This window comes from Diadema antillarum, unplaced genomic scaffold (assembly GCF_040938485.1).
Source record: "Diadema antillarum isolate AM-2024a unplaced genomic scaffold, OU_Dant_1.0 scf00000145, whole genome shotgun sequence".
In the NCBI taxonomy this organism is placed as follows: domain Eukaryota; kingdom Metazoa; phylum Echinodermata; class Echinoidea; order Diadematoida; family Diadematidae; genus Diadema; species Diadema antillarum.
Genome location: NW_027271034.1, coordinates 1,566,588 through 1,627,535, shown reverse-complemented (window position 1 = coordinate 1,627,535; position 60,948 = coordinate 1,566,588). Strand labels below are relative to the sequence as shown.

General features: G+C 37.7%; 3 protein-coding genes across 5 annotated transcripts in view; 1 reads left to right on the top strand and 2 right to left on the bottom strand.

Moving 5' to 3' along the window:
- Window positions 1-4,465: 4,465 nt before the first annotated feature.
- On the bottom strand, window positions 4,466-10,637 carry LOC139721551 (sulfotransferase 1A1-like). The gene is made up of 6 exons (XM_071632865.1): window positions 10,484-10,637; window positions 8,756-9,015; window positions 7,922-8,042; window positions 7,423-7,520; window positions 6,454-6,634; window positions 4,466-4,575 (listed from the first exon to the last, which is right to left on the bottom strand). Exons 1-6 carry the CDS (start codon window positions 10,635-10,637, stop codon window positions 4,466-4,468), a joined length of 924 nt encoding a protein of 307 aa, XP_071488966.1.
- Window positions 10,638-21,178: 10,541 nt separating this feature from the next.
- On the bottom strand, window positions 21,179-36,687 carry LOC139721563 (sulfotransferase 1A1-like). Its single transcript, XM_071632884.1, has 7 exons — window positions 36,526-36,687; window positions 35,543-35,712; window positions 34,566-34,825; window positions 25,078-25,198; window positions 23,507-23,604; window positions 22,844-23,024; window positions 21,179-22,422 (listed from the first exon to the last, which is right to left on the bottom strand). The coding sequence occupies exons 2-7, from the start codon at window positions 35,694-35,696 to the stop codon at window positions 22,313-22,315; spliced, it is 924 nt and encodes a 307-aa protein (XP_071488985.1). The 5' UTR covers window positions 35,697-35,712; window positions 36,526-36,687; the 3' UTR covers window positions 21,179-22,312.
- Window positions 36,688-55,684: 18,997 nt separating this feature from the next.
- The window catches only part of LOC139721564 (transcription factor YY2-like), a 10,468-nt gene continuing 5,204 nt past the window's right edge, over window positions 55,685-60,948 (top strand). The window contains exons 1-2 of one of the 3 annotated variants that reach the window (XM_071632886.1): window positions 55,685-56,343; window positions 59,071-59,266. In XM_071632886.1, coding sequence (XP_071488987.1) covers window positions 55,785-56,343; window positions 59,071-59,266 — 755 coding nt within the window. In that variant the 5' untranslated portion in view covers window positions 55,685-55,784. Of the gene's footprint in view, window positions 56,344-59,070; window positions 59,276-60,948 lie in introns of all 3 variants that reach the window. The other 2 variants (XM_071632885.1, XM_071632887.1) reach the window with 2 other exon arrangements.

Here is a 60,948-nt window from a genome sequence, read left to right as displayed (position 1 = left end):
ATTGATCTAAACAGGCAATGTCTTTGCCGCACATTGTGCCCGAATTGAACCGATCCGAATACAGAGCATTCTTGAAGCCAGCCAAGTCCCCTGCAGTCAGCCACACATCGTGAATAGCGTGTCATCTACATTTACTCCATGAATGCATTTTATTTGCCACATACAATTTTTAACATGCACGCACGAAACGCACATTGTTGTCACCCACAAAATATTGTCATGCTGTATTTCAATAGCCCTGACAAAGAACGGTAAAGCTCGGCATATCAAACCAAAGGTGAACAGTCTCGCTATGTTTCACTGGCTTGGTGAATGGATGAATGGATAGATTATAAGATTACTGCATGTGGTAGATTCACAAGCAACTGCTTTTATGTATGTTCCCACCGCAAGCGTCATGAATGTTGTGTACTTGATATAGATTTCAAAGGCGATTTTGTGTCATATGTAAATGTTATAGTCTTCATATACTGAACTCATAATTCATGTGCTGCTTTACATTGTCATGGATGGATGTTGCAAATACAACACTGTATAATTTATGTGGAAAGTCAATCAATGAAATGAAATGAGATATAAAGATGATTTGAGAGAAGGAGAGTAGCTGCTGAAAATTATCACTCTGTCTGATATGTCGCATTGAAGAACGATACCCCGGTGTGTTCTTCCATATATGATATACCCTTAAATCCTGAAAGCGAAGTATACGATAAATTACTTCAAATAAGACCGGCCATTCACATTAGAATAGACGATTACAGAATCAATTACACATTGCTGCAAAAATGTTCTGGTATCAAATTGAAGATCGACATCCACATAGGCCTAGTGATCAATACCGGCAATATGAGACAGATACACCTTTGCCATGAAATCAGTAATTTCAACTGTATTTACTGTCATGTGCCAAAATTTGGGTCATTCGTCTGACAATTATCATGAAAGCGTATGATTTTGAAATACTTACTATCATCAAGACATACTTACCAGTAAGTGTGATGTAGGGTGAAGCCTAAGTGATATCTTCAGATTAATGCTAGCTCAGTCAAATCTGTAGACGCTATGTGTGGTTGAACTTAGTCGCGATCAGCCATGAAGCCGTGTGGCAAAAATAACTCGACGGAAGAAGGGGAATATTCTTTCTCATTCCATTGATACCTAATTAGGTTGATAAACGTCATGCATGACTGAGCTCCATTCATTCATTCATTCATTCATTCATTCATTCATTCATTCATTCATTCATTCATTCATTCATTCATTTTTTCATACATTCTTCATTCATTCATTCATTCACTGTGCTTCCCGCATCGCGGGGACTAATGTGAACGCGGGCCACCACCTCAAGGGCTGTTTCCCTCCAGCCCTGTAACCGGGATTTATGCCTCGTGTTTGTAAATTGTGCGCCCGCTGCTGCAATGGAGTTATAATCTTTCACTGTCTTCTCAAACTTCTTTCTCCAATCTTTCCCCCATCGCTGTCGCTATCCCTGTTAGATATTTCATCCTAGTGATATCCAAATAATACATTAACCTCTTCGTTCCTTGATGTGGTCTAATGGAGAGTTCTTGCTTAGTCTTACTGGAATGCATTGTGCTATAAATATTAGTAGCTTCTAAAAGCAATCATGTTTAATGTATTGTCAAAAAAATAAAATACTTAAGCTCATGCATGGATCTTGAACTAGTGGCCTGCAAGGGATCCAAGTTATTCGTTTCCGGTAAAACTTTTTGCATAAGAATCATTTGCATTTTGGATAGGCAATCCTTTTACATGGAGTGACCTCAAATTTGTTTAAACACATTTTCTAATTTTTCTTATTTTTGGGGGTAGATACTGAAATGCGCAGCGGTTTGTGAAGTACACTTGTGTAGCATTCACTGAAGTCTAGAGTTCAGTGGTAGCATTAGAGTCATTTCATGCCTGGGCTGCCCGTCAATAGATGGCGGGATTCTAATGATGCATGTGCTCAGTGCAGTGGAGGCCCTGTATCTGCTGGCTGGTGTGAGTATGGTCTGGCTTAAAATACGTCTAAAACAGCTGTAGTAACAAACCTCCTCGGAATGATAGTTTATTTCATAGGCTGGCGATTTTTCTTTTTCAATGAAAGTAGATGTCACCCTCTCTGTTTCGCATTATGATAGTGTTTTTATTTCTTTTTCGATAGATTTTAAGATGTACCTTATGCCAAGTTACATCAAATTAGAAAAAAAAATGATAAAGTCAATACAATTACCTTCGGATTTGAACTTGCATGAGTTTCCAGCTACAATGTACTCCGAAGTTGCTGACAATGCAAATCATTCAGTATTAAATTTAATTCCACACAATATTTCAAAACAATTTCTAGGTTTTTATATACTTATATTGCTCCTATTTATTATTTCACTTCGATATATTTAATTTTTGTAATCATAAAAAATTTCAAAAAATGCGCTTGATTGAATCGATTTTTTTATTAGCTGTACAGTGATTTTTATTACCCCTCTGACATTGGTGTATATAGATATCAAACTCAAACCAGAAAGTTGCTTATTAGAGGGAGGAGAAACGAATTGCTCTCCTTAGAAGTCACGCACGACGCCACCGAGTAGTCATGCACTTAACCCTTCCACTGCCAATGAGTCAAATGTGCACACATCTCACACACATGGACAGGTAATCAAAGGGACATGCAGAGGGTTAAAGGGATCGTATAGTTTTGGTTAAGACCTAATTTCAAGTTTCTAACATTTTTTGGTGAGATAATGAGAAACCTCTTATGAAATATGAAAGAGCATGTAATTCCATGAGGAATTCAACGTTTATATGATGAAAATTGGTTTTGAAATGGCTGAGATATCCAAAACAGAGTGATTCTGATAAGTGTGGGACCCACACTTTATATTACGATCGCTTTGTTTTACTTTGATTTTGGATGTTTCAGTCATTCCAAACCCGATTTTCATCAAATAAACTTTGAATTCCTCTTAAAATGGTATGCTCTGTACTATTTCATAAGTGTTTTCTTGGTATCTCGCAAAAAGTTAAAAGCCCAATTCTCATATCCACCAATACTGTACCATCCCTTTAAAACAAGTGGTACCCAGGTGCCAATCCAGAGATGGCATACGTAAGAATATAAAATGTAAAAGATTACAAAATCAAAAAATACGAAATTAAGAGAGTAACGAATGAAACAAATTACGGAAATGAACAATTTGAAATACTTAATGATAATATAAGCATAAACAAAGATAATGTTTCATTTTCCATTTGCAAACCAAAAAAAAAGAAGAAAGAATACAAACTACTGAAAGAGAAAATAAATGAAAACCATGTCATATATTTGGAGAAAAAAATATATCAAAACTAATATATTAAATGAGAAACTGGCTACAACATTTCCGCGAGAAGTTCAAAATTATTGGACTGCGAAAATTACATAAAAAATTGAAGTACAGCTGTATCCACAACTGGTTGATAAAATGTCACTCCTTATACAACATTTGACAATCTAAGCTATTCTTATACAGCTAATAAGACCTGCTGCTTCCACCTTCTACAATTTCTGTTTACTTAATGTATTTTAAAAAAAACAAGATCTGGTAAAAAAATAAAAAAAAAATAGTAGAATTAGAAATGTCGCTATGGCGACTGGTATGCCTCCGCCACGACGCATGGATCTCCCAATAGTGTCTAGCATGTCTCGACAATGCGAGACGACAGTTTCACAATATGATTGATACCACATCAAAATAACATAAGTTCCATCTGGATAAATGAGTAAATTATCCAAAAGAGCCATGCATTCGGAAACTTGAGCACCTTCACCTGGCTCCTGCCCCTTGGCCCCGCAACAGACAACTCTTCAAAATCAATAATCAAGATGGCAGCACCACACAACTAAAACTAAGAAAAAAATATCAAATCTTTTGAACGGATTGACCGATTTTCCACAAACTCCACTCCATTTCTACCGTTAGACTGCTACGTTCATCGAATCCATACATTATACGATTTGTATAGGCCTACATGTATTGATTTGACTTGACCCTTGACTTTGAATCGCAGGTCTTGAATTCAAATCCCTCAAGTGTCTCTACGTCCTCAGACAAAATGTTTGCGAGGTGTTCCTACCCTCAAGATGTATTCATGCCTGGCAACGCTATATTAAGTAGGGTGATAACACTGACTGGGTCAGCGGGTAGAGCAGTGTCAACATTAAAGAGACTTCCCTGGAAAAGAAGACTTTATATTATCATCAACTTACTTAACCTTAACGAATGTGAGTCTCTGAATGTAGAAATGACAATGCTATATCACTGGGTTACCAATCCCTCCCTCCCCCCCCCCCCCCCCCCCCTTCGATGGAAAGCACTTGGTTGACACGACATTAAGAAATTATGTATCGGATGTGGAACAATTCCAAAAAACTAATATACATTATTCTAGGGTACAAACAATCGCTGGTGTTGTTCAGATCTCATTCAAATGAGACATCGATATCAACTCCCTCCATCTCCTTCCGGAACCACTCGTCAAATATTTCGTTTTGAGCCACGGTGAAATAATCCTTCCATCGCCCTTTTTGACCTGTGCGGAAAGAGAAACGAAGATTAGACCCACTTATATTAACACATCACCATTCCTCTTCTTTCAGACGGTAACTGTTGTTATCCCATGATTGTTGGTAAAAGTCATAATTATACTACATTGTTACACTGTGAAACTCTTGGCTATGATTTCTATATTTCGAGGTAGCGCAGACAGGTGACATCACAACACATTAGTGACAGCATCCTGACTTCGGATGTAATAACTTACAAAGCAAACACACTAATGAAGGACTGACTTTTTTTGGGGGGGGGGGGGCGGTGGGGACATTAAGGTAAGGCTCACAGAATCCAGGAAAGAACCAATCTCATCATAAATCTTTCCTGTGTTTACGCTTGCAAGAGACTATTTGTTTAATGCATTTGTATCATAAGATTTTATATATTTATTTTTCTTCTGCCAGTCTCAAGCCTATCCTGTATATTTTGATTGCCTTATAATATCCCTTTCCAACGTTTCATCTGTCATTCTATTCGAAAAGCAAAGACCAGTCCAATCACCATCATCTACCACAAAGATACAAATCGCTGGATATAATGATGTAAACATCGTTTTAAGGTTACTTTCCTTTTAAATATTAATACTCCACATACTTTTGATCTATTCCACTTTGACAAAGCCATCAAATAAAACAGTATACAGCATTCCGTTGATTTTATTGTAAGCTAGGACTGTGCTATACGCAGTAACTGTTATGGACACTCTGCAATCCGTGGACTGGCATGCAGATTGTTACAAGAGATCTAGTGGTGAATTAAATTTGAAACTAAAATCATCAATGTACTTACTCATAGCACTTAGGTTAATAGCTCTATCACATGATTGTGGTTCAAACGAAGTCTTTAAAAAAATCCTTAATTTGGTGGTTTCGGTCCCCTTTGGTTCGGAGGGGAGGGGAGGGGAAGGGTGGAGTCATGGTGCCCATTTGAATGAATTAAGATCCTATCACCTTAAAGGACAAGTTCACCTTCATAGACATGTGGGTTGAGTGAATGCAGCAATATTAGTAGAACACATCAGTGAGAGTTTGAGCAAAATTGGACAATCCGTTAAAAAGTTATGAATTTTTGAAGTTTCTGCTCAGTCACGGCTGGATGAAAAGACTACTATAGCTTGTGATGTCGCATGAGTACAACTATATAAAGAAAGAATAAAGAAAATTCAACATATTTCCATTTTTCTCGTATAACAAAAGAGCACTCGACTTCTCTCTTTCAGAAAGCAGGGGGAATAATATTGCCCTTAACATACGTCAGTAGCAAGTCGAAGAAATGTGCACTTTATTCAAAAAGTAAAGTTTTGTGAAATTCTCTTTTTATTTTCCTTATATAGTTGTACGCATGTGACATCATACACTGTAGTAGTCTTCTCTTCCAGCAGTGACTGCGCAGATACTTAAAATATTCGTAACTTTTGAACGGATTGTCCAATTTTCCTCAAACTTTCACTGATGTGTTCTACTAATATTGCTGCATTCTCTCAATCCTTATGTATATGAAGGTGGACTTGTCCTTTAAGCACTCTACCGGTACTGCCAGGTTTGGGGAAAACACTTCCTGTTATGGGTTTCAAGAAGAGGCTGAAATGGAAAGAAATTTACACACTTCACATGCCGAACGATGGACGATGAATGATCGCAATAGCTCACTTTGAGCCTTTGGATCAGATATGGGCTAATAAACTTCACTAACATAACGTGGGATAATGACACTATGATTCACATCTATGCCACTTCACATACTTCGTAAAGCTGCACGAATGTTGCACCAATGAATACCAAGGTATACAATTATACAGATTCCATCACGGAATGACTTAATATTATGAGGTATGCGAAAAATTGTTGAGATGCATTACCTTTAAAGACAAATTGTAGTCTCACTGACTCGTTTTGCTTCTCTGTTTGGTCAGTAGCTTTCCCCTCATAGTTCTTTTTCATCTTTGATAGAGAGCTGTTTTCAAGGACTCGCTGCAAGACTTCATCTGAGAGAGTGCGTCCGATGTGAGCAGCCACCATTTTGATGTGTTTCACAGGATCCTAAAAAAGAGAAGAAAATTGTCTTTATTTTTCATATATGCGGATCTTATTTCAACAAGCTGTATCTGGCATGCTAAATGCACGTCGGCTTCCTCGTCTCACGACCCTTTCGTCCTGTGTTTATCTGCTCTGGTTTGCATGGATGTTGCTGTGTCTGTGTGTGTGTTTGTTTGAATGTGTGTGTGTGTGTGTGTGTGTGTGTGTGTCATCTTTTCCAAACGCTTTACTTGTACCTCTTCCTCTTATCTCTTCTGAATCGGAATGCACATTCGTTTTGTGTGTGTGTTTTTATATATATACGCACGTATGTAAAGACTTTCTTTTCTTTTCTTGTATTTAATGAACTTACTAAGTTTATTGTACAAGCTCGTTTTTTGTTTTGTTTTGTTTTGTTTTGTTTTGTTTTTGTTTGTTTTTTGTGACGTACAGAACAGTGAATCATTCGTGAAAATGGTGTGATTTTCGACATTACAACACGGGGCTTAATGTATCGGTCTCGTGGGCCTTGTTCCGGGGCCTTGTTTATTTAGTGTCAGTCGGACTCATGAGCTTTGTGATTCGTGGGCCATAATGATTTATGGGTGTCCAATTCGTGACGTGCACCCACTTGATCGGCTCTTACATCTATGAAATGTTTGTATTTGCTCACGATTTGACGTCTATTTCTCTCTGAGACATCAAGTTATGTATGCAATCATCATATCCTCTCATATCGGAACAGATTTTGCTCTTTCCTCCCACCGGTGATAAACTTATCGTAATTATTCTCCCTGCGCCTGCTGACAAACCTGCAAGATGTCCTCGTAGAATACAAAGAGCAAGTTATCCTCTTGTCGGATTTCCCAGAATTCTTTTACATGGCTTGACCATGTTCCGTACTGAGGATCTGGTAGAGACAAAAAGAAAAAAAAAACCTTCATGCATTAAAAAATTGTCACTCATCTTTAACAGTAGCTTAAAGGGATAGTATAGTATTGGTTGAGGAGAGGATTCAGCTTTTAACTTTTTGCAAGATACTTAGACACCGTTAGAAACCACTTTATGAAATGTTAAAGAGTATACAATTCTAAGAAGAATTCAGATGTTATCTATGAAAATCGGTTTTGAAATTGCTCGGACATCCAAATAAAAGTCCAAATAAAATAAATGAGGATCACTTTATTTTGGATATCTGAGCCATTGCAAAACCAATTTTGATTAATTAAAATTTTGAATTATAATCATACGCACATTTATTTTATAGTTGAAATAATTTGTTTGTTTTCTTTTCATTAAATTCGCACTTACTTGATCCAATGAAATGTTCGAACATTCGGTTCCATGTCATTGGGATTTCGGCCGGATAGTCTTTGGTAAAGTTGAAAAACGATACTGCAGTATCCTTGGGGTTGCGTGTAATGTATATCACCTGATTTCAATTTCAGGGAGATGATCAAAAGAACTGAGAATGTTACTTTTTACAAACCCTCCCGAAGGCACCCTTAAACGAGAATCACCTGTGATAATTAATCGGTGTGAAATGATGACCAGCACACTCTCTGAGATGAGATGCATTGTACTTCTGAACATGTCAAAACTATCATACGAACTCGACAACATTAATGTCACTCTCATTTGTGTATTCATACTTATTGCATTGCCACTAAATTATGGTTTAATCAGAGTCTATTTGAGGTGAATATATTTCGAAAGCTTTCCAATGAAAAAACGATAATTATAAGTATCAGAAGTTATAGGAATGTAAATACATCGACAATGTTGCTATTGATATGTAAGTCAATTTGTCTCCCTCTACAGATGAAATTGATAAGATCGCAACTGCTGATGTGTAATTAACAAATTACAAATAAAAAAATATAAATTTCATTTTTTTTTTTTTTTTTAGAGAGAGACAAATTGAAGAAAATTCACACCTCAACCTTCACCCCTCTGATTAATATTCTCTTGCTTTCGGGATGGAACATGTTATCACATTGCGAATTTAAGCCATAGTCCATATGGGTAAATTTGTCCTATTATTGCTGCAGGCCTTTCCTGGAGTCTTTACGTAAATATAAGAAATAGTGCAAAAAGTAAGCCCTGCTTGTAAATGGTACTACCGCAAATATTACATACACAAACCTTGGCCTTCGTCAATAAGTCCTGTGGCATGTATTTCAGTCTGAGATGAGTTTGGATGATTCTCGGTGAGGGCGCTTCTTTTATCTTCTCCATGAATGGCGTCATGTCCGGAGGATTCTGTTCTTCCTCCTCCTTAGTGTCCGGCAATTTCTGGTCCAGGTCGATCATTTCAATCAGAGTAGAGCTGGAAGAGCGGTCAATTTTCTCTGGGTAGCCGTCCGAGAGGATGAGACCAACAATTTCCAACATCCAATGAGTTCCTTTTATTGCAGAAATAGAGAATCTTGTTCTGTTTTTGCTCGTGTATATTATGGTTGTATTTCGTCTGCGTGTTGGGCGGGGGTCGATCCGTTTTCAAGATGGGGGAGGCATATTTGGAGGACATGTGCGAGGGAGCGAAGCGACCAAGAGAGGGAAGGATGTAATGTTGGAGTTGGTATTTCCATCCTCCCCCCCCCCCCCAACACACACACATGCAAGGGAGCTTTTGCACTTTTAGAATCGAAATTCAACGATCTGATGCACACTTTTGTTGAAATACTTTGGAAACTGCAAATCAAAAACGTTTTAAAAGAAATAGATATTCAAGGAGATTTTGAATGGCTATCTTTGAATGGTATCTGCCTCTTCTTGATCAGGGTGTGTATTCACTGCTTCCAATAATGTCTATGGAGGTGGGCCAAGCCGGGTAATGGTGTGGGAGAGGTATATACCCCCCCCCCCCCACCACACACACACACACACACACACACACACATACACAAAAGAGAGCTGTAGCACTTCTAGTATTGTAATTACGATTTATTCATTACGATTATTTTTTTATACATATTTGGTGCACATTTCTGTGTAGTATTTGGAAAAATTTGAAAAAAAGTGTGCCAAGTGTATGGAGGGTGGGGCCAGAGGGGAAAGGTGTTATGCAGAGGGGTTATTCTCCTTCCACACGAGGGGGCTTTGGCATTTTTAGAATTAAAATTATAAGATCTGATATACAGTTCTGCTTAAATAATCTATTTGGAGTCATTGTTTGATCAAAACGTAGAAAAATAAATATTCCGTGTGGGAAAATTTGAATGGTAAAATCGTCGTATCTATCACCTCTGGTTCCACGTGTGCGTCTACACTAAGATAATTTTGTAGAAGGTTTATAATGGAGGTGGGTATAGCGTCCACCGGCTTCCACGAGATAAACATCAGTGACTGGGGTGAGTTGGCATAATCTTGGCATAAGATAAGTTGGCATAATAACACTGTGAATCTGATTGCGCGATACACATTTACATTTTACATGTTTTAGCAGTCTACATTACATTTTTTGTTTCACATACCTGGAATTATGGGGTGGGGCAAAACGATATCTCCCACGTCGCCCCGTTGTTGGGGGAAGGGTTGGTAGAAACGCCGGCATGATTAAGTTTATAGTGAGTCTGTACGAATATTGTATAATTGATTTGCTTCCCTTAGTAATAACAAGGAATGTGATTACAGCTTCGTACATGCTGTATTATGATCTCAGATACCACTACACTGGCTGACTTGACTACCTGTTGCTGCTTCCGTACACCAATGCGTAACTTCCACATGCTTTCTACAAAAATGACTTAAATCATTCTCAAAATAATCGTCGTCTGTGTGAACGCTCCCGGAAAAAAGAAATAAACATTCGTATATCATGATTATACCTTTATTTCCGTTGTTCGAAATGAATGTCAAGGTATTTCTCACCTGCTTTTGGATAGGTTACAATCCATACGTCGTCGTGACGAACTTCAAATGTTCTCAGAGCCTCGACACTGGAGTCCAACACCAGATTGCAATAATAGATTCTATCGTAATCATGGTAACCTCGGATGTTTGCCAGATGCGGACCTTCGGCCATCGTGAAAACCATGAAACCCCTAAAGAGGTTGGATAATGAAAAGTGAAATCGTTCTACGATGTATTTTGCTAGTTAGAGGATGGTTCAAATCAAATGATTTTATTTCAATATAAAGTCATACAAAGCAATATATTATACATAACGCTTACGCGAGTACAACCCCATAAGGAACTTTGAATCACATAAGCTTCAACAAAACATGGATACAATTATAATAATTTAATTCTCTTTTAAGATAAATACAGAAGTATAAAAGTAAGCAAATGAGCAGGAGACAGTGAATGACGCAGATGCGTAGCAATGGAGGGCGCTCAGATTTTGTGCTACCCACTGCCTTATCATTATCACAGAATCATGACGTGTCATATACTAGTATGTTCTCTTAACGAATTCGATCGAAACGCTAATAGGAAATTTTGCTTTCCTCAGCATAGCATATACTTACCCACCAAATGCTGAACTTCAAGGATGTTCAATTTTGTTTCCTCAGCATAGCATATAGTATACCCACCTAATGCTGAACTTCAATGATGTTCAATTTTGTCAAATTTGGTATATCTACTAATGACTTGTATACACAAGAAACTGATACAGAGAGCGAGAAATTATGACTAAAATTCGGCAAAACTGTGTCTTCGAATGACCGACATTCACTGAGAATACTGGGTTGATTTCTATGACTTCAAAATTCATTAATTTAATGTTGAACAAACTCTTTACCGTACCGATCAGCTGCGCGCTTCAAAGGTCAGCGTGCGCGCGCTTTGATTCCTATATCATGCAATTTGTGCATACTCTATCCCAAACTATCCCAAATTAAATTTGCGTTCGTAAATCCGAGGAAAATATAAGACATGATTTTTTTTTTTTCAAAATCTAATCAACGAGAAAAGGCAAGCATAAGACAGAAGATTAACTGCTTGTCTGAATGTATCCTTCCCCGGTAAAGTTTCATCTCAATATCCGAAATGTAGGTTCAATATTACGCTCGACATTTTTTTTTCTCTCCCGAAAATGGATAGTGAAACAATTTCAGAGTTCTTGTGACTGATTGATCCCCCAATCGTTTTGCGATCTGAGCTACTGAACTCACGCCACATAAACGTATATGACTGATTTTACGTTGATCTTGCGTTGTCTGAGTTTTCACGGTTCTGAACCATTTTAACGTCCGCTCAAATTCATGACGCAGAGAGCTACTTGATGCCATGATCATAATGCTTATAGAGGCGCCATTCACTTTTTATAAGCTGCGTCCTCGCGTGATCGAACGCTACTTTAAGAGAGGAGAACGGCCAACGTAATCGTCGTCTAAGAGTACACATCGCATAAAGGTCCCTATATTCCGCTACGGAAGCACCTATAGATGGGTGCGCAAAATGAGGGTTAAAATTCACCTTTCATTTTCTAATTCGCCGTAGACCTGCAAAAGTACAATGAATATTTGTATTTAGTCTTTTCAAACCTTTAGGCCTACTATGTAAGATGTATATGATTTGCCTAATTTATAGGATTCCCATTGGAGTTCCAATATGAAGTACTTTTGAAAAACAATAATAAAGATATCTATCCTACCATGCTGTACGCGATAAGGAAAACTATGTCAATTTGCCAGAGCAGGCAATGGTCTAGGAGACAAAGTCAGATTCGGGTCGCCCTATATTGTTGTTGTTTTTATCAATGATAATTTTAACCCTTTTAACCCAGGTGTGAATCTGAATCTCGTGCATGTAACCCTTTTATCCTTGAGAATTATGAGACATTAAAAGACGGCTGAAATTGCTCTATATTTGTTTCATAGTGATTTAATTTTTTAATGATATGGATTTACCCTTATTTCGAGGGTTCTGGATCCGAATCTGGATTTTTGCAATTAACTCTTGCTTCCTCGAGGGTTTTGAAGTATTCCCCAATTCCGTCAAAACGGCCGTCTAAATCTGAAATTCCAATTTAATTCCCCCTTTTTTTTTGGGGGGGGGGGGGTTGAAAACGAAAAAAGAATGATGTGGTATTCTTCTCATCTAGCAATGACTGAAATGAAATTTCAATATTAATCACGTTCTAAATGATGTTTCCGATTTCCCTGCAACTTCACTGATGTATTCTACAAACATTTCTGCATTCCCTAAATTTACATGTTATGATTGGATTTCATTCTGCTTTGATATCGATCTTAGATATTCAGTTCGCGGGAAAACATTACTGTATAAGTCTGCAGCACATCCATCAATACTGGGATATCTTGGTACCATTTTTGTATCCATATTGGATTTCATTTTCGCTGATATAACAAACTCCCTGGACTGTAGATGTAAATAGAAATATGGATTAGTGTTTTTCAATTCCCTGAATTTTTTTTTTTTTTTTATAGCACAGTTCCTTTCCGCTTTGTAAGACGATTTAGATTTTGGAGGCCATCTCGAGTATCCTAAGATCTTCAAGGGTGCAAGAGTCGCATCAACCAGATTCGGATTCGAGATTGTCGAAATACGGTAAACCCATCTATCTTTTTCATTTTTTTTTTCACTAATCATAATGAAATACACGGAAATTTCAGTTTTGCCAGATATTTTGGCGGCCATTTCAATACAGGTATTTTAAAACCCATCGAGGATGCAAGAGTTGCATCATCCAGTTCAATGGATTCAGCACCCTACAAAATAAGGTAATCATCATCATCATCATCATCATCATCATTGTCATAATAAAGTATATATAGATATATATATAGAGCAAAAACATTTGACGGACAGTAACAATTAAGGTTCAACCTCTAGCACTCAGCTCAGACGAGTAACAAGTAGCTAAACACAGTCTCGCAAAATGGTTTCTTAGTTGATGGTTGATGCATTTAGAGGGACAGCTAACAGAATCACACCGCTCCGTGTAACCAAGTAGAACTGACAGCCAGAGAACACGAATACGTGTTGACACGAAAGCCATCAGTGTGGAAGGAAGAAAAAGGAAGCATACAAGTGAATGAATGTATACTTTATGGCAAGTACGTGCTTTCATGGCCGATTAATGTGCGATGTGCGAGAAGAATCCCTGGATAAAACCATGGACAAAACGCACGTATTATAGGTCCGCAGGACCATGGACCTGGCTAGGTCCATGGCAGGACCGAGTGTGGTTTCCAGGTGGCAAGTCCAGCACAGCTAGCTGCTAAAATCAATAAGTGCATTGTTTGCTTTATACAACTTCCCCCTCCTACCATGGAGCTATGATCCTAATAAACTCCCCTCTCAAAAATCAAATTTAAAAAAAAAATAACTGAAATCTTACTTTTACTCACTTTTTCTCACGTTTTAGATATGTAGTGGAAAAAATCGCAGCTGGCAATACAGTCTCGTATCAGTGCAGTGCAATCAGTGTACAGGACGCTGACGGGACATACACACAGGCACTGTCATTGCCACACGGTGCCCCTGAACCTCAAAATCTCAAATTTCACGGTTACGAAAATTACAAAATTTGGTAGCCCGTATTGTCACCCTTACCAGAAGAAATACTCACATTACCCCTGTTTTGTCCTCATTGCATTGGTTACCCGTTGAATCTCGCATTGCATTCAATTATTATTATTTGTTTTTCATTGCATACACGGATCTGCCCCAGAGTACAATATTAATATGCTGACATTTTACAATCCTCCCAGATGTTAAAGGTCATCCGATTGTAGATTACTTGTTGTTCCAAAAACAAAGATATCATGGGGGGGGGGGGGGAGAAATCGGTCATTTGCACATGCCGGACCTTACCTTGGAATCAGTTGCCTCAAGCTATCCGTTACATTTCGAATGTTGACTCCTTTAAAGTTGCCCTCAAGACTCAATTGTTCGCAACCGCTTTCCAGTAGGATTGTATAGGGCCTACAGAGGATGCCGTGTTTTTTTTTTCATCATTATTGTTTCATTCATTTTCATGTACATGCGTGTGTAATGATTTTTGTACTTAAAAATTCACTTTTCCTACTTCGCCTTGAGCACGTTATATAGTCATGTGGAATTGGCGCATTATAGGTACCCTGTATTATCATTATCATTATTATTATTATTGTTATTATTATTATTATTATTATTATTATTATTATTATTATTATCACTCCGTGAATGCATTTTATTTGCTATAGCATACAATTCTCAACATGCACGCACGCAACGCACATTGTTGTTACCCACGAAATATTGTCAAGCTGTATTTCAGAAGCCCTGGCAAAGAAAGGCGAACGACATATCAAGCTCGGCATATCAAGCCAAAGGTGAACAGTCTCGCCATGTTTCGCTGGCTTGGTGAATGGATGAATGGATAGATCGAGATTACTGCATGTGGTTGATTTTTTTTTTTCTGGGGACTTACTCTCGCAAGCAACTGCTCCTATAGGTTCCCGCACCGCACACATTTTTATTCATCCGTCATGAATGTAATGTACTTGAGATTGATTTCAATTGATTTTGAGTTATGTAGGCCTAATGATGTTATTATAGTCTGTATATACTGAACTCATGATTTATGTGTTACTTTACACTGTCATGGATAAATGTTGCAAATACAACACTTTGTATGGGAACTCATATGAAATGAACTGAAATAAGATATAATGATGATTTGAGAGAACGGAAGTAGCTGCTGAAGATTTTTACTCTGCCTGCAATGCCGCACCGAAGAACGATATACCCTGGCCCTGGTTCATAAAGCTGTTCGTAGAGTTACGAACAGCTTATAAATGGCCGGTGATCAGTTCTGATGTGCTATACTTATCAGAATTTCAATAATTCAGCATAAGAACTGATCACCAGTCGTTCGTAAGTCGTTCGTAACTTTACCAACAGCTTTATGAAACCCCCCCCCCCCGATTTCTTCTTCTATATCTATAACCTTACATCCTGACAGTATAAAAGTACGATAAATTACTTCAAATATAAGACCGGTCATTCAAGCTAACATTAGAATAGACGATTACAGAATTAAATTACACATTGCTGGAAAAAAAAATGTTCTGGTATCATAATATGAAGATCGACATCAAACATAGGCCTACTGATCAATACTGGCAATATGAGACAGACACACCTTTGCATAAAATCAGTTATTTACAGTCATAAGTGCCAGCATTTTTGGGTCATTCATCTGAAGATTTTTATGATGAAAACGTATGGTTTTGATATCCTTCTACCATCAAAGAATAGTATACTTACCAGTAAGTGTGATGTATAGAGTGATGCCGAAGTGATATCTTCAGATTAATGCTAGCTCAAATCTAGACGCTACGTGCATTTGAACTTAGTCGCACAATCAGTTATAAAGCCGTGTGGCAAAAATAACTCGACGGAAGAATTACATCAATTTGATACGTAGTCATATACAAATGAATTTTATGACTTTATATTTAAACACTAATAAACATGACGTGTCGACAGTTTAGAGCCTTATAGTGTAGGTCACGTTTACATTGCATACTATGTGGAATAGTAAAAAAAAAAAAGAGAAAAAAGTCACAAAATCTGTAATGAGTGAATGATATTCCGTATGTAGTTAGAATGAGCTTTCTGGTGATGTAGCGATGATGGTGGAGGTGGTGGTGATGATGATGATGACGATGATGATAGAGTAATGGTTATACCATGGACCTACCACACATGGACATATACATCGCTCGTTTATTATTATTTGTGGGAGCGCCGTGGCATAGTGGATAAAACTCCCGACTCCCGACCGGAGGACCCGAGTTCGAATCCCGCCCAGTGCTTACGTCCTTGGACAAGATGCTTCTACCCATGATGCACCATGTCCCTCTCGACCCAGGTGTATAAATGGGTACCTGGCAATGCTAGGGTAATAATAATGGCGGGGACCTTGAGCAGTGGTAACACTGAAGAGGTTACCCTGTGTAAATAAGACCTTATTATTTGACAGAAAGATATTATTCAGAGGGGTGAAGATTCAGATGCAAGTTTCTTCACGTCGTCTCCCTCTACAAATTAAATTTGTTAAGATCGCAACTGTTGATCTGTAGATTAACAAACATGTCGGAAAATATTATTATTATTACCTTATCATTATCAATATTATTTATCATTAATTCAAAGACCTGTTTCTATAAAGAGCGCCACAATAACATGACAGCCAGCCTGGAGTAAAGACAAGACAGCGCTTTGAGATATCTAAAAACTACATGCGCAGAAGATAGTATCTCTCTTAAATCAAGAAAAATGCACGTGCAGTAATATACATTGGGAAATCATCGCTCAATTAATTTCATTTGCGAAACGCACGTACTGTACGAGAGAAAGCAAGTATTTCCGCAGGTTGGTTGTAATTTGTAATCTAATTTTTCCCATTTTTCGTACATTGTTTCAAACATGGACAGTAACTGTAGACAACATCATTACCGTTAAGCAACGTTGCACGCGCGTTAAACGCCCACTTCAGTAATTACTAATTTTGTGACACGAAATTTAATGTGAAGTTTTGTCGCAGTTAAGTCTGAAAAGGCACCTATACGCGAAATAAAACCGAAATGAGGGAAATGGTCTTTTGTCAGTGACGATACACAATCGTCATTGTCCCAAATCTGAATGTACTCATCAAGATGCACATCGTGGCGGTGATGCACTATCTATAGGTCGGGTCAAAGAAAGACCTCCGTTCATAGTCCATGTGTGTAGTATAGGTCCATGCCATATTTGCCCATACAGTATAGGCGGCGATAAGGCGCTGCCAGTACAATGTATATCACCCTCGAGTCCTTCTACATTATACACAGAGTAAGTTATTGTCAATACTATATTATACGACAATAACTTCACACATTTTGATTACAAAGGACAGAGAGGGGCAAACAGTGTGTCCTTTTAACCCGCCATCCTGAATTGTCTATTTGTTGTTGTTGTTGTTTTTTCTCCATATTATTAAAAGAAAACCATCAGATTCCAATTAAAGTCTGATGAGATGTTTCACATAGAAAATTAAAGACGTTGGATAGCCCATCAAGTAACGATGATTGCCACTCTTGGTCTTCCATGGTGCCCGGTTTAAAACCAAGAGTCTGCTGTATGAAGGAACATGATTTTATCCATTTGACAACAGTGATATCAGCGGTATAACTGCAAGGTGTGGAAAAAAACCACATACACACTCGCAAACCCATTTAGCATCGTATTATGAATAACAACGCAAGATCTCCATGTATGTTCTGTCTCTATATTGATGGGCTTCTGCATCAACTGCAGGCACTCGGTGAAGGATGTTACATGGGTCAAATGTTTAGTGGCGTTTTCTCATATGCTGATGATTTGATCATTTTATCCCCAAATGTGTCAGCTCTGAAGGAAATGATTACTATCTGTCAAAAATATGCTTCTCAATTTGATTTGAAGTTTAATAGTGACAAAAGTCAGCTTATTATATTCAAATGTGATGGAAAAGAAGTTGTAGATCCAAGGATAACAATTAATGGAGAGTATGTGAAAGTTGTAGACAATATAGTCATCTTGATCATATTATTACAAATGATATTTTGCATGCTGATTTGTCTAAAATTAATGGTGATTTTAAACGTCAGTGTAATATTTTACTGAGTAATTTTAGATATGCCAAGTGTGAGGTACGTAATGTTTTGTTTCAAAAATTTTGTGGTAGCTTTTATGGCTCTCAGTTATGTCCATTATATGACTCCTCTTTAGATGCGTTATATAGACACTGGAGAACTGCTGTTCGAAGAGTATGGAAAATTCCATGGCAGACACATAATGCATTCTTGCCTTTTTTATCAGCAATGATGAGCCCTGAATTATGGTTCCATAGAAGGTGTTTGAATTTTATAATAAAATCTTTAAACACAAAGAATCAGATTGTTTCTTATATAACAGGAATGAGTAGATTTGGAGCATATTCTGTACTAGGTGGTAATTTGAGATTTTTGAATAGTAGGTATTTTTTAGACCAGTCGAAGATAAATGAAAGATGGAAGGCATTATGCGTTGAGATGGATAAAGCCATGAGGAATGCCGAGCAAATAAGGGAATTGATACATAGGCCTATGAGGGATTACAAAGAATTTTCTTTTTTAAACCCTCAAGAATGTAATGAGTTGATTTCGTATCTGTGTCTACATTAAGGTGGCATAGTGTAGCTGGAATGAAATACTTTCAGGGAGAATGAGTTTTTGTACTGGCTACACTATTATACAGAACATAGAGTAAAAGATGCAATTTTTTTTTTCTTTTTATATCATCATGACTGCTTCGGGGACAGTTGTGCGTATACGGTTGCATAGTAGAACATCGTACTTATTGAACAATGTGTGCATGTCTATGAGAGCATGCACTTGTGTGTACACATCATGTACATTGTACTAGTAGTCAGAGAGTGAGGTACATTGTGCTGGATTGGGTGCGTAGTTTTTTTAGCCGGGATACGGATGGGTGCTGTGCTCCACTCACTTCCCCGAACAGTCAGAGCGGGCACGGGTGAGGGAGGGTTGATGGGCGAAAATATGTGGATATCTGTTGGATCTCCCTGAGGGCAATTTTAGACCTATGTGTGTGTATGTTTAATTTTTTTTTTCTAATATTTCATTTCTGTATCCATGTCTACACATTGTATCTGCATGTTTTTAGGAATATTTTACTGTATATATATGTGCTTTGTAAGAAGCGAATAAAGAATATAGTAATAATAAAAGAGTGAATGTGCTAGGTATGTGAGCATTTTGGAGGGATTTTGTATTGAGTTCGTTTTCCATTCATTCGGATTGTATTGCGTCGCCTATAACAGAAGTCTCCACAATTGTATATTTTTTGTCATGTAATGGCTTCCCTTATCACAAGCAAAGGCGTATAATGAATTATGTCCTGACGTTTGTAAGAGAAAGGAGACTTCGCTATGTATAATCTCAATTATGACTTTTAACTTATAATATGACAAAGAGAAAGATATCATTGTAATCATTTTATCTCTTTGTTATTGTTGTTACCACCCGGAGGATCCACAGATTTGAATTATAGAAGCTTGCAAAAGTAGAGTTGTCGTCAAACATAGCATGATTGTCTTGCGAGGATATTTTTGTCTACCGACTTTGTGGATGTGTTTATATGTGTATTAGTCAGTGGTTTTCTATGTTTGTTTGTTTAGTTGTTTGATTTTTCATTTATTTGTCACTGTTTGTATAGTAATAACTGCATGAAATGTCTTAACCACTGAAGACACAAATAGCAGACCATCATTTTAAGTTGATCTCTTAATGTTAAATCCTTTGCGAAACACACTCAGGTCCTACCGAATGTACCTATCTTCACTGACGTCACCCAGCATGCGCTTGTCGACATGGACCAGATAATCCCGCAAATAAAACAAAAACAAATACAAAAAAAGAACACTGTTCTTCAGCACTTCGATACCTGTATTACGAGTATTTCCGTCATGAAAGGATCATACAAAACCAGGTTGCAACAAATACATCACAAACAGATGAATAAATGTCGTTAAAATCATGGGTGCTTTTCGTTACAAATAGTTACGCTCAATTAAGCAATAGCAAAAAAAAATCAACAAGATTTATCAGCTTATATGCTGAGACCTTAACGACATCGACAAATTAAGTTTAAAAAAATAAGATATGATTGTTGTTGTTGTTGTTTTTGTGTTGCTCGAAGTAGGTAACTGATATAGATATCATTTGGGATTCGCTAAGTTCTATTTCAACTGGACAACATGCTTTTCACAGCAAAAAAGACCGCGGAATAGATATTAAGATCCAGTAAGTTCGTTTAGATAAAGTCACGAATATCAATTTGTAGTATCATTGTTACATTTTAGCTGTGTTTCTATATGCATCTAGTACCGTCACCACGGTACTATTACCATAACAATGGGCCCATAGTTCTTATTATTTTCTTGGCTCTTGTCCAGTGTACTTGGTATAACAGGAATATCAAATCCAAATCCAAATCCTTTTTTTATATATCAGGACTGGTTAGATAAAGGTATTGCTTGTATTAGTGATCTGTTGAATCATCCTCTACTATGATAGGTAACAAGCTTTTGGAAGAATTAGTTCTTGATTATGACGCTATTAGCTCACATGAGAACAGAAAATATCATTTCTTAATTAAAAATGTACCTCCGGATTGGCTGGTAATACTCGACTTACATCATGATGTAATATTTGACACTATAAAGACACAATTACTAAAAAAAAAAAAAAAATCCTAAATATCCTTACAATGTCATCTTTGGTACATATATACATTCCTGAAAATCATGTATTATTTTGGAGTGACCTCTCTGACCTGAAATCTGTCAATTGGAACAAAGTTCATATCAATAGTTTTAAGTGCTCCCTTAAGCACTCGTATACATTCGTTTCATATTAATGAGGCTCCAATACATTTCAGCTGCCATTTTTGCTATGATGATATATATGTATATACATCCTTAAAAGACACTGATAGTTCACTCACTACATTTTGTCAGGCTATAGATCACATTCAGTACCAGTTTATTTATCTATTTTTTTTAAATAGAAATCCATTGCCATCCATACATAAATCTTTAACATCAAGCCCCACAGGATAAACCAGTCATCCTATCATGATAATAATGAGCGCATGTTGATAAAATATTCACTACATAATTCTAATGACATTCTAAAGTACTTTTGACTATTCTGCATTTCATTCATTAGTCATTGATTACATCTTGGTTTTGTCAGTGATAGATATACGCGTCTTTAAGAATATGGTATCTGGATGTGGAACTGTAATGATTCGTCACAAAATACTGCAGACTACCATTAGAGAGGAAATCTAGCCAAAAATAAATAGATTACAAAAGAAAGAGAAAAATATTCCCTACAGAAAGATACAAAATGACCACAAAAAATCGGGAAAAAAATAAGGAAGATATGACATTTTGAAATTGCACATTTTGGAAGACATTTCTTGACCAGTCCTTATGAATATTCAAAGCAGCAATTTGACCATGTCGTGCTCCCACGTTTTCCTAGTCATTTTATATTGAGAAATGACAAAAATCTCATATTTCAGTTGTATAAACAGAAAACTTGTCTTTTATAAGACTACTCAAAATAAAGAAGAACAAATAGTAACTCTGATATATCTAAGTGTGGGAACATGCTTTTACTTGGATTAGCTAAAAATGACAATTTCATATTTAACATATACACGACAAATTGTGAGGGAATGACATCATCCACTCGCTCATTTGAATAATAATATATTCACAATGACTTATGGTCAAGGAATGTTTTCCGGTAAACAAAACAAAAAATGTGAAATTTCAAAATGTTATTATCTTCATTGTTTTTATTCCCATTGTTTATTTTTGTAGAATTCTGTATTTTATATTTTTCTCTCTCTTTCAAAGTACATATTCATTTTGTGGGGATTGATTTTTTTTATCCAAAGGTTATACAGAAAAGATATGCATCAATTCGTGTCGAAGACAGTATTGTGATTAAAAATTGTGAATATTGCGCATTGATCTTTGACATTTGAATCGCTGCACACAAACATTACGAGCAGAAATAATGGATGCTGTGAAAAAAAAATATAAACGAATCACTGAAACAAAACGTGTTAATCATATTTCTCATTCCATATCACAAAAATGGGGGAAAATCCAGAATTTTGCCTCATATTAATGATCAGATCTCATTCGAATGGCACCTTGATGTCAGACCCCTCCATCTCCTTCTGGAACCACTCTTCAAACATCTCGTGTTGCGCCACGGTGAAATAGTCTTTCCACTTTCCTTTTTTCCCTGCAAAGGAGATAATGATGAAGTCAAGTAAACGGGACAAAAAAGCGTTTTTGGATAGTCTGATAGATCGTCTCCCATCTCCCCTACCAATGGAAAGAATCTTAGTGCAGAACTGTCATGGTTTATTTTTCATGGGATTTCTTGTGTGCATGTGTGTGTGTGTGTGTGTGTGTGTGTTTGGCGAGTTTTCGCCGTTTTGCTTTTATTGTTGTTTTTAAGACTCAAGAGCGTATGTGTTTGGGATAATTTGTGCACCCCCCTACCATAACGGTATCAGTAAGGGCTATTATATACTTCAAGAGTTGGGGTGTTATCTGCATGTATAGTTGTTGGGCTAATATAAACTTCATCCTGTTGAAATATTTTTTTTTTCTTTTTTCTTTTCTTTTTTTTTCTTTCATTACCAAGTACAGACTCTTACCTTTAAAGAGAAAAGTGAGCCTAAGCGTCTCTGCCTGCTGTTCTTTATGGTCATCGGCTTTCTTCTTGTAGGTCTTCAGCATGGAGGACAGAGAGCTGTTCTCGACAACTCTCTGTAAAACCTCATCCGATAGAGGGCGTCCAATGTGATCAGCCACCATTCGAATGTGTTTCACAGGATCCTGCACGACAAATTTCAGTTCATTTTATATAAAAACATATCATGCATTGTCATTGTTTCTGACATGTTGACAGAGAAACGTCAGCCGATACTAAATAACATCTAAGCCATTAGAAATCAGACTCAGTTGTTAATAATGGTAGTTTCTGTCACTGTTCAACTGTTTGCCAACATTCGACATTGCATAAACGCAAGCGCTCATTAATGTAAAATAAAATACGGTTCGTTTTTCCGAAGGTTGGTCATTCCTAAACACAAAACGTCCTGTACAAGTGTATATCATAGATGGTATATTCGTTAATCCAAAAAATGAAATAAAGGTCGTTATCCCCCCCCCCCTTCCCCCAAGGTTCATTGTGCGGACAAATGAACCTTCGGACTAACGAACTGTAGCTAGCTGTAATACGGTATCATTAAACACCCTTTCAACACAGCAGTAAATGATTTCTTCGTGGATTTCATCAACGAAAAATTTCTACATACCCGTAAGATGTCTTCGTACCACACAAAGAGCAAGTTTTTCTCTTGTCGAATCTCCCAAAATTCTTTCAGATGATCCGCCCATGGTCCATATTCTATACCTGGAAGAACAAATATGACCCATTCTCACTCACACTTTCAGCAGAGCTGACTGACAACTTTCCTTTTTTTATGTAAGACTCTCATTTATAATCAAGATTTTCATAAGTTAAAGCAGGGAGGTGACTTCTCTCACCATCCTGGTTACAGGCATTATTTACCATTTGCAGATGAAACAAATAACCAGCTTTAGTGCTTTAAAATAGTTCTAAAATGTGAGTCAGGGATAGAAACAACCAATGTGAAAAATTTAATCAGTACAATTGATGTTAAGTTTTGTTAAGAATACAAAATGTGAACAATAGTTATTATAAAAATGTTTCTAGACTAAACCATCTACAGTCATGGTTTATTGAGAACAATGTGATATTTCCCTACATTTTAGGTTTTCTTGCTAAATTTTTATGGATGTGTTGTGATACAACTGACCTACACATTATGCATCAAAATAATGTGATATCTCTAACATTTTCAAATCACTGCTCCCAATGATAAACAGTACCTTCAGTTCAGTTCAAATTTATTTCGGTTTTTTTTTTCAATGAAATAATATATAGACATAAATGTAACTTTCTTCAGTGACAAAATGATGCATGTAAACATATGCAAAGAAAACAATGATTAAAAACTTACAATAAGGATACATTACAATGGTTGGTAAAGTAACGAAAGTGAAATAATTTTCAATATGCGCTGTGTGAAAAAAAAAACAAACAAACAGAGGGACTCACTAAAAAGACAGAGCTTGTAGAATGTGGGCCCCACTTAGGTAAAAAGATTTGCTGCAAAGATTTTATTGAAAAAGCAACCAATAAAAATCAAGAAAAAAGCTAGTGAAAAAGCAACAATGAATTTTATAATGTCCACCTTTAAGATGGACATTATACAATTTATTTACTTTTAGTGTATGATACCCTCATTATATCATCGCTTCAAAATCTCATCATTGCTTACCCATACAGTCAAAACCTGTCAAGTCATTTCTCACTTTATGCACATGCACGTTAAATATTCCTCTTTTCAAATTCTTTTCAATATGGGAAATCGACCGTTTGTTTGACGTGCGATGACGTCATCCACCAATATGCAAATACGGGTGTGACAGTTATTTTACCTTTTCGAAACTTTCATGACACATGACTCTCTTCATATTCTTTCAATTATTAGTGGAATTTCAGAACAGTTTATTCATTTCACATCAAAATTATTGGAGTTAGCTTTGATGTAACAATGAGAATATTAGAGTTTGGATGCATTGACTACACTTTTGTAATCTACTTTTTCGATAAAAATAGATGTTCTGCTATACACTTTCAAGTAAGAGCTGAATTTTCTCCCGATGCTTCTGGTCCAAAGCTTGATGTGAGGAGAAGATGGCAGACGTTCCGGTGGTCCCAATTGACCTTTCCGTCTGGAGCTCTGAATGTTGATTTAGAAAAATATTTACCGAATTTAGACAGCTTATGTATACTCACTTCCGTCGACAAACTGCTGAATGTTTTTCTCCCACGAGAAAGGAATATCTCTGGGGTAGTTCTTCGTAAAGTTGTACCATGACACCGCAGTGTCCTTTGGGTTCCGAGCCACGTAGATTGCCTGCATGAATATGACGTCAACAATCTCTTTATTCTTATTCATCGTTGATTCAGTGTGCCTTCATCTTAGTAATTACGTGCAGTGATATCGTTAATATTAGATATTCACATTACGAGACAAACTTTGCTACTTCGTGCAGGCACGACTATTAAAGCGTCAAGACCTATCTACACTGATGTAGGCCTGCAGACGATGGCCAAAAAGTGGCTTAAAAAAGGTTCAACTGGCAACTATCGTATAACAAGCAAATTCTAACTTTTTTAAAAAGTATACATCCTGACAATATCCCACCTGAAATTTACCCAAAAAAATCTAATCGGAACATGCTCAAATGACGTCATCAAAATGGCCTCTTAAGATCTGCAATTTTGCCAGAGTAATTGTCACTTCGACATCTCTAATAATAAAAATTGAATTTTTCGGAAAGGAGGTAATTCTAGCTACAGTAATGCTATTTCTCATGTACCTCAGGTCATCAGCCATCAATCATGCTCATTTTCAGTTGAGCTGGTGAGTTGTACGCATACCAATAGCGTTTCTATAGCAACCTTACACTGACGTAGTAGAAATAAACAAAAAATTCATAATAGTTTTCATAATTTTCATTTAATTTGTTGAAATATAATAAGAATGCCTAAATATATATTTTTTGATGTGTCTTGTTGGTTTTAGCGAAGTGCCGAACCAATTTCCGTCTTAATCATGTGTTAATATGGGGGAATATAGTCATTGCCATGGTAACGCTTTCATGAAAAAAAAACCCTAAATGATAAAATGTAATTCCTTCTACGCAAATAGTTATAAATTAAGCTTAATAACTTTCAAATAAGTAGGTGCCCAGTAAACGTATCCAGTCACTAGATGACTCAACTTATTGTAAGGCTAACCATGGTCACCAAAATTGTTTCCATGGCAACGAGAAAGAGCTTCGGAAACAGGTTTACGCAATGGAATGAGAGTGCAATTTCAACATATCTGTCAAGTGTCATTTTGCTTGTGTATTCTGTTTATCAAAATATATTAATATGGATGTCACATTTGAGGTAAAGAACTATGTGACAATCTGTATTAATTACATTGCATTTCTTGGAAACAATCGTGCCCTTGCTATAAGGCATGACAGCATGTACGTTTGAAACATAATATATTCGCGTCATAGGATAATATATGTTTTCTATATTGCCAAGGGGATAAAGGGCATTTTGGGGGCACACGGCACCGGGTCGCCCTTCAATATAAGCACCCTCTTTATCATGTAGATCTTGTATGGTAAATCTTCTATCATTTCGATGACTTTTCATTGATGTAAGAGTATATTTGCTGCATTGCCGGACCTACTTTTAAAACAATTCACGTTAGAACAACTGTATTTGCGTTGCTAATATCCGTATTTTGTAATAAAGGCCGTGAGTGTAGGTGTAAATTTAGACACCTCCTCAAAGCTTACCTTTGAATGTTCACCTTTTTTAAAATGTAGCTATTGTAGAGCAATGCTTCCTCTAGTAATTGGTTGCATTTTTGTATACAAAAGTGCCTTTGCAATACGGCACGATGGAATTTCGAAAACATGCACGTTTGGAACATATACATATTTGCGTTATATGATATTACAGTGTTTTTTATATTGCGGTGAGGGTGGAGTATTTTTGGCACATCCCACATGGTTGCCGTTTAATGCGCACCCTCTTCACTGTATAGATCTTGTAAAGTTAAGTCTCTTCTATCATTTCCATTGCTTCCCGTCGATGAAAATTGTATTTGCTGTATTGCCGGGACTACTTTTACAACCATTCACGCTAGAACAACGGTATTTGCGTTGCTAATGTTATGTGTTCTGTAACAAGAGGGCGTAAGCTTAGGTGTGAATTTAGACACTTCTCAAGGGATTAATTTTAAATGTTCACCCTTTTGACAATTTATTTATTGTAGAGCAATGTCTCCTCTGTTAATAAGTTGTATTTCTTGGACATAAAAGTGCCTTTGCTGTATGGCACGATGGCATTTTGAAATCATACACGTTTGGAACATATATAATAATATTCGCGTTATAGGATTTTATATGTCTTATATATTGCCGTGAGGGTGGAATATTTTTGGCACATACCTCAGGGTTGCCATTTAATGTCCACCCTCTTCACTGCATAGATCTTGTAAAGTTAAACCTCTTCTATCATTTCCATGACTTTTCATTGTTAAAAAGTGTATTTGCTATATTGCCGGAACTGCTTTTAAAACCATCCACGCTATAGAACAACGATGTTTGTGTTGCTAATATCTATATTTTGTCTTAAGGGGGCTTGAGCGTAGGTGTACTTTGGACAAATCCCATGGGGTTGTCTTTTAATGTTCACCCTCTTGACGATATGGATATTGTTGAGCAATGTCTCCTCTATTAAGTACAACGTATTTTTGAGAACAAAAGTGCCCTTGATTTACGGCTCGATCGAAGTTTGAAAACATATATGTTTGGAACATATAGTGTATTCGCGTTAATGATATTCAATGTTTTCTATATTGCCATGAGGGTGGTGCACTTTGGGGGCACATCCCACAGGATTGGCATTTAATGTACATCCTCCCACTAAATAGATATTTGGAAGCAACGCTTTTCCTATCATTTCCACGACATTCATTGATATAAAAGTGTGTAGCCGTATTGCTGCAACTACTTCTAAAACCATGCATGCACGAAAGAACGTCGGCATTTGCGTTCATAGTATCCGTGTGATGTAATTACGGGTCTTGAGCGGCGGTGTAATTCTGGAGATTTCCCAAGGGATTGCTTCTGAATGTTCACCCTTTTGACAATATAGTTTTCTTTTTGTAATTATATTGCATTTCTTACAAACAAAAGGGCTATTGCTCTACAACCGTAACGATCGGGAAAATGTGAAGGCATGGAAAATTGAAACATATTTGTGCTGTATGCTAGTGCATGTTTCTATATTGCCATATGATTGCCGTGGGGTTAGATGATTTTGAACACATCCCACTCGGTTGCCGTTGAATGTGCACCCCTTTGACTATATGATGATTGCAAAGCAGTGTCTCTACCATTTAGAAATCATGAAAAGTAAAGTGTCTTTACTTACCACTCGGCAAAACGATTTTACATGCATGTACAAGTGAGTTTGCTTTGGCATAAATGCATGTTTTGTTAATCTGTTTCAGGACCACGACGGTCAGGGTAGGGGTAATCTGGGCACTTCCCAAGGGCTTGACAAAATATATATTGTAAAGCAACGTGTCCTATATCACCTTAATTGCATTTTACGAACATAAAAGCGTATGTGCTACACAGGCGGAAGAGCTTTTCAGAGGTATGTAACCATGAAACATTTTTCTCGGTTGTATACTGCATGTTTTTCATCGCCTTTAGGATGCATGGAGTTACTTTGAGCACCTCTCCTAAGGTGGTCTTTGCAAGTGAGCCCTTTGGACTGCATAGACATTGTAGATCAATGTTGTTATTTTATCTCTACCCCGGCAACTTTTATAGAAAAAAAGTGTCTTGATATGGCAGGAATCCAATTCAATACGACTCAATTTAATTTTTATTTCATTTTCAACAAGAACAGATCGAGACATCACTTTCTTTGTAAAAGAAAATGAGGTGCGTAAAACTATGTCGAATGAAACGAATTTACAATGATGATAGCACCATACGATAATTATACATAAACATAAAACTCAAGTGATAGTCATAAAACTCAAGGAACGACTTCTTTTTTGAGACATGCACTTTTGGAACGACTGTAATTGCGTTGATATTTGCCTTACAAAGAGTCATGTATAGAGGCAATTAATGTGGGTACTTCCCATATAGTACGCTCCCTTCGAATGATAACCACTCTAACTATGTCAGTGTAAGTCAAAATTGCAGAGCAATATATCGTCTGTTGACTCCGTTGAATTTCATTTAATTAAAGTTTCTTTGCTAGAGGACCAAAAGGACTGTTTAAAGGCATGTACCCATAGAACATAATTATGTATTTGCGTTGGTACATGATTATTGCATGTCTTATAGACTGCCTTTGGGTGGGGTAATTTTTGGCGCCCTCCACGTGGTTGCCTTCGTATGTGAACCATTTTTACTCTATAGATATTGTAGAACAAAAATTCTTCTATAACTTTCACTGAATTTTAATGGAAATGAAACTAAAAGGACGTTATGCACAGAGTTTTTTCGCTTCAAACAGCTGTATTCACGTGTGTATAATTATGTTTTGTACCGATCCGTGAGAGTATAGGTATGAATTCGGGTACCTCCCTACGAGTCGCTTTGACTGTGCACCACTTTTTAAAGATAATTATACACATTGTAGGAAAATGTCTCTGTCACTGCCAATTCTATTTCATGGAAATAAAAGAGTCTTTGCTAGACGGCCAAACGACTTAAAAAAAAAAAAAATCTCGTACGCTTAAAACAACGGAAATCGCGTTGGTTGATGCATGCTGTGTAAATGGTCGTGGGGATAATATGATCGACTGGGGTGACTTTGGGCACTACCTACAGGGTTTCCTTTGACTGTGCCATCTTCAATATCTCAAAACCCTCAAGGATGCAAGAGATGAATCATCAAGATTCGAGCAAACCACCCTCCAAATAGAGTTCATTCATTACAAAATTAGACAAGTTATAGATGTTGACACTTGTTTAATTTCGTACTTTTAAGCTATCATTATCTGGTGGATAACAGACTCTAATTTTATGATATTATTCATGCTAGTTTACTAAGGCTGTAAAGTTTGGGTTTGGTGAAGAGAAACTGAAATATCATATTTGAACACTCTTGATATGCTCATATCGGGCACCTTGATGCATTAGAATATTCCGTTGGCTCGGAACCCTTTGCATATTATGCAAGAGGCCGAGATTATATAGGCCTACGTGGAAATGTTTGCATCGCACTAACTCACATTGCAAACATAGGTTTCAACATTTTCGGTGTTCCAATCTGAAACCTAGAAGCAATGTTTTCATGGAAATACTGTATTTTTATCATTATGGGAGCTAATTTGCATACTATGCAAATGAGGCCCAGACTATGTAGGGCCTACATGGAAATAGTTGCATCGCACGAACTGACATCGTAAACATAGATTTCAACACTTTCGGTGTTCCAGTCTCAATCCCTGAAGCATTTTTTTTTTCATGGAAACACTGTATTTTTATCATTAGGCCTATGGGAGCTAATTTGCATATTATGCAAATGAGGCCCAGACTACGTACATGTCATGGCGAATGTTTGCATCACACTAACTGACATTATAAACATAGGTTTCAACACTTTCGGTGTTCCAATCTAAAACCTAGAAGCATAGTTTTCATGGAAACACTGTATTTTTATCATAATGGGTGCTAATTTGCATATTATGGAAATTTAGCCACTATGCCCCACTGGATTTCTTGGGACTTTGAGTAAGGTGTTTAGTAGCCCATAACAAGTAGCACTGTAGTGGAATTTCCTACTGCAATTAGTATGGTGGGTGAAACCCTATTTTGACTGGACTAATGTGATCTATGACAAAATGTGTATCCAGTTTCTGTTAACAGTGCTTCATTTCTTTCAGAAGTACAGTATTTGTTGTAGTAGTCCATCGAGTATAATGAGCTTGCTTTGATATCGTACAGAAATCCATGCAAGACCCGTTTCACCGACATTGATTTCAGTGAGATCAGTGTCAATTAGTGTTTTCAGTTTCACTTATCAAGTCCTCGTGACTGAAACATAATAAAAAAAGTGAGATAGCGAGACTGAAACCAGTGAAGTGAAACTGAAACCAATGAGAAGTTTGGTGAAACACCCTACAGGACTGTAAGAAAGGAACAGCCATGAACTAACAAGGGGGGCTGAGGTGGAGGAGGGTCTCATCTAATATGAGAAATTGACTTAATCTATGTTCTATGCCTAATTGGCTTGAACGAAATGTCAGATTGTCTTATGATTGTGCCAAATGCAAAACGAAAAACAACAAAAAATCCAGCTACTGAGATGGAATATACATAATACACCACTAATAATGAAAACTGTGATATCTGGACAGCTGTGTTATACTCACGTAATGGCTACAGGCAAATTTGAGTGTAACCATGGTAGCTATGGTCTCTCACAGGTTAGGTCTCAACTCTAGTCTATTAAATTTACATACTTATATAAATTTAGAATGGTGTTTATCGTTGAGAGGGTGTTGCATTTTTTGTTTGAGAAAAAAAAATGTTTTCAGCATAAAGTTGCCATAGAAATGATCTACTTTGGGCTCAGATTTTTTGAAAAGAGGTCACAAATGGGCCCAATTTTGTTTGAAGAAAGGCAGGAAATAAGAAATACATACACTGGCAACTTATCTAATGATTATAATGTCAGTTGTATAATGAACACTTGAGATATCCTAAAATTCTAATTGATTTTTTTTTTTTTTTTTTTTTTTTTTTTGGTTTTGGGGTGGCCATATTGATGACGTCATTTGAGCATGTTCCGACGCAGAAATTTCGGGTAAATTTTACTGGTAAGTTTGTTAAGACATATACTTTCAAAAAATTACAAAATTTGTTTGTTATACGATAGTTGCCAGTTGACCCCCAAATTCAGCCTCAATCCGCAGGCCTAATGGACCTGCCAATTAAAACAATGTCTATAATACTTTCATTATCTTCTTCAGCATGATGCTTAAACGGACCACGGATGACCTCGGTGACGAGGACGGCATTTACATTCGATACCGCACCGATGGTAGCCTGTTCAACTTACGACGTCTACAGGCCCACACCAAGACTGTAGAGCAACTGATTCGAGAGCTACTTTTTGCCGATGATGCTGCCCTCGTAACCCATACAGAGGCTGCCCTGCAACGTGTAACATCCTGCTTTGCAGAGACATCTCAGCTCTTTGGTCTCGAAGTCAGCCTGAAGAAGACAGAGGTTCTCCATCAGCCTGCCCCCCAGGAAGCGTATTGCCCACCCCACATTACAATCTGTGAGAAAGAATTGAAGGCAGTCAAACAGTTCACCTACCTGGGATGTATCATCTCCTCTGATGCAAAAATCAACAAGGAAGTGGATAATAGACTGGCAAAGGCTAATAGTGCTTTTGGCAGACTCCACAGACGTGTCTGGAAAAACAAGCACCTCAAGAAAGTCACAAAGATCAGTGTTTACAGAGCTGCGGTACTTACCACCCTCCTGTATGGCTCTGAGTCCTGGGTCACTTACAGACACCACCTACGACTCCTGGAACGTTTCCACCAACGATGTCTGCGCTCTATCCTCAACATCCATTGGAGCGACTACATCACAAACGTGGATGTGCTTCAACAAGCAGGGATCACCAGTGTCGAGGCCATGCTGTTGAAAACGCAGTTGCGATGGGCAGGGCACGTCACGAGAATGGAGGATCACCGTCTACCCAAGATCACTCTCTATGGTGAACTCTCCACTGGGCACCGTAACAGAGGAGCACCAAAGAAGAGGTACAAAGACTCTCTGAAAAAGTCTCTATCTACCTGCAACATCGACTATCGGCAGTGGTCATCCCTTGCCGCTGACCGAGGGTCCTGGCGACAAACAGTCCACCAATCAGTGTCCTCCTTTGAGAACAACCGTAGGGCTACTCTCGAAGAAAAGCGAAGAAGGAGGAAGAACCGTGTTGCCACAACACAAAACCCGGACTTGTCATTCCCCTGCAGCCGTTGTGGTCGATTGTGCCTGTCACGAATTGGCCTCTTCAGCCACCAGCGAGCTTGCGCCAGACGTGGACGTCAATGCCCCTAAATCTTCGTTTACGAAGCAAAGCCAAGAAGAAGTATACGTGTTCGTGATTATGATTTGTGTAAATGGAAAGCTTACGTGTGGGTCAACTTTTAGGGTTTTAGTTCATAAAAATGGATTCAGTCAACGTAATAATTATGCTACTTTGCCACTTTCTCCATTATAATGATAATTATGTCATAGTGTGCATGGTGACAAAACAAGGAGAAGCAAAATACATGAAATGCATAATATCGAAAACTTGAGGTACATGCACTTTATACATCGATCAGGAGGTATTAGCCAGCAAGGGTCGGCATGCAGTTGCCTGTTTGATCAGTCTCATGACGCACGTCAACCTAAAAGACTTCTTGCTGGCTTCTGAGGCAAAGCCAGGGCGTTACAGTTCATTATTCGAAGGTTCGGTATTACGAAGCATCGTAAACCGAAGATTCGTTATTCCGAAGGTTCGTTATTCTGAATATTCACTAACCGAAAATGAAACGTTCGTTGTTCCAAAGGGTCCTTAATCCGAAAATATATATTTTTTTATTCCGAAAACGAACGAAGAAAAGTGCTAGACAACACTGGTCCAAGTGTTGTTTAGCACTGTCTTGTTTACATTCAGTTGCCACGACCATATAGTATCACGGCTTTTTGCTTGCTTGTTTATGTTTTCTTTCCTTCCTACTTGCTCTACTTATACCCTTGCTTTACAGGGTGATTAAGCACAAGCTTGTTTGCTTTATAATGGTCATTTTCTCTTCTTCTTTTTTTTTCACATTGTGTCTTAGCAGTCACTTTTTCAATTTGTGGAGTGTCTTTACGACGTTGATTTAAGATAAAACGTTTTGCATCTCATGAGGAACCTGATTTTATAGATGGTTCTAGGACAATTCATACCCCCGGGAAAATTATCCCAGACCCTCTCCCTTACGATAACCCTAATCCCAATCTTGAACCTATTCCTAACCCTAACGCAAACTCTAACCTTAAACCTAACCCTAACCATTATACGAAGAGTTTGTTCGCAAAAACCGATAAGTCCATTTCCGAAGATTTTGAAATATACGGTTTCTGTCATAAAGTACAAAATAATACCTTTTAAATGATACATTGGTCACTACATATAAAAGTATATTTTTGAAGTTATGGTCAAAAGAAGCAAACATTTCCCTATTATTCTCTTTATTTTTCTTAACCTTTAATCGCAAATATCCCCATTTGGCAAATATGGACTTATCGGTTTTTGCGAACAAACTCATTTACCAATTGCCCAGATACGGAAAAAGCGCCCAAGCTTTTTGACCACCCTCATTATTCTTTTACTTTGCTATTCTTGAATATGATTATAATATTATGCTTGCTGGAAATATATTCTTTACATCAAACATATTTTAAAATTGTTTGATAATCTCCACATATAGCATTTACACAGACTCAGCATGACTTATATTAGGATGACAATCTAACGACTAGGTCTATAGAAAAAATACAGTGTAACAAAACAGAGAAATATGAAATGTTGTAGTTACATGCGACACACGTGAAGCGCGCATTCAAAAATTGTAAGTGGATGAAATTCCCCACCCTAGCTCTCCATTCCCTTCCTACGCTTACCTTTCCTTTTTCAAGCAAGTCTCGTGGCATGTATTTCAGTCTGAGATGAGTTTGGATGACTCTCGGTGAGGGCGCTTCTTTTATCTTCTCCATGAATGGCGTCATGTCCGGAGGATTCTGTTCTTCCTCCTCCTTAGTGTCCGGCAGTTTCTGGTCCAGGTCGATCATTTCAATCAGAGTAGAGCTGGAAGAGCGGTCGATTTTCTCTGGGTAGCCGTCCGAGAGGATGAGACCAACAATTTCCAACATCCAGTGGGTTCCTGCCAGTTAAAGAAAAAATGGATCTTATCATTGATATGTACTTTCACATTATACCGGAGATAATATAGCATCTTTTATAATCTGGAGTAAAATAAACAGCTGCAATAAGCATGTGTTTTGAAACAATTAAGTGACTGTGCTTTATCAAAGAACACACATCCGAAAAGATCATCATTTTAAAGTGCTGCATTGTGTATGTTTTGCCAAATATTTCATAGCTGAGCTCTTATAGATCAATGCTTGAAACCGGTAAACATTACTTTAAAGGGACTGTGCAGTACTGGTTGAGGTGAGGATTCAGGTTTATAACATTTTTGGTGAGACATTGAAAAACCTCTTATGAAATATGAAAGAGCATCGTTTCAAGGAGATGTTTATTTGGTTAAGAATTGTTCTTGAAATGGCTGAGATATAAAAGAAAACACCGATCCTAATAATAATTGACAGGCCACGACTTTCATTAGGATCTCTTTGTTTTACCTTGTTTTAGATATCTCAGTCATTTCTAAACGATTTCATTAAATAAACTTTTGATTCCCCTTAGAGTTGTATGCTCTTTAACATTTCATATAGAGTGGTTTCTAAATATCTCGCAAAACGTTACAAGCTGAATCCTCACCTCAACCAGTACTGTACAGTCCCTTTAGCACTGCGATGATTTACAAAGTGTATAGTTATTGCATTTTTCCCAGTCACTAAACGCATCAACAACTCACCTGCTTTTGGATAGGTAATGACCCATGTGTCATCAGGACGAACTTCAAATGTCCGCATAGCTTCAATGCTAGAATCTAGGACCAGATTTCCGTAGTTAATTCCGTCATAGTCATGTATACGTCGGACATACGCCAACTCTGAGTCATCCGCCATTCTTAAGAAATTTTGTCTGGTTTAATAGAAAAAGAAATGCAAAATTGTTTGAGCAATACTAAAAGCCTTGTAAAACAAAATTGACATGGATTGCAAATACAAGTTTAAATGAAAGGAAAGAAATAATTAAATCATCTGTCCACTTGTTGAATGACGGAAGGTGATTGTTGTGAAGGCATATAGAAATTCACACAATTAATACGAGTCTTAGTTTCTTCACATTAACCCCACACATTATTATAAAACATTGTGTTTAAATCTTTCGAACACTTCCTAGATAAAGAGTATCAACGACTTGAGGGACGTTCCTGTCGCATGCTCTAACTTAGATTTATCTGGCTTAATCTCAACAATTCCTTTTAGAAACACTCGGTAAACAATTGCAGTTAACCTGTAACTGACCGGACAAGAGTCTAACATGTCACTTCTATACACGTATTGGTATTGTACTCCCATGACAGCGCCAATGGGAAATTACTGATCTCTATGTATTGACCGCCACAGATATGTCACGACAGTAATAATTGATATGCTATTCGTATACCCTATGGATCTTTGTTTTTAACAGTCACAGTCATTAGGCAGTGTAAATTCAAGTGACAAATATTCAATGAAGAACCACAGGCAAAGTAATATATCGACTATATTCGTACTGGTAGATGAATCGGTACAGGGATTGAAATAAACCTAAAAAATTAAGGTAAACCCGTGTCAAGACATTTTCAGCTTGAGGCGTACTTTGGTGTAGTTGAGGTAAGCGGTTCTATCATACGATGTAGGTACCTAAGTATATATACGCATTTGGTATAATTAAGCTTAACTGTCTTACCTGATATCACTTGTTTTAGTGGACCTCGCCCGAGTCCTAGCCTTGATATTCCTGACAAAGAGCGCGTGATTTACTTGTGAGCGCTTGGAGCATGGGAACAGAATGCCGTCTCTGCAGTCTGCAGTTGAATACAATACCGCCAAGCTAACAAGAGTACCTCCTTCGTCGGATTGTAAGGCGTGTATAGAAGAGCATAAGCGCTCCCAGGGAAAGCACAGTCCATGCGATTTGATGTCTACGCGATCTACACTGCGGAGAATAAACATTAACCTTTTAGAACACAAGCTCAGATCCCTCCCCCTCTCAGGTTTAGATTGTGGCGCCATGTACACAAATACTGTTAACAGTGGCGGATCCACCGTAAAGGCGGGGGCGCAAATACACACACACACACACACACACACACATATATATATATATATATATATATATATATATATATATATACCGTAGTTATGGGTAAACTCGGCCTAGTGGGTAAAGTCGGCCGCCAGCGCGCACAGTACATAAAATTGTACTGTGCGCGCTGGCGGCCGACTTTACCCGCTAGGCCGAGTTTACCCATAACTACGGTATATATATATTATAATTATAACATATATATATATTATATAACATATATATATATATATATATATATATATATATATATATATATATATATACAGGGTGGCCCAAAAAGAACGGAAAACCTATGATCTTTAACTTCAGCAATATTGTTGCAAATATGTCATCATTTTGCATACTGCTAAAAAGGCCATTCTTTTTCCAACAGAATGACACCAAGTTCTTTAATTTTGGTTAATGTGTTATGATTTTAGGATCATTTTTGTCAACCCGTGCAATTTTCAAATTATGATCATTTTGTACTCTCAGAGATACCGAAACCAGCGAGAATTCGGCTTGCCATAGAACCAGTAGCGTTCACAATGTGTGGAATGTGGGGCGGATGATGTGATTGTCATTGTCCGTTATTATTGTGAATAATGTGAATGTCATTGTGAATATCATTGTGAATGCTACTGGTTCTATGGCAAGCCGAATTCTCGCTGGTTTCGGTATCTCTGAGAGTGTAAAATGATCATATTTTGAAAATTGCAAGGGTTGACAAAAATGATCCTAAAATCATAACACATTAACCAAAATTAAAGAACTTGGTGTCATCCTGTTGGAAAAAGAACGGCCTTTCCAACAGTATGCAAATTGATGACATATTTGCAACAATATTGCTGAAATTAAAGATCATAGGTGCTCCGTTCTTTTTGGGCCACCCTGTATATGCATATTATATATAGTGACTTCAGGCTTAATCATCTGACAAGCAAAAAAAAAGGGGGGATGGGGGCTTCAGCGCAATTCCCTGTTATAAGAAATTAAAGAGGTTTTAATTCGTCTTTTCTTTTTATGCCTCCGCCACGAAGTGGTGCCGGAGGCATTATGTTTTCGGGTTGTCCGTCCGTACGGACGTCCGTACGTCTGTACGTACGTCCGTCCGCTTTCGTTTACGCGATAACTTGAGTAATGCCCCAGTCACACAGTGCTTTACGATGGATTACGTCCGCCGCGGATAGATACGAATGAGTGGACGCAGGGGGACGCAGCGTGGACGCAGGCATCCGCAGGGACGTATGTAGACGTAACTGCCCGTAACTCATCCGTAAAGAAACGCAAAATGACGTCGCCGAACCTGCGAAATTTTGAAATGTTCAAAATTTCGCAGAGGGACGCCACGGACGCAAACTTACGCAAGTAACCGTAACCAAACGTAACTATCCGTAATTGAACGTAACTACCTGTGGCTTGGACGCAGACCATCCGCAAAAAAAATTTACCTCCCGTCCGTTTGCGTTCGCTTACGTCCACCGTAAGTATCCGAAATTAACCGCAAGTTAACGTATCACAACAGTTTCGTTCGCTTACGGATATTTACGGACAGCTACGGATGTTGCGGACAATTACGTCCTTCGACGTTTTCCGTTTTCCACTCGCATGGGAACACAGAGACTCGTGGGAAGGCACACTACTCCTGTTGCCAAGCTGCAGCGCCTTTACCTGAAGGAATGCTACAACACAGTCGGAGCGGTGGAGAGGCAGAACTGCATGGTCAAATTATGAAATTTCTCCCACAATTAATGGTCATTTAAGTGGCACCCATATACTATGTATACTCATGACATCGGTTGACTCTTGGTGCTGAACTTTTTTTCTTGTACTTTTTTTCTTGTACTGCCATACTTCTCTTTTTTTTTCCGGATCAATGCGCTTAGAAACATCAGTATTAAGCGCTATATAAATGTTATTCATTATCATTATCATTGTACTCTTCGAATGTATATTTTTCGAAAAAAACAATATTTTGGGTAGGGGATGGGGTGACAGCATTTTATTAACTTTTCTGGCCGGGGAAGGTGTTGGACAGGGGCAACTATATAAAATGAGAACGAATTTAGTATTTCTCTATAGTCTTACCCATGCACTTTACGCTCCATCGAATGTGTATTACATTTTTTTTTTTAAATACTGCTACTACTACTACTACTACTACTAATAATAATAATAATAATAAATGACATTCATATTGCGCAGCTACTATAATAATATACTCTACTGCGCATTACAAAATGACATGCATACAAGAAATTCAAACAGAAAATACATTACTTCAAGAGATGACTTAATATTGTACTTGGGTGTGGGAGAGGTGTTTGAAGGTTTTGATGTCTTTTTTTTCTGTAAATTTTATAAGCATTGCTTTATCATGAATATCTCCTTAACATAACCCAGTAGGTCATGAATATCGCTGAACAACGACAGCGTAACCACAGTTTGTCTATTCCATGACTGCAAGTAATATTTTCTTACTCTAATGTTTAACTTTTCGATCTATATTGTATTTCATTTGTGGTATAGTGATGTTAAATGTGACCCTGCACCACAAAACACACAAAAAGTCGCCACACATAAAAATTTTAGTTGGGAGCATGTTCTGAAAGAGCAGACTTTAAGCTTTAAAATGATGTATTACTCAAATCAAATGGACTCTCCTAACCTATCTAAATATTGGAAAGAATGCACACACTCAGAAAAAGTGTAAACTGAGAAAAGAGGCTCTGAAGTAGAGTGTCTATTCAAGCGCTTAATCTTTATCAAGCCGTGCTGGTTGTGCGATGAATGGGACAAAAAACAGGATGGAAGCCACCGGAGTAACAACAATGAGGGGATTATCAGATGAAACTGAAATTAATAATAACAATATAATAATAATAATGATAATAATAATAATAATAATAATAATAATAATAATAACATTATTATTATTATTATTACTAATAATGATAATAATAATGATGATGATGATGATGATAATAATAATAATAATAATAATAATAATAATAACAATGATAATAATAATGATAATAATAATAATGATAAAGCCTTATTTACCCAGGGTAGCCAAGTCAAGATCGGCTCGGTTGACCCATTTCACCTATTTTCAGTCCTCACACAAAATCAGTGTGTGCGACTTTTTGTTCGTTTTGTGATGCACGGTCACATACATTCTTTACATTTATGACGTTTATTCATATTTGAGTTGCACAAACAAAATTCAAACTTCAAGTTCAAAATTTCATATATCTTTTATTATTGTAAAGTAAATTAAAGGATTAAGATTTTTTCACAACTTGTACGTAACTCAATTTCAGTTTTCCCCAGTGTACAATGTAAGACAGTCCAAAATGTGATGACCTTGCTGTCATAATATACTGACTTAGCAGGGATCGTAAGAGAAAACCAAATTGTCCATAGTTATTCATAGTAATCTGTAACTATCCGTAACTATCCGAAAAATGCGCAACTCTCCGCAAGTGTTCAGAACTATTATGTGCCAATTCGTAAGAATATCCGCAAGTGGACGCAAGTATTCGCATCTGGTCGTATCTGTCCGTATCGCCCGCATTTTTTGCCGGCATGTTTTGTACAAATTTCTGGTGACGGCAAAGGATCCGCGGGGGTCCGTGGAAAAAATGAATTTTTTGGACGTAACGCCGGACGCAGAGCATTATGTGACTGGGGCTTAATATCGACTGGAATTTTACCAAACTTGGTACAAGTATAAAGTATGATGGGGCAATTATTTGATAAGCTTTTGGGTGAAATCGGCCTAAGGTCAAAGGTCAAAGGTCAAGGTCAAATCATGAAATTGTATCTGTTTACGCGATAACTCAAGACTGGATCGAGCAAATTTCACCAAACCTTGTCGGAGGGTGATGTATGATGGGGCAATTACTTGAAAAGTTTTTTAGTGAAATCGGACAGAGGTCAAAGGTCAAAGATCAAGGGAAAATCCTAAAATTTATCTGTTTACGTGATAACTCAAAACTGGACAAAGCAGCTTTCACCAAACTTGGTCCAAGGATGACGTATGATGGGACAATTAGTTGAGTAGATTTTAGTGACATTGGCAAGAGGTCAAAGGTCAAAAGTTCAAGGTCAAATGCTAAAAATGTTGGTATTTCCCCCATATCTATGCAATGCCCAAAGGTATTTTCTTGAAACTTAGTGTAGACATGTACTACTGCGTAAAGATTCTCCAAAGAAAGTTTCATGTCATAAGGTCAAAGGTCAAAAGGTCAAAAGTTAGGTGAAAATGTTGCGATATCACTTTTCTCGCAAATGGTTCAATGTATCTTCATGGAACTTGGTACATGTACGCATGTACTGACTGGCAGGGATTATCTAGGGAATTTAGGGGTCGTGGGTCAGTAGTCAGGGTGGTCAAAGGTCAAGGTCAACTCCTCAAAATTTTACTATTTCCCTCATATACAAGTGTACTAGTATATGCAATGCTTGCATTATCAGTTTTAAAACTTGATATATACATGCATTACCTAATGGAGATTCTCCGGGAATTGCCAGCCAGAAGGCCAAAGGTCAAAGGTTAAGGGTCAAAGGCCAGGTTTCAATGCCCCCCCCCCCCAAAAAAAAAAAATTATTTTGTACTGTAATTACACTCTTTCTTCATACCTTGGAAATTACTCAATGCATAACTTATAAAATGGTCCGTCAGAAGTCAAGTAAAAATTCTCAATTTCCTAAATATGTGTACAGCTCTGCACTCTTAGACAATTATAGCAAACCCAGTTCAAGGAAAGTGAACATTCAAGATACATTGTATTTCTGACAAACCTGTCATTTCAATATTTTGCCAGTTATGTGAAACTGTCATCACACATTGTGAAGACATTGTAATATACACCTATTGGGAGAATCATGCATTATGGCGGAGGCATCAGTCGCCATAGCGACATTTCTAGTTCTTTTTATTTCTTTTATTTAAAAAAAAAAAGAATCGGGGGACGAGCGCCCGGTGTGCCCCCCCCCCCCCCCCCCCCCGCGATCCGCCACTGCGGTTACTATAAATTGTAATCATCACCACTCAGTACTGTTTAGGATACGCGTATACAGTGGAAACTCGATATAACGAGATGGTCGGGACCGAGTAATTTTCCTCGTTATAGCTGATATCTCGTATATCAGTAGGCATAAAAAAGCATAACATAAAGACATTAATTTGCACATGTGGGACTACCCATCATCTATCAATCAATACTGATAACTTGATAATTTGTTTGAGGGAATTACTCACCTTTATGGGTAAGAAGATGTTTTTCACCAATGAAATCCAATATCAAGAATGTGTTTCTTATTAATTGTAGATGTTTGAATTTGTAATTTCATATAGCTTGCGATTGTGTCAAGATCGTATGTGGATTGGTATGTGTGGTTATTGTATGGGTGTGTGTTGTGTGTGGGATATGGTCTGCACCGTGACAATGCTGTGTGTGTATGCGAGACATTCTGTATGTACAATATGACTGCGTGTGTGTGAAGATGGGGAATTCCCTACGTAGAAAGCCAATCACAGCATCAGATTGCCTCACACCTGCTAAACGTCATGATGATGTCATGTACATGTATACATATGGCCGTCCCACCACATTTTTTGCATGTATCAGTGTGCGCGCACACACACACATACACGTACAACATGCGGTGCTAGCTGGAGTGAATTGAAGAAAATATGTGTGTACAAGACAGTTTTTGGCGCATCGAGCTTTACAATCTCGGAAGGTGATACATTGTACAGGCGAAGTAAAGCTTTACCCGAAGACATTTTGCTTTACCTCGCTATAACAGGTTTGATTGGCTATGTTTTTCTTTGTTTGGAAGTCACAACATTTATCTCGTTATAGCAGTTATTTCGTTATAGCCGATCTCGCTATAAGAGTAGCATTTTACATAGACTTGTGTGGAAGGAAATTTGGGACCGGGAAAATTTCCTCGTAATAACCGATATCTCGTTATAGCAGTGTTCGTTATACCGAGTTTCCCCTGTAGTGTATAATTCCCTCCCTTTGGAAGCATTCCTATATTATCTCAGGTCTTATGTCGACCTTTCGCAAGTTTTCTCCTGTTCACCCCCTAAATCAGGAACACTGCTCAATGCCCCCACCCCATCTCAGGTGAGCTCTCATTCTAATCATCTAGGCCTATCTCAAGACAGGCCTCCCCCCCCCCCCTCCCTCACCATGCAGGTCAGCTGTCACAAAAACACTTGCGGGAGGAGGGTCTTTGGTGCGTGTGTGCGTGTGTGTTCAAAATGGCCGGATCTCAAAAATCATAATGAAGCCTACAATACTGAAAATCTCATGACATGATAATAAGCTGTTAAGATGATATACGAGATATTTCATAACCCCCTTTAAAGTTTATCAGGAGTCCAATATTAGAAAGAAAGTAACACACCCCTTTTTCAAAGAAATATCATGGTGAAATGTATTTATTTATTTATTCTGTGTTCTTTATACAGGGTAGTCTCTTCAGTACATAAAACTGCTTTACAAGAGAGCCCTTTGCGTCTCCAAGAAATGGATACAGTTGTGTACTGAAGTATTTGAAAGGCATGTGTTGAGAGGAGAGGGGGAGTGACTTCGAGGGGTCGCCAGCAGGCGCGCCGGAAGCAGTTTTGGATTGGGGGGGCAAACATTGGAGGGGGCTCAAGATTAGACCATGCATATGTTACACAATATACACATACACACACACACACACACTCACGCACACACATCTATTATTCATATATATAATATATAATTATATATATATATATATATATATATATATATATATATATATAATATATATATTATATATATATATATATATAATATATATATATATATATATATATATATATTATATATATATATATATATATATATATATAATATATATCTATATATATATATATATATATATATATAGATATATGTAAAGTGGCGTACGGTGGGTCGAAACATGGGGGGAACCATAAAGTAATTTTGACGGTCTGTATGCTTGTGCGTGTGTGCGTGAGCAATAATGGGACTACAATACATTACGGAATGTGATACATTCAACAACGCAGTCATTGAGGTATATTGTAAGTTTTCCTTACATGGATTATGGAATGACGGTGTGAAACGATTGACAAATTATATACTGTAAGCAACATAAGGTGAGTGGCATAACAATAAAATGCGAGCGAGCGAAGCGAGCGAGCTTGAAAATTTTGATATTCTACAGTTCCAAAACTGGAGTTTTAATTTTAGCTACATATTTCGCTTTGAAATAAACGGGGGCGCATCGGGCGCAACTGCTGGCAATTATTGGCAGCAACATTAGGAGAATGGCAGAACGATTCAATGCGAGCGAGCGAAGCGAGCAAGCTTGAAGATTTTGACATTCTACAGTCCCAAAACTGGGGTTTGTAGCTTTATCTTTCACTTTGGAAATTAATGGGGCGGCGCATCGGGCGCAACTGCTGGCAATTACTGGCAGCAACATTAGGAGAATGGCATAACGATTCAATGCGAGCGAGTAAAGCGAGCGAGCTTGAGAATTTTGACATTTTATACAGTCCAAAAACTCCAGTTTGTAGCTATATCTTTCGCTTTGGAAATTAAGGGGGGGCATCGGACGCAACTGCTGGCAGTTACTGGCAGCAACATTAGGAGAGCGGCATAACGATTCAATGCGAGCGAGCGAAGCGAGCGACCTTGAAAATTTTGACATTTTACAGTCCCCAAACTCCCGTTTGTAGCTATATTTATCTTTCGCTTTGGAAATTAAGGGGTGGGGGCATCGGGCGCAACTACTGGCTGTTACTGTCAGCAACATTAGGAGAATGGCATAACGATTCAAAGCGAGCGAGCTTGAAAATTTTGACATTCTAGAGTCCAACAACTGCCGTCGTAGCTATGCTTTTCGCTTTAGAAATTAAGGGGGAGGCGCACCGGACTCAACTGCTGGATGCGAGCGAGCGAAGCGAGCGAGCTTGAAAATTTTGACATTTTACAGTCCAAAAGCTGCCGTTTGTAGCCATATTTTTTCCCTTTTATTCATATATATATACATATTTATTTTATTTTCTTTGTTTATTCATTTATCTTTATTATCATTATTACTATTATTATTATTTTTTATTTTTTATTTTTTTTTTTTGGGGGGGGCTTTTTGGGGGGGCAAAAATGCGTTTTGCCCCCCCACTTTTTGGATTGGGGGGGCGGCCGCCCCCCCTGCCCCCCCCCCCCCCCCCCCCCCACTTCCGGCGCCTATGGTCGCCAGGGTTCACGTGACAAGTGCTTGTCAACAATGAAATGGCAGATTTTGCGGTATCATCTCTGTTGGACAAACTTTTCAAGGGAACCAGAGGTTGAAGTGAACCGTCAATCGACAATCTAGTTGTCTTATACAGTAAGATAGTAAAATGCATTATTGCGGAGGTACTGTATACGCCGAATATTTCGTGAGGTTTTTATTTTCGCGAATTTCGCGAGTCGGGTGCTATTCGCGAAATTAAAGACACGCGAAAATATTTACTCTGATCCCGAATGTGAATGTTACGTACGCGTGTACATTTTTCCGTTCATACGGGACTCCACAATCGTGAATTTAACCACTCGCGAAATCGTCAGGAATTCCCAATTCGCGAATACACTGTATTTAGACTCGAGAAATATAGACTCTATATTGCGTATACGAGTACGATGCTTTCTTATTCGCTTGTTTTTCCCAAATACTACAGTCTGGTATGTCGAAATGTTGGGTCTCGTGAGATTTTCGTGCCAAAATTGATTTTTTTCGCTGACTTGGTCAATTTCGGGGTGCTGAATCCAAAAAACTTTGGTTCCATTTTTTCCGACCCCATCTTCAACCGCCATTTTGAATTTCAAAATGGCCGCCATAGCAAACTGTATTTTGACCCAATTGTCATAATATGAGCATCACAGAAGGTTCAAATTTGATGCAAAAAGCATGTTTATGATGTCATATACATTCTGATACACCATTGATAGGCCTAATGTAGATTGTTTTGATACAAACTTTACGCAGCCATCTTGAAATTCAAAATGGCCGCCATAGCTAAATATATTTACCCATATCTGAGGTTGTAAGCATTATGGAAAGCATAAATTTGGGGCAAAAAGCATGCTTATGATGTCAGACATGCTAATATATACATTTAAAAAAATGATGGATCATTTTCGTTGGCAGCCATCTTGAAATTCAAAATGGCCACCATAACAAATGTAATTGGGCTTGTATCTCAAATCGTTTGCATTGTGTAAGGTTCTAATTTGGGACAAAGAGCATGCGTATGCTATCAGACATTCTGAAACATCTTTTTTTCTGAAACGATGGTTCATTTTGATACTTAATAGGTGGCCATCTTGAAATTCAAAATGGCCGCCATACCAGAATGTATAAAAAGTTCACATTTCGGGCATAAACCGGGCTCATGATGTTGAACAGTCAGATGCACAGTTTCCCTCCCTGAAATTGCAGATCACTTTCGAGGCTTCCATCTTAACATTCAAAATGGCTGCTTTTCAGCTTATATTACTGATTACGAGCAACTTTTAGGCATATCAATGTGTACAGTGTACATTCTTTTAAAAACGCACACATAGGGTCTGGCCGCCTACACATTCTATAATAATTGATTATTTATATTGGCCGCCACTTTTGAAATTCAAGATGGATTTCGACACACGATTTGGTGCTCTAAGATCTTTAAACTGCAAACTCAAGCTTGCTGGAGCACTCGTGCGTAAGTCAATCACTTCAGTGAATTGCTTAGGCGGGAGTGCTTCCTGTCCTGTAGGCACACTGCCATGTTGAAATGCAAAATGGCTGCCATGGGAAACATGCCTTTAAAAGCATTGCGTTTGGGTAAAATTTGTGAATGGGAAATCATGTGACTCTGGTGTCAAAAGAAATGACTTTCAAATGTACCTCCTAATAACTGTGCCTGAGTGACTAAATGCCCCATTTAGATGGCTTGGTTGTCGAGTTTAAATAAACAATATTAGCCCTATACTCTAAAATTCATGAGATAGTCACTTATAGCTGTAGTTAATGTCTTCTGGGCTCATTCCCTGCATGTGTTTTTAAAGTCACAGGCTGTTCACAGGGGAGAATTGGCTCTAACTTCTTCTAGAAACAATGACTTTTGCATTTCTTCCTATATGAGCATGGCAATGAATTCTGTGGCTACCGTTGGTTTAGGGAGGCCAAAGCATTTAATTGCACAGTTTATTTATACCCTTTGGAAATAACAACAATGTACCATATCATATTCCCCTGTAGTAAAGGCACAAATTAGGTCGTGAAAAATTTGCGAGGTTTGCTCTCTGGATGTGTTGATTGTGTCAAGACTCTACAAGGGTAAAGCGGGAGATTGTCCTGGTTGAAGTTATCCATACCCAACTTCTGGTAGGCATGGGCTGTATCATAGCACATTCTGCATGATTCAAGGCTTAGATACTTCTTGGTCCATCTGCTCTTTGAGACATCCTCAAATTCTCAACTTCAGCCGGCGCCATGAAAGGCACGACCAAGCAGACCTTTGCTTCTTTGTTTATCGCAACAAACTGCAGAACATAATCTCTCAATAACGTCAATTGCACTTTTATCATTTCCTATTCCAGACATTTTGCTATGCAGTAAGTAAAGCAAACGAATAAGGTCCATCAGGAGAACTGAAATGTCAGTGTCTACGTAATAATCATCAATATCTATGATTTATTTTTCCCTGTTGCTCTTGAGGTAGCATCTAATACATGCAATGGAATGAGGATATCTGCTTCCTCGTTGTTAGTGACGGGTGACAGCTCTAATGGCATCTTTGATGAACCCTTTGTTTCTTTTCTTGCCGTGATGTGGTATCTGTGTCAGATGGAATTGACTGCTCAGTATTTCAACTTTCAGGCTGATTATTTGGCTCAGTACTGTGGGTTTCTAAGGCATGGGTATGGAAAATGAACCCTTGTTAGTGAGAATGAGGAGAAGGCCATGAAATTACGAGATTAAGAGTGATTGTGGAATTAAATAGAACTTATACCTTCCGATAACCAGATGACTGTATCGTCCAGCGATAACTGGATAATGACAGGTCTATCAGACTGTAGAACCAGTAGAAATGTTATGAGAAGTATGATATGTGTAATTCTTTCAGATGCATATTCTTAGTACAGAACATGAAAACTTCCCTTTTTCATCTTTTTCTTGAATGTCCCACTTGAATGTTTCCGATACCTGATTACCAAACACTACATTCATCAGCTTCAATAGTGACAATTTTTTAGATTACCCTCGTGTGATGGTCTTCTATTATAAATTGTGGAGGAATACTGATACACGTAAAGCGCCACAAAACTAAGCTATTATTGTTCCTTTGTAGTTTTAGGAATTGCCTGTACAGCAGTAAGCATCTTGGGAGTCTTGATAATTGAGGATGACCCATATGCAAAGGCAATCAGGAAAAAACCTACTCATTCCTTATTCATTCTGTGTTATTCCAGAAATAAATCCAGCAAACCTTGTTTCAGTTCGTGACCAACAAACAAGCTTGTGAATGAGATGCCTGCTAGGGTGACCATGGCATTTCTTGCCATTGCGAAACTTTTCCTTGATTTCTTCATTCTCTCGAGGCAGCATCAAGTTTTTGAAGATCACCTTCAATTGTATCAATGCTCGCTTTTGTACAAATAATTAATGACTGGGATTAAATGTAATCATTAATGAGGCTCCACGACGCAAAATAATGTGTTGCCTGAGAGGCAAAAAACAAATCACGTGTATATTAATCGAGCTCATATAGCTTTAGCGCGCAGTACTCGAACCGCATATTATACCCACCTGGCTATCAGGGATGTGGGATGTAACGCTTACACGCTTGCCTACACATGGGACAGTGGTATGGGACCCTTCCTCCCCCCCCCCCCCCCCCATACGCAGTTTTTGCCCCTCAGCATGGCTTGATGAGGTCATTGGAACCTCGTCCTCACGTTTTGAATTTATGGCGGCAAGTTTGAAATGAGAGATAGCTGTCATTCTGCGTGACCTGGAGATATTCGGTTTTACTAGGACAATTTTGGCAGATTCATCTAAGGCGCTTACCACAGTATTATATGTTTTTCTATGGCGGCCATCTTAAATTTCAACGTGGTGGCCTATCTAATGATCCACAATTAGGAAACAGCTGTACTGGAACGTTGGACACCACAAACATGTGCATTCTTGAAAATTTGATACTTCTACAATTGCAACATGAGATATGGGTATAAAAACGCTATTGCGGCCATTTTTAATTTCAAGATGGCAGCCTACAAATTGTATCAAAGTAATCCACAATATCACAAAAAGATATATCAGAGTGTCTGACATCACAACCATGCATTTTGCACCAAATTTGAAGCTTCTACAATGATCACTTAATGAAATATGGGTCAAAACACAGTTTACTGTGGCGACCATTTCGAAATTCAAGATGGCTGCTTACAAAATTGTATCAAAACAATCCACAATATCAGAAAAAGATATATCAGAGTGTCTGACATCACAACCATGCATTTTGCACCAAATTTGAAGCTTCTACAATGATCACTTAATGAGATATGGGTCAAAATACAGTTTGCTGTGGCGACCATTTCGAAATTCAAGATGGCTGCTTACAAATTGTATCAAAACAATCCACAATATCAGAAAAAGATATATCAGAGTGTCTGACATCACAGCCATGCATTTGCACCAAATTTGAAGCTTCTACAATGCTCACTTTATGAGATATAGGTCAAAATAAAGTTTGTTATGGCGGCCATTTTGAAATTCAAAATGGCGGCTGAAGACGTGGTTGGAAAAAAATGGAACCAAAGTTTTTTTTGATTCAGCACTCCCAAATTGACAAGGAAGTTAGCAAAAAAAAAAAGATCAATTTTGGCACAAACGTCTCACGGGATTACATAGTAGCCTCTACTAAAACGTTGTGCCTCAGAGTTCTTTCCTGAACATTGCATGCCATACAATGACGATAATGATTGTATCCAGGGAGGTGCCACCCCCGGTTGTATCTCATTACACTCCTGTTTACTTACAATGCACGAGAGCTGTAAGACCCTTTTTACAGTGAGTGAAAAGGCCATGCTCGGCCGCGGCCGAGCCCGGCCTTCATTTCACTGTAAACGCGCAAAAGGCCAAATGCGGGGCCAAAATCGGTCGCGCATTTGACCAAGTTCTGGGGGTAGTCTCGGCCGCGGCTCGGCCGCGGCCACGACGCAGCCCGCGTCTGTAAACGGAAAGAATTGCGGAGCTCGGCCCCGCAATTGAGGCCGGGCTCGGCCGCGGCTCCGCCCAGCCCCGCATTGTAAACGGGGGCTAAGGCAAGGCTCGATATTAGCAGTGGCCCCGTAGCCCATTGAGGGCCACTAGAAGTATAGCTGTCGGACCATCATTATTTATGAAGAAATAATAAGAATTGTGTGTGTGTCTCTGAGAGAGTGTGTGTGTGTGTGTGTGAGATAGAGAAAGAGAGAGAGAGAGAGAGAGAGAGAGTGTGTGTGTGTGTGTGTGTGAGTGTGTGTACATTGTTTTTATGTCTTTTTCTCATCCAGAAAAGCGGAGAATAACTCGCGGCTAAAGGCTTGATGAGAATGATAACAGCACGAATTTCAGCCAACTATTTTGCCAGATCGTCACCGATGGTCAAACTCAATCAGGGCCAAACTAATTGTTGTCTCACATCCCTGCTATCATGTAGAGGAAGGTAGATCCCTGTGTTAAATATAATCATTTCGTGAGCTATGGTGTTTCATGGAAAAATCATGTTTATGCCTCATTTCAACATTGAATAACACGTTAGACTTAGTAAGCTTACTCATATATAGTTATTATACGTGTCTAATCATTTGAAGCTCTTTGTTATAATATACCCGTCATTTTGTACATAATTTTCATGGTTTATCATCATATAAATATACTATTTTATCAAATTAAACTTCGTTTGAAGTATTTTTTTCTTATAATCACATTATGTGGTATATCTGAAGCACTTTATCATCTACCTGTCAATTTTCACATGATTATCATGCATGGTTATCATATTGATTTAATGTTTTATGGATTAATCTTACCTTATAGTATTTTTCTCAATTTAAGGACTATTAAAATATCATTGTCGGGTCACCAAAAATCAAATTTCATGATTTGAAAAAAAAAATAGTGTCGAGGGTTGGCCGAGGTGACGTAAATGACCCAGTGCAGTCAGTGTAATATTCACTTTTATAAAATGGGTTCAAGAATGTAGCCAATTGGAAGCGCTGAAATGAGTCACGAGTGCGTGCATTAATTTTCAACTATCATGCACGGCCTTGCAAAAAAGCGTAAAGTCACTGACGTCACAATGTTTACACTAGCAGTGCGCACTTAATCAGTTGTTACAAGTGCGTCGCGCGCTACCATACGCGCTGTCAATCCTGTAAACAACTTCTCGTTCGGGCTGCCAGCCGGCCTTTCTTGTGCACAACAATCATGTGGCGTACGTATACGCTTAAACGTACAGTATTTACATGTGCGGGATTTCCGAGTGCGACGTGCGTAAATGTTTGGGACGAACATCCTCGGACGTCTTGACCCACAAAGGTACGTGAAAAACGCTGACAAATGCTGTTAGTTTTCGAATTTTCGACCCATTTTATAAAACAAATGATGCACAGGATTATTTCGTGGCGTTAGTGGAGGCGTAGCTCACTCTCGGGTATTTACAATGTAGTGCAACATGCACTCGGCTTCGCCTCGTGCATGTTTCACAATTGTAAATACCCTCGAGTGCACTATACGCCTACACTAACGCACTCTATCCTGTGCATCATTTGTATAGCAATCATTCGGAGCGCTCCATTTTCTTGGAGTCACGGGTTTAAAGGGGAAATCCAGTCCAATAACTTATATTAGTCTGATAAGAAAGAGTAAAATATTACGAGTTCAAAGGTATAAATTTGATCGAAATCGGATGGAAATAAGGAAATTATGACATTTTGAAGTTTCCCTTTTTTTTTGGGGGGGGGACAGTTCTTGAACAGTCAATATGAATATGCAAATGGAAAAGTGAGCATGTTATTCCCTCACAACTTACCATATAGTTTGTACATAAAATTTTGAAATTTCTAGATTTTCATTAAAACACAATTATGCCCGAGGCTCAAATCCTCGTATATCTATATCACTATTCTGAAGTTATTAATTCGGAAATAACGTCATGTTTCAGACGTCAATGACAGAAACAACGAATTTTCGTCATTTTTTTTTTTTTTTTTGTTGTTGTTGTACACGATGAATGGAAAATTGTGAGGGGATGACATGGCTGGCTCACTATTTGCATATTCATATCCACTGTACAAGAACTGTTTTGAAGAAATGAGCAAAACTTCAAAATATCATAACTTCCTTATTTTTCATCCGATTTCAGTCAAATTTTTAGCGTTGAACTAGTAAGATTTTTTTTTTCTTTTTTATCAGACTAACTTATATGTGGACTGGATTTCCTCTTTAATTATTTTGTATCAGCACACAGAAGTGCGTGCAGAATCTTGACTCCGCTAATACCATGAGACTATGAATTTTTGTTTCCTGTATTAGTTCGTTTTTTAAGCAGTGCAAACGCATCTTAGGTATGTGTATATTATGTAAAACAAATTATGATGATATGATATCATGTATTATAAATATGTATAAAAAAGTATAAATATGTAGGCCTGTGTATGAATAATCGTATGTATATGTGTGTGCATAGATATATTGTATATTCTAGTTAGTGTCTCACATTTACGTCATTTTTTTTTTCATAGAGTTATGCTGGATTTCTCAACTGGCTTCACTGATTTCACAATTTTGATTCTCCATGGATTATCCAAAAACGAAAACAAAATACGAGATATTTTATTTAAATGATAATAGCATTTGGATATAAGTGATTGACATCCTTTCCAGGTGTTTCAGTTTGGTTTCTTCTTCTTCTTCTTTCCGATGTCACAGAATGCAAGAGACTCTCCTCTCTCTGCATGTGCTCGTTAATTTCAAAGGAATCATATCGACAGCCGTATATGTCTACAAGTCAAAGCTTAATATTCGTTCGTTCCTATTTATTCTGTTTCTCAAATCAGATCAAAATAAATTACATAAATGTGATAAATTCATACAAAACATAACCAAATGACAAAGGAGCAATTAATACAAAAGTGCAGTTTACTACATGCATAAAAAAATGGTTGTAAAATATTTATGGTTCCGTATAATACAGAAAAGACAGTACAATTGATTCAACAAGGTTATTTGCCTCACGAAAAGTAGTTTTTTTTTAATCGCAACAGTATGTTTTAGTGAAATAAAGAAGAAGATGTGAGTGAGTGCTGGGCGTGTGCAGTATAGGTGCGTTAAAATCAAAACAAAAAATTATAAAACAAAGTTGTCCAAATCTGAATACAGTATGTCAAAAATATAATCAGTCGGATTTTGGCATTGATAACATCCAATATGATTAAACTGTCCAAATGTTACTTCAGGGACTTAGAATATAACATCTTAGCTCTATTTTGCAGAAAACCCATTCAATTTGGTTAAGCGGTTAAAGAGAAAAGTGGATTGTTGTAAAGCATGTCATAAGTCTGATTCTTCTAAGCTTAGCGCTTGGATGCTCTTGGAACTGCATATCAATGTGTAAACACAATAGACAGAACTTGGAGGGAGGAGATTCCTGACATGCTCTACAAAATCCCTCATTTCTCTGTGATCTCTGATCTGCCATGAAAGATGTGGGCAATGAGTTATAACTTCATACCATGAAATTGTACTTGGGCTGATTGACTATTTTAAAAGTTATCATTTCGGAGGGTCACGTTTTTGTTTTGTTTTGTTTTGTTTTGTTTTGTTTTGTTTTGTTTTGTTTTTTGTTTTTTTTTTTGGGGGGGAACATACGGTACATCACCCAAAGTGTGCACAAATCTTCAAATTCAAATTCTGGAATTAAAAGCTACCTCATGTTTGATGGGGATACCCCTTCCCACAACCCCTCAAACACCCTCCCGAGTAGGCTCTATACGTGTATAGAAGATTGAAAATCTTCTCTACGTCATACAGATATGCACCAACAGATCATTTCCTGTCAATTCTAAAAATGTAAAACTGCCTTCGATATGGGAGGGGAATAAACCTACCCCCTCCTTAGATTTACACTTTCTGGATAGATATATTTCCAGATATTCCATCAAAAATGTGCTCCAGATCTTTAAAAAACTCTGAAAATTCAAAAACTTCCTAATCTTTGAGGGCGGGAGCAGGGGTTATCCCCTTCCATATGCACTCCCCTATCTCGATCCTCCTCCATCTACGGAGTATAATAGAGTAATGGCACAACTTGGGAACCGAAACTGTTCCAAACACAGTGTATTTCACAAAAGTGTACATCATATGGTTACATGTCGACACTAAAAACGAAACAAAATAAAAACCTCCTTTGGGAGAGGGAGTAGCCCCCCCCCCCCCCCCCCCCGGCTCGGTCCACTTCCATTAGCTCACACACGCGGGATGACGTACACGAGGAACAAGAGATGACTGACACCAGATTACACCAGATACCGTGATTTAGAGGTTGAACTTGACCTGAATGTTTATTTTTCTAACTTTTTTTCCATAGGAGTAATTTGAAGTATTTCATCGAAAGTGTGCATCGGACCGTTGAATTTCAATTCTGAAAATGCTAAATGTCTCTCTTGTTTTGTTGTTGTTGTTGCTTGTCGATAATTGTGGTTATACTGCAGCAATTACTTTAATTTAGAAGCACGGTTAGTATATATATATATAATATATATATATATATATATATATATATATATATATACCTCTTTGTATCTTGGCTGCCGTCACAGCAGTGTCGCTCCGATGGCAGAGTGCATTCTCCCCCCCCCCCCCCCCCCAACGCGGACTGTCGGTAGGCTGGTGGAACAGATTGCACAACTCCAACTTAACCATATACATTCATTTCTAAATTGTCATCTTGCCAGGTATATTATATATATATATGTATATATATATATATATAATATATATAATATATATATATATATGTATGTATTCATATACACTAATGAAGTATAGATTTAAACCATTCCCCAGTGGAATGACCTCCCAGATGAAGCAAGGGAAGCTCCTACAATCCAAAAAATTTAAGGACCTACATGAAGATAATTTACCCTTTGCAGGTAAAACGAAACCCCATATTAGTGCTTCAAATAGTTCTAAAATGTAAGTTAGGGAAAGAAACAACGAATGTAAAAATTTGATCCATTATAATCGATGTTAAGTGCAGTTGTATTGCTAAATATACAAAATGTGAACAATAATTATAATAAAAATGTTTCCAGACTAAACCGTTTACAGTAGTAAATGAGAAAAGTAGTGATATCTCCTTTTATTTTAGGCTTTATTGCAAAAATATAGTTATATGATTAAAATAATGGTGGGATATTTTGTGATACAACTGACCTACACATGTGCATAAAAAGTGATATCTTGAACATTTTTGTAATCACTGCTCCCGACCTATGCATTGCCAATTGAATACTATAGTATACGGGATGGCCACAGTTTGTACATGAATGACATCAAGATCAAGACCATGATCACTTCGGCCTGCAATGTATTTCTTCCCGGTTACATAGAGTGGAGATCAAAAGCCAATCAATCTGAGAGATCATTAACTTGGTAATCACGTGACCTATAAACGAGAAACTGCGAGATTTTCATGCCCGCGTCACGGCCCCCTGCGAAGAGTGACGAAGTGGCTGCCGAGAAAACAGGGGAGCGAGCTACGGAAGTAATCCAAAATGGACGCCGACGAAGTTGATATCGAGCTACCATACATTTCTACCAAAATGGCGGATGATCCGGATATCATTGACACTGAAATTGAACTGCCTGTGCAGGAGGTGGAAATAGAGAGTATACCAATGGAACACATAGAAGCCATGCCAGAAACGAATATTGTCACAATACCGGTTGATGGAATTGGACAAGTGGAAACGGTTGAATGTGAGACGGTGGAAGCGATCGAATGCCAACCTATTTCTCTTCAACATTTATCAGATCGTGAAGAAATTGTCCTTCAGACTCGTGAAGAAATTGTTGGAGATGTTGATGACTTGGGATCTAGTTATATTATTGATTCAGATTCTGTACCAGTTCCTGTACCAACTTCAGATTTATCTGACGAAACTCTAGCCGGCCCAAGTCGACGGAAGAAAGGAAAGAAAAATTCACGAACGAGAGTCCTAGCAAGTGGAGAGCTGTCGTTCGACTCGGAAAAAAGCACTAGAAAATGGGAGCACAAGCAAGTTCAAATCAAAACTCTAGAGGGAGAATTTTCAGTGACAATGTGGGCTTCGGGTGAGTATTTTTACTCTGATCTACTTGAACTATTTCAACCCAAATACCGACACGAATGTAAGGTAGACCTTAATTTCTTGCAGCGAGGTGCTTCCACTCCTCTCGCGAGTCGGGTGTGCTGCTGCTGTGTTGCTCTGCTAACTGTGTGTGAACTATGCGGTATTGTCAAACCTTCGTACATGCACGATGGTGTGTTGCCGTACGAGTGATAAGGCAAGCGCACGAACTCGCAAGTCGCAGGACTTTTTGACCGTTCGAGAAATATGTAATGCATCTCCATGAAGTGTTGTGTGTGTTTCAGTGCTCATATCACATATCAACCATGACAGTGGTATTTCAACTTCGGTTTCGGAAATAATCCCATGTTATTTCGTTTGTTTTGGTGCAATTTCGGCCATCTTTTTCGCCATGTTTGGTGCATGGGCGCAGCCATATTTCAAAATGGCGATTTCAAAATGGCGATTTTTTAGACCGATATCGTAACGATGCTCTTCGTTATTTGTCTAGTTTGAGCATTTTATTATAGTTTTGAATATCTCTCGTGAAACGGAGATTGCGTTTAAAGAGTTTGGGATGTGATTAGTATTTGATTTTGTCGATTTTGAGGTGAAAATTGCTGATAATATTGAAGATTACATTTCATCTCGGATGCAAACTCTGCCATTGTTGAGTATGCCCTGTAGTGTTAGAAGTGGGCGCCTCCTGCGCCTGCCTGCATAACGTAGCATACAATGTATGCTACGATGCATTACTTACCGGTAGTAATTCAGTACCCGCGTACACTCACACACTGTACTCCTAACATTAGGCGTAGCACAGTACTAATATGATCCCGACGCGACGTCTTTGCACACAGCTAGCGTAGTGCTCTCCTATACACCAGCGACATGGCATGGGTCCGCGAGCTTTTCTCCTATACCATTAACAAGTACGTACCCAGCCCGCCCTGGGAGACCTTTTTTTTAGTTTGGGAAAATATTGATACTTTTGCATTGTATTGGAAGAATATTGCATGACTTCTATTCTGATCCATTTGGTGCATATTCAAAGTAAACTGTATACAAATGTATCTGGGGTTGTTTCATGAAAAATTTAAGATAATTTAAGACTAAAAATTATGGTACCATCCACTGCACTACCAGTAATGTAATAGTTATGCTGTGTATTTCTTCAGTATTGCTCAACTTTCTAATAAAAATTTAAAAAAAAAAGATTTTGGAGACATTTTCCATGTAGCCATTGCTAATTGATAATACAAATAAATGAAATAATGGAATTATTCTGTAAACGTTAATGATAGTTTGAAGTACGTGTAGGTGATGATTAGGCTAATGAAATTAAACAAGGAAACCAGTGGCATACCATAAATAATTTTTTGGACTTCATTCTCAAATTGAGCTCGACTTCGTGAAAACACCTCCAGTAAAGATAAATAATTTTGCTGACTGTACATTTAACAGTTTATACAACTGTACAACATTGTCATAATATTATAAAAGTGGAAATCGTCACGGTGTGGAAATTTTCACTCATTTGTGTGACCTGAAACAAGTGCAAAAAAAAAAGTGTGCTACCTTATCGTATTGCTTGAATATATGTAACAGTAGGGTATAAAATGTTTTGATTCTAGGGAATTAAAAATGCACTGAAGTCATCTTACCAGGACAAGCACAAATAAGAAATAAAAAAATTAGTCACACACTCTACAGCTGAAAATTTGAATACCTTTCTTACACACTACAGTATGTGTGGCATTGAAAAAAGAAATGTTACAATTAAAGGACAAGTTCACCTTTATAAACATAAGGATTGAGAGAATGTAGCAATATTAGTAGAACACATCATTGAAAGTTTGAGGAAAATCAGACAATCCGTTCAAAAGTGTATAAAAATTAAACTTGCGTACAACAGTATAAGGAAAATATAAAGAGAATTTCACAAAATTCCATCTTTTGAAAAAAGTACACATTCCCCTGACTCGTTACCGACAAATGTTATGGGCAATATTATTCCCCCTGCCTTTAGAAAGAGGCAAGTCAAGAGCTCTTTTATTATGCGAAAAAAGTGAAAATATGTTGAATTTTCTTTTACATTTTCTTTATACTGTTGTACGCATATGACTCACAAGCTGTAGTAGTCTCCTCATCCAGCGGTTCCAACACAAAAATTTTAAAAATTCATAACTTTTGCATCGATTGTCCAATTTTCCTCAAACTTTCACTGATGTGTTCTACTAATATTGTTGCATTCTCTCAATCCTTATGTTTATGAAGGTGAACTTGTCCTTTAAATTCTTATATGAAGAAGGATTAATAATTATCATGTTATAATTCTAGGTTGTTTCTTTCAATTTGTATTTTTTTGTTCATTTTGAATGTTTAATTTCAGTATCAACACAAGTTTTCTCACCTTCATCTACCACATGTACGGATTGTACACTGTTTACACAGTATCCTCGCATTCAAATGTATCAAATGTCCTTTTTCAGGGGAATCCCATCATAGCAAGGTTGTCAGATCCAGCTAATTTACATTGTTAGTTCCAGATTCTTGTTAAAGTCCTTAAAGTCCCAGTAGTCAAGAATGATAGAGGTCCCATTTCATTAAAACTATTTGAATATTTATATGTTTATAGAATATATTTAGAAAGGAAAATCAACCTTCCCTCAATAAACTGTTTTTATTACTTTTTTTCATACTACTTTCCCCCTTGTGATTCCTAATACAGAAGAGAAGAAGCAGCTGTCAGATGACCCCGTCACACCACCACAGCAAGTTATCGCCCCTCCAGCCACGGACAGATCACTGGGTTTTGAGTGCGAACCACCGGACTACTCGGAGTACCTGACAGGGAAGAAGCTCCCTCCTGGTGGGATCCCGGGAATTGATCTTAGTGATCCCAAACAGTTGGCCGAATTTGCAAGGTGTGCAAGGTGTGTGTAGTTTGTGAATGGTCTTGTCCCCACTAACCCATTCTATCCAACAATCATCTGTGAGGAGATGGGGACAAATTTTGGATGTAGGGTCTTCAATTACATAGTATACATTTGTAATTGCTTTGGTGCAAAAGAGATCACTCAATGATAAATTAGAAATGAAATTGGAGGAAGATACAACTGTCAAGAGGTAGACCAAAGAGATATCCACATGATACATAAAAGTGTTGTTGTTTCAGTAATCTTACAATCATAAATTGGGAAATTTACACCTTCATCATGGGTTGCTTAGTCTATATCTACAATGCAAAAATGATCTTTCCAGAAAATGATCTCAAGTTGTTAATAATATTCATCCCATTACACACATATCCAGAAGTATTCCACTTCAAGTATGAGGCACTTCTGTACAGGCACAATACATGTACAATGTACAATTGTACTTCTAATTTGTGCACCTTGTTGTAGGAAATGGATGGTGAACAGAGCAGACACATTTAACAGATCTCTTTTTTAAAAAATGAACATGTAGAATATAGTATACATGTCATCAATACATGGGTTATTTATAAATATAAAAACACATACTATATACAATTGTACGTGTACTAATACATGGATGTACATGTATCACACAATGAGCAGCATTTGTACTGATTTATCCGGTATACATCTTACTACAATTGTACAACTACAATATGTACTCTGTCCATCATACTTTCGTAATTCACATAGCATTTTCATGTAATTGTCTAGTGTGTGTTTGTGTGTGTCTTAATGTTGGTATTGTACACTACATATTTGTGAAGTTGTATGTCAACCCCATTAATCTGTGTTGTTTGTCTTCAGTGTCTCACAGTGTTTCTCCTCGAGGTGTTTTGTTCTGTACAAACAATGCAGTGTTTCCAGAGTGTAAAGATATTATGTGTAACTTCCGACATCCTGTATGGTTTTATGTTATACTTGTGTACATGTTTACATTGACCTTTTTTTTTTTTTTTGAAGTACATCAGGGTCCAATTTCATATGAAGTTGCTATGATAGCAACTCTTGCTGCAATGTCATGCGTCATGGTTTCGTGATAAGAATCCTGCTCTCTGATTGGCTGTTGCTACGGGAAGTTGCTATTCTATAATTTAGCAAGAGTTGCTGTCCTGACATCTTTTATGGAAAGGGACCCTAATTTTTACATGTGTTTGCAGATCTGTGTGTTTGTCTCTTGTGTGTATGCTGTTGTTTTTTTTTCATATTTATTTATTTATTTTGTTAATTGTGCTGATACATGGATACTACAGACCCACCAAGTGTTTCTGATTGTACAGGAAGAGAAGGCACCCTTGAAAAAACAAACAAACAAAAACAAGGCAGTAAAGACAGATGTCCTGAATTTAAAAAAAAAAAAAGGTAAAACTTCCCTAATGTGTCAATTATGATATGAACGACTGGTAGGTATATTCATGTAACACACAAGTACATTGTATCTCCGTAGTGGCTCTTTGGAACCTCTCAAATTGTCTTAATGTTGGCAGTCCTGTCTTTATCATTCATAAAAGTTCAAAGTTTTCCCTCCTTGAGACATTGCCATGGTCAGTGCTCTCAGTGCCAGTGTCTTCAAATATTTACATGTCCAAAAGGACATGTTTAAAGGACAAGTTCACCTTCATAAACAT

Coding starts and splice junctions, on each gene's coding strand:
- LOC139721551 (XM_071632865.1), bottom strand. CDS start 10,637: ATGGCCGAAGGTCCGCATCTGGCAAACATCCGAGGTTACCATGATTAC. Junction 9,016..10,483: donor TGTAACCTATCCAAAAGCAG/GTGAGAAATACC, acceptor CTGCAATAAAAG/GAACTCATTGGATGTTGGAA. Junction 6,635..7,422: donor TCTACGAGGACATCTTGCAG/GTTTGTCAGCAG, acceptor TCTCTTTTTTAG/GATCCTGTGAAACACATCAA.
- LOC139721563 (XM_071632884.1), bottom strand. CDS start 35,696: ATGGCGGATGACTCAGAGTTGGCGTATGTCCGACGTATACATGACTAT. Junction 25,199..34,565: donor ACTTGCTTGAAAAAGGAAAG/GTAAGCGTAGGA, acceptor ATATTCATGCAG/GCAATCTACGTGGCTCGGAA. Junction 23,605..25,077: donor TCAGCAGTTTGTCGACGGAA/GTGAGTATACAT, acceptor TTGTTCTTCCAG/GTATAGAATATGGACCATGG.